Source organism: Haliotis rubra, unplaced genomic scaffold (assembly GCF_003918875.1).
Source record: "Haliotis rubra isolate DU_JTF1 unplaced genomic scaffold, ASM391887v1 Scf1091, whole genome shotgun sequence".
NCBI classification, from domain to species: Eukaryota; Metazoa; Mollusca; class Gastropoda; order Lepetellida; family Haliotidae; genus Haliotis; species Haliotis rubra.
In genome coordinates this window covers 1-70,000 of record NW_025764994.1, presented here as the reverse complement: position 1 = coordinate 70,000, position 70,000 = coordinate 1, and the positions used below count along the sequence as shown (strand labels likewise).

General features: G+C 43.2%; 2 protein-coding genes across 4 annotated transcripts in view; both read left to right on the top strand.

Annotated features, from left to right (window-relative positions):
- The window catches only part of LOC124283295 (collagen alpha-1(XXVII) chain-like), a 41,757-nt gene extending 18,977 nt beyond the window's left edge, over positions 1–22,780 (top strand). Inside the window, exons 12-15 of one of the 3 annotated variants that reach the window (XM_046719330.1) lie at positions 1,155–1,221; positions 2,651–2,717; positions 3,415–3,548; positions 22,680–22,780. In XM_046719330.1, coding sequence (XP_046575286.1) covers positions 1,155–1,190 — 36 coding nt within the window. In that variant the 3' untranslated portion in view covers positions 1,191–1,221; positions 2,651–2,717; positions 3,415–3,548; positions 22,680–22,780. The other 2 variants (XM_046719337.1, XM_046719343.1) reach the window with 2 other exon arrangements.
- A 19,022-nt stretch (positions 22,781–41,802) lies between these two features.
- Positions 41,803–68,312, top strand: LOC124283337 (coagulation factor IX-like; the record flags this gene model as incomplete). The annotated part of the gene is made up of 8 exons (XM_046719377.1): positions 41,803–41,872; positions 49,713–49,856; positions 51,852–51,899; positions 52,043–52,134; positions 58,548–58,636; positions 62,134–62,248; positions 67,209–67,335; positions 68,172–68,312. Coding segments are annotated over exons 1-8 (826 nt in total), but the record flags the coding sequence as incomplete, so codon positions are not given.
- Positions 68,313–70,000: the final 1,688 nt, after the last annotated feature.

The window sequence follows — 70,000 nt, the reverse complement described above, 5'->3', positions numbered from 1 at the left end:
TATATATGTCCTCAGGGTTTGCTCATAAGAAATCGTCTCGTTGGACGTGACAGGTGTCTGGATATATGTTGCGAAACAAACCAGTTTGTCTTCCTTGCAGCATTGTGTGTTTTGAAGCACTACCAAGTTGTATCTAGGGTCCATCAAAACGCTTAGCGCAATCCATTACAATCCCGCCCCATAGTAATCCTTAGCAATCTAAAGAAAGCCCATCGTAAATTTATTCGAAGAAAACAGCATGCTGCTGATGGACATGGTGATAGTAATTGATCACAACATACAAGATAGAAGCATCCAATCTATTGTTTTAGTTTAGAGTCAAATGAATATTCCGTATAAATATTATCTTACCTGTCACTAAAAAGGCGAAGTTACTCAAAGTATGTGGACAGAAGGAAATATATGTTTTCGTTTTAGCTTGGGTCAGCGCGCCCGAATACACCCGTCGCTATGCGTATATGCACGTGGGTTTTAAAATCTCGTGCATTTCGTGGGGATAGCTGACGACAGCGTTAATCAGTTTAACATCGGCAGTTAGTCAGACATATTGCTGAGGGACAGGGTCGTCCATATCGAGCTCCAGCCAGGAGTTACAAATTACTTAGTAAATTGCTTCCATTATCGGGAAGCATAGAAGTTTAGTTAACATTCACACTTTCGGTGAATGTACAGTGCGAGGGATTTTCATTGGGTTTACTGTTTTGTTTCGATATGGTGTATTAAATGTTCAAACATAATTATTTTGACTTTTCGTTTATTTTATAAATGGGGAATACGAACTGCATCATTCCGAGTATGTATTGTGGATACTTTCAGGTTTCTGAAAAGACCAGCGGTAGTGTCAGAAATATATTATTTTCAATTCAGTTTCTTGGTTATTTAACGAATTATGTTTGCATCAGTTTGAGCGCGGGTAGGAACACTTCAGTGCAGGTGTGGTCTCATTATGGTGTCATCAAGTTCAACGTTATCATATTGATATGTCAGCATATTACCCCGAACTTTCACAATGTGGTTTTGAAGTTTTAAGAGAAAGAAAAATGACTAGATATCCCTAACGGGCTTCCGTAGAAGTGAATGCTTTAAGCACTAGCAACCTGCCCCGTCTTTGTGTTGTGGTTCGAGCCTAATGTATATGGTTTGTCATTACCCAGCCTACAAGGACCAGGGACCAGGAACCTGTAATGTGACATTCTCCCAGTGTACATCTGAATACTGCGGGTAAGTACTTTTCGTATCCATATATAGCGAATATCACAAGTAGCCTACTGATATCAATTATATCAACACGAGTTGATAGTCACAAATATCCGAGGCTTGCTGCTGAGGATATTTTACCTTTATCAACGAGTGTTGATATAATTGATATCAGTAGACACGAGGGTGAGATTCTATTTATCATCAAAAATCATTTTTCATTAGTTTTATTGAAAAATGTACATCTCTCAACACTGTACTATCATTAGACTTGCAGTGCAGTGATGTCATAGCATTGTGACGTCATCAAGTTGATGGCGTCATAGCATTGTCGTCAGCATTGTACAAAATCTACTGTCAAAACGATATCTCCTAGAGATATCATATGATCTTACACAAGCGATATCTCCCTGTGGAACAGTTTTGGATGATAAATAAATATTATTAACTTATGGAATGTAAGTATTTTGTTTCCATAGGAATATCATCGCACCCATGTCATCGGGATAAGTATCGTATTGTGGCTTCATCGAATCGTTACTCGTCGCATTGTGGCTGAATTATACCGATGTGACTTGCATCCTTAACACACTCACTAATGGTATCGTTACACCTGCATATAACACCTGTATATACGATTTAGAACATGCGTAGACTCGACAGCTGTTACACCTGTATATGTTACAGGAAATATGTATAAGCAGTAAATATGTATAATTGCTGAAAATTTCAGTAATTGTGTATAATGTCTGATTCGCTCAGGAATTATGTATATTTACTGAAATTTTAAGCAATTATACATAATTCCTAAATTTTAAGAAACAAAATCATTCATATTTACTGAAATCATTTGAATTTCTGAAATATTGATATTACTCTTAAAGACATTCTGGTATTCATAGATATGTCCATGAAAATATATTTTAAAGAAGTTAATAGTTTTCGATTTGGGTAGTTATCCTTGCTTTTCATTGGTTGTGCGGCTCAACGTTCTGTCAAAGGACATCTAGCGGTACAGACACTTGGTTGAATAATTAGATATGTTCAACACTACTTTGTTGTAGTTGCAGGAGTATGTTTATATAACTATGCTGAACAACATGCAGAGCGAGTCGGAAAGCTTGCACTAGACCAGGCTCTTCTGAGCGCATTTGTTTACAAACAAGAAAAAAGTGGATATGCAAATTAGTCTGTGGCAGTGATCTGCGAAGCCAATACTGCGCCAGAGTGTTTGTTTTGGTTTTCACCGGATTATGATAAAGTCCGATTCGGACAGTAGAGCTTTCTTATAAGTGTGAAAAAAGGTTTTCATCTGTCGCCTTATTTTTCAAGACCGTTCTAACCCGGATCTTCACGGGTGATGATAGATACTTTAAAAATGTCCGATCCAGTTCCACCTCCTTCAGTTTGCAACTGTATTGCAGGTTGTACAAAGGTGATACTCTCATTTCAGACTCCACTGTCCAAGCACCTGTCTTGGGGATTCAACACCGGTGTATGGAAGTACAACATATGCATCGGTTTGTGAATAAAACAGACAACTTCTACTTGTATGGCCTTGGCAGCCTGCTATTCATCATCCTCTTCGAGTCGTTTAAAAATATAGTTATGTCATTGAATGCAGGCATTGCAGCTGATTCTGATTTTAACACCTACTGCATCTAAGGAGTTGTAACGAATCTGTCAAGTTGCTAAAAAGAAATTACACCACAACGCCCTGTAATTTACTGTGACGTCATCAGTTATAATGACGCATTTAATGTCAAAACACACTCGCTTTTGTATTCTGTTTAATGAGTACGTTTATGTGATGCCGATTGGCTTTAAATGTTCATGGCGTTGCAAATGTCAAAAGAGATCTTTCCCAGCGTGTACGTATGTATCGAAACACGAGTACAAATTTGGCACTACATACCAGCCTGGGAACCGTCACAAGAAATGAGAGTCGTGTTGAGCGGTATTCTAGTTGTGTCACCTAGCGCTTCAGTGAGGTAGTGCTTTACACGCATTTACTGTTAATTATGGTATTATAACGTGGTGAAGAAGTGATTACTCTCGTGTTTTCCGGTGTCCTAAGTATAACAATACATGAAGATCAATAATATACAAAGCAAATATGAAATTCTTTCATTCTTGACGTAGGGTATTTACGAAACGAAACATATCCCGATATCCCGATCTACAGCAATAACAGCACAGCATGATTGCGTGTTTCAGTCCTCCTCGGTGTGCCGCGCCGCCATACACGATGGTCTGTTGCCTGAACATGCACCAGGAACAGTGGTGTGGGAGAATGTTGGTCAGTACAGTCAGTTCACTGCCACAGGTTCACACGGGGTGACGTCACTAGCGTGAGTATATTGAATCTACATGTGTCTTCTTTTGACGAAGCACTTCTTACTGTATACGTCCTTGTAGGAATATTTGGTGGCCCAGGGCACCAGTCCGGCATTAGCAGGTGCTAGGTCAACGTTACTACATTCCGTTTGTGAGGAGATTGGTAACCCCCTTCCAACCCACCGCACCCTGACAGACATTTCCCCCACATGATGAAGTGTGTATGTTCTTCCCACCCTGACAGACATGTCCCCCACATGACGAAGTGTGTATGTTCTCCATACCCTGACAGACATGTCCCTTACATGACGAAGTGTCTGTTCTCCACACCCTGACAGACATGTCGCCCCACATGACTAAGTGTGTATGTTCTCCATTCCCTGACAGATATGTCCCCCACATGTGTATGTTCTCCCCTACACTGACAGACACGTCACCCACATGACGAAGTGTGTATGTTCCCCCTACACTGACAGACATGTCACCCACATGACGAAGTGTGTATGTTCTCCCCACCCTGACGAACATGTCCCCAACATGACGAAGTATGAGTTTTCTCCCTACACTTACAGACATGTTCCCCACATGACGAAGTGTGTATATTCTCCCTACCCTGACAGACAATGTCCCTCGCATGACAAAGTGTGGATGTTCTGCCTACCCGGACAGACAATGTCCACCACATGACGAAGTGTGTATGTTCTCCACACCCTGACAGACAATGTCCCTTACATGACGAAGTGTGTATGTAACCCTATCCTGACAGACATGTCCCTTTCTTTTACGAAGTGTGTATGTTCTCCCTAAACTGACAGACATGTCCCCCACATGACGAAGTATGTGTTTTCTCCCACCCCGACAGACATGTCCCTCATATGGCGAAGTGTGTGGGTTCTTCCCACACTGACAATGTCCCTCACATGACGAAGTGTGTATGTTCTCCCCACCCCGACAGACATGTCGCCCACATGAAGAAGTGTGTATGTTCTCCCTACCCTGACAGACATGTCGCCCACATGAAGAAGTGTGTATGTTCTCCCCACCCTGACAGGCATGTCGCCCACATGAAGAAGTGTGTATTTTCTCCCTACCCTGACAGACATGTCCTCCACATGACGAAGTGTGTATGTTCTCCCCACCCTGACAGACATGTCCTCCACATGACAAAGTGTGTATGTTCCCCACCCTGACAGACATGTCCACCACATGACGAAGTGTGTATGTTCTCCCCACCCCGACAGACATGTCCCCCATATGACGAAGTGTGTATGTTCTCCCCCACATGACGAAGTGTGTATGTTCTCCCCCACATGACGAAGTGTGTATGTTCTCCCCACCCTACAAGACATGTCCCCCACATGACGAAGTGTGTATGTTCTCCCCACTCTGACAAGCATGTCCCCCACATGACGAAGTGTGTATGTTCTCCCCACTCTGACAAGCATGTCCCCCACATGACGAAGTGTGTATGTTCTCCCCACTCTGACAGACATGTCCACCACATGACGAAGTGTGTATGTTCTCCCCACCCTGACAGACATGTCCCCCATATGACGAAGTATGTATGTTCTTCCCACCCTGACATACATGTCCCCTACATGACAATGTGTATATTCCCCATACCCTGACAGATAATATCGCTCACATGACGAAGTTTGTATGTTCTCCATAGCCTGACAGACATGCCAATTATATGACGAAGTGTGTATGTTCTCCCTACCCTGACAGACATGTCCCCAACATGATGAAGTGTGTATGTTCTCCCTTCACTGACAGACATGTTCCCCACATGACGAAGTGTGTATGTTCTCCCTACCCTGACAGACATGTCCCTTACATGACGAAGTGTGTATAAGGCCGGGTGGGACAACTTAGGAATGGCCAGCGAGTCCTAACTTGACACACAGAAGGAAGAGAGCTACAAAGACATATTCGTTTTCAGAGAGATCGTCCTTGGGGTACATATTATGCATTTTCCGGCTGAAAAATGTCCTGTGACAGTTGTATCAATGTTTTTTGAATAAAAAGATTGAACAATAAATAAACTCTTTTATTTATTATACGGCCCCTACCTCACGGAGTTACCTCCCGTTGCGCATGCGCACCAACTGGGTAGGCTCCTAGACCCGTATCATCATTCCTTCTGCTGTCACTGCCATGAACAGACGTTAGAGAATTCATGAGCCGTACAGTGCTGAACTTTCTTCAGAAGAAAACGACTATGTCTGAGACACCACCTGTATGTATGGTCTTTATTTGCCTATGAAAAGGAACAGTAAAGCTTTACAGTTGGTTGTTTCATAATTGTGACTTTGTATTATATTATATTACGCGAACTTTCCCGTGGTTTACGCACGTGTTGCTCTGCCATGGCGGGAAGTTTAGCGTGCCATGTGGTCGTAATATTGCGTATTGAACCAACTATTACTTTCCGTGGTAGCCTTCACGTATTTTTCAATGTTTTCTACGTGTATATATGCTGCTGGTCCGCCGTTAGCTACATGCTTGCGTGTTTGCTTTCAGGCCTTTTCATCCTGTTCGGTCTGTGGACAGAGCATTCCACGGGCCGACAGGCATGACCAGTGCGTCGCCTGTCTAGAAAAGACTGGCCATGACGCGGACACATGTACCATATGTCTTGGGTTTTCCCCCCGGGCCCAAAAGCGGAGGGCGGCGGACACGCTATTTTACAAAGAGATGCGTGAGGCGGGTGGGGAACTGACGCAGGTCCCCCCGTCTAAGACTAAGAGACAGTCACGTAAGGGAAAAAAATCCCGAAGCCAAACCCCCTCTCCCGCTAGTACTGGTGGTTTTGATATGACACTAATGGACAAATTGTTTCAGCAGCATATGGACTCTGTGAAGTCCCTCGTTCGTGAGTCTGTTGGAGGTCTCCGCCAGGAGTTCCTCGCTCACTCCGGACGGGGGGCGGAGAGTCAGGGGGTGGGATCGCCGGGCTCGGCTCGATCCCTCAGCCTTGAGGTGTCTGTAGACCCGTTGCCTCTGGCTTCGGGTCCGGACGCCTCGGCTGCCCCGGAGGGGGAGGTGCTCCCAGTCCCCCTCTCAGAGTTGGCGCAGGGACCGTTGAGTATTCCTGGTGATCCGGTCCCTGCACACTCCCGCCCCATGAGAGCGGAGGCACCAGTTCTGCCTGGTCTGCCTCCAGCGCCTCGGGACCGGGTCCGCACGCCTTCCAGGCGCCCGACGTGGAGCGCTCTGTCTGCTCTTCCTCTGTGCTTCCTAGCGCTAGGTCAGCCCACCGGGTCGGGGTTAGGGTCCTCTTCGAGGAGACCCAGCCTCTGGCTCTCGGGCTCGGGCGCAGAGTCGATGGAGCTTGGGGAGGTAGAGGAGCATGACGGAGGTTTCCGTTTTGCTTCGGCTCTGCGGGAGGTCCGGCAAAGAATTGCCGAGGGCCTACCCCAAGCCGCGGTGCCTGTTGGCTGCTCGGACTCGGCTGAGTTCCGCTTGCCAGGCGAGGCGTTTGCCCCTCGGCAGCCCTCGCAGACGCAGCTCCGCATTCTGCCTTCGTTGGTTCAGGACGTGGTCGAGCCCCTCTTGTCTGGTACCCGTGTTCGGTTCGACTTGCCGGATTTAGTACGGAGGTACCAACTTGGGGAGGACTCCCTGTTCGTTGTTCCCATCGTTGACGAGTGCGTGTTCACTTCCGTCGCCCTGGGGGGAGGCTCGGCTTCCTCCGGAGCAGCTCCGGCTGCTCGGCAAGGGCGCCTCACTCCACCTTTGCCTCGCGGTGCCTGCGCGCACGCGTGCATCGACCTACGAGGAGGTCTACCGAACGCCATGCAGCAGGTCAGGTGGTGGTCCATGAGGCCTACCTCTCCTCGATTCAGAGGTCGGCCCTGGAGGCGGAGGGGCATGCTGGCGACGTTTCGCCACATGTCGTGCTGCTCCGCCAGCTCGGAAGTTCAGGGCACACCTCGCCGCGACTCTTTGCGGTCTGCTGCGTCGACGGTGATGTGCGCAGTCATGGGGATGCGCAGGCTGTGGCTGTCGACGTCTCGGTACTCGGCAGCGACGCAGCAGACCTTGCTGGCCCTCCCTTTCCGTCTGGGAGCGACCCTCTTCCAGGGCCCAGCAGGTCATACGGGAGGCTGCTGCTGCAGCTACCTCCCTTCAAGGACTCTAAGGCCTTGTTGGAGCACCCGCTGGTGTCTCGCCCCGCGCTCCCCCGTGCTCCACCTTCCTCCGCCGGGTGCAGCCTACACCCGAAGTCTGCCGGGCTGGCTTCGCCGCTTGGTAGGGGTAGGCGGAGGAGCAGGTCCGCCAAGGGTAGGGGCAGGAGCAGTCCTCGACTAGCTCCCAGCCTTTTCAGCGGCTGCGGGAGGTCTGCCCGACCTCCCGTTAACCCATCAGGCTGCCGCCAAGCCGCGGTGTCACACCCAGTCAGCTCCGGCTGCTCGGGACAACGCGACGCCTCCTACCCCATATCCCAGTGGGAGGCCGCTTCTCTCTATTCCTGCCGGAATGGGAGAAGGCTACCAACAATGTTTGGGTGCTGGCCACGGTCAGCATCGGCCATTTACCACTGTGGAAGCGAGGGTCCGCCTCGACTTCACCGCCATACGCCGCGACCGGTGCTGCCATGTCAGGCAAGGGCGGACATATTGCGATCGAAGTTCAGGCTCTGCTGGACAAGTCCGTCGCAATCGAGCGCATTCCACCGGGAGAGGAACAGGCGGATTTTACTCCACGTACTTCCTCGTCCCGAAGAAAGACGGCGGGTTCCATCCGATTCTCAACCTCAAGGGGTTGAATCGCATGCTCAAAGTACCATCCTTCAAGATGGAGACACTGCGCCGGTGATCTCATCTGTTCAGCCCGGCGATTGGCTCACGTCAATCGACCTAAAGGGATGCGTATCTGCATACCCCATACATCCCTCGTTCAAGCAGTACCTTCGGTTCTCTTATGACGGGATGTGTTACCAATTCAGGGTGCTCCCTTCGGCATATCGACTGCCCCAAGGGTGTTCACCAAGCTCATGTTAGTCCTGGCTACCCTCGCTTCCGCTCGCAAGGAAGGCGCTTGTTACCCTTACCTCTCGACGACTGGTTGCTCGAGCACTAACACAGCCAGCGAGTCGAGATGCTACTCACACAGTGATAGACATTCTAACTCGACTGGGTGGATAATCAACCTCAAGAAATCCGACCTGGTACCCACCCAGGACATGGTTTTTCTTGGAGCTGATTCCAAACAAACAAGGATCTCGTTTCCTTGTCGCCTCGACCGATCACCAGAGTTCGGGAGATGGTATCTTCGCTCTCTCCCAGCCCCAGGCACCAGCACGGACTTGGCTCAGTCTACTGGGCCATATGGCGGCGAATTTTATCTCTGTAGTGTGGCGGGCGCGGTTGAGGATGCGTCTTATACAGCAAGCTTTGGCTCAGCTGTGGACTCGCACAGAGGATCTGGAGCGCAGTCTCAGTCCCAGAGTGGTTGACACCTCACCTTCAGTGGTGGACAAATGTCGGGAATCTCACCAGGGGGATCCCCTTGGATATCCCGACGCCAGCTCTCACAGTTCAGACCGATGCGTCCCTCACGGGCTGGGGGGGTGTTCTGGGCAGTCTGTCGGCGTCCGGACTCTGGTCCGAAGCCGAAGCCCACCTTCACATCAACGTGTTGGAACTGAGAGCTGTGCGGTTGGTATTCGAGTGCTTCAGAGAGCATGTCCGCGGCCAGGTAGTCCGCCTTCAGTTGGACAACCAGACGGGCCATGTCGCGTACATCCTGAAGCAGGGAGGCACGGTGTCCCCAGCGCCTCTCCGGGAGGCGTGGACTTTCTCCTCTGGTGCGATCAGTGCGACTGTCAGGTACTCCTGTTTATCTCCCGGGGCTGGAGAACGCGGCGCAGCAGATGCGCCTCTCGCCGGATCCTGGCCCCGCGCACGCAGTGGATGCTCGACAGGCAGATTTTCAGAGTAATCTCCCAGTTGTAACGGTCGCTCCAGGTGGATCTGTTTAGCGCCCGGCGGGACGATCAGACACCCGTGTTCTGCTCTCGGATACCGACCCAGGGCGTTGGCTGCCGACGCTTTCCTGCTGGATTGACGGGCAAAGTGCTCTGGGCGTTCCCGCTGTTACCACTCATTCCCCGTGTCCTTTCACAGCTGTCCACCCAGCCAGCTCGGCTGCTTGTGCTACTGGCACCGCTTTGGCCGTCAGAGCTGGTTTCCGGTAATTCTCAGGTTTCTGGCTCAGCCTCCTGTTCTATTACCTTTCGGTACGGACATTCTCACTCAGAACGGAGCTCCCACCCAAATCCACGGATTCAGTGGGTGGCGGCCTCTGTCAGGTCTAACCTCGAGGCACGCGGAATTCCTGCAGCAGTTGCAGACACAATTCTGGCTTCGAGGCGGATTCGACAAACGTTCAGTACGAGGATAGGTGGTCCTGCTATGCTTCTGGTGTTCAGATAGGGCATTGCAGATCCCTTTCTGCGGATTTAGTCAGAGTATTGGGAGTTTTGCAAGCTCGTTTGGAAGAAGGCCTGGCGGCTTCGACCATTCGTGGCTACTCCACCGCTATTTCCACTTTTCACACCCCTGTCGATGGTGCTCTTCTGGGGCAGCACCCTCTCGTACAGCGCTTTCTTGCTGGCGCGGAACGGATTCGACCTGCGCTCAGGCGAACCAGTCCACCTTGGGATTTGTCAATTGTGCTAGATTGGCTGTCCGGTCCAACTTTCTCACACCTATCGGCTATTTCCATTCAGTTAACTTGGAAAGCTGTTTTTCTGGTGGCGGTAACATCTGGACGTAGGGTCGGCGATTTACATGCTATGTCGTCCGACCCGGCGCTGACTGTGTTTCACACGGATCGTGTCAGTATTCGCCTCCCAGATACTTACCGACCGAAGGTCGATCACGCTTTCCATGTGACAGCTCCTATCGAACTTCCTACTCTTACCCAGCCTTCCACATCGGGGACCACTCCTACGAGCACTCACCCGTTGGATGTCCGTAAGACGCTCAAAGTCTATATCAAACGAACGCAGGGAATCCGTACGGGTACCCAGCTGTTCTGTTGTTACGGTGGCGGGAAGGCTGGTGTGCCAGCGAGCAAGCAGACTTTGTCTCGCTGGCTAGTTTCGTGTATTTGTGCCGCTTATCAGGCTAAGGGCAAGCCTCCCCCTGAGGGGTTGAAGGCTCACTCGGTCAGGGCAGTAGCCGCTTCAAAAGCTTTTGCATCGGCACTCCCCATTGAAGAGATCTGCTCTGCCGCTATTTGGAGCCGGCCAAGCACGTTTATACGGCACTATCAGCTCGATACACATTCCCGTAATCGTGCGAGCTTTGGCCGTTCGGTTCTCTCCAGTGGACAGTGTCCTGCCACCCTGACCCAGTGAGTCTTGGTTTATTGGTTTGTTTTTGACGCTGCTGTACAATAATTGCGTATTATTGACATATCTGCTACTGTGAGCTAACTACATGTACCCCCTTTCGATTCTCTCAGGATTTATTTGTCGAATGTGAGCGGTATTTACATTCCCCCCTACGGTGCTCACTAATAGACACATGGTGGGTGGGGCTTTGTTGACATTCGCACCACGTGCGTTGTCTCACTATGCTAAATGGAGGTCGTCTTTGAGTACACTTCCTCCCTGTCAGTTCCCCTCCCATAATGCCTCTCGCGGAAGCGCAACTGGGACAAGTGACAGGTGAGTGTTATGGCGTCTGTTCAATTTTTTTCCATGATACGATCGCTATATTTGTGTGTGCTTGGACAGAATTCCCTCCTCCCTGGCCTCCGGTCTTTGGGAGTCTGTGTTTATGCATAATATGTACCCCAAGGACGATCTCTATGAAGAAGAATTAACCAAACCTGAAGAGGTTTTCAATTCTTTGAAGAGAGTCGTCCTTGGGGTAGGGCCTCCCGCCTCCCCGCAATTCTGTTCACTGATTTATTCAGCAGAAGGAATGATGATACGGGTCTAGGAGCCTACCCAGTTGGTGCGCATGCTCAACGGGAGGTAACTCCGTGAGGTAGGGGCCGTATAATAAATAAAAGTTTATTTATTGTTCAATCTTTTTATTAAAAAAACATTGATACAACTGTCACAGGACATTTTTCAGCCGGAAAATGCATAATATGTACCCCAAGGACGACTCTCTTCAAAGAATTGAAAACCTCTTCAGGTTTGGTTAAATTTATATCATTGGAAAGATCTCGAGGAGATGAACCCAAAAAGTGTTCATAAGCTAACAAATGGGCTCTGAAAATGCATTTCTGCAGAAATTACTGGCAGATTTTTTTTTTACCGCAGAAATTTCTGGCAGAATTATTTTTTACCGCAGAAATTCCTGTCAGAAATTTTCATTTCACTACCAGAATTGTCTTAATTGAAAATAATTAGACACCATCTTTGGATAATTCAATATGGACTTTCTTCAAATGATGTTTTCTCCTGTAAACAACTTCAAGTGGGAGGGGAAATGGTTCCCAGAAGTAGATCGCCGCGCAAATCTTACAAGGCATATTTTAACATCTTATCAAGACGAAATGAAAATAAAAATAATTTGATTTCTTTATACATCGTTTATTCACACTCTGTATTACATGAGTTTCATTGCGCTAAGTTGCAGTCATTTCATCTCTGACATGAGTCCCGTTGTCCCTTTGGTATGGTTTATGTATCTCTATTGTTTGTATAGTCCTCGAACTGTAAATGGAACACTGAATTGTATATGGCAGATGTGTACTCTTGAAACCACAATGAAGCTGTTTTTCAAACAGTCTTGCAATAATCGAATCAGGATTAGGTGTCTTCCCCTTAAGACGACATTTGGTATTACAGTGAAAATCCTTTGATGTTTCGCGAGGTAGACTCATGTTGTTTTAATGGATTAGTGAGTGGGTTATACTATAAACTGAACTGCATAACGAAATCGGTGTTCATTTTCATGATATCAACTCACATTGTAATATGGAACATGATATCAACTCACACTGGTTGTTGATTTCCATTGATATCAACTCACTGCTTATTGACTGGCATTGATTGATTTCAGCTCACTGCTTATTGACTGACATTGATTGATTTCAACTCACGACTAACTGATTGCCTTTGACACTGATTTTAAATCACTAATTATTTGTTTGCTTATTGATTGACATTGATTTATTTCACCTCACTACTACTGATTGCCTTTGACACTGATTTTAATTCACTATATTATTTGTTGATATTTACTCACTAGTTATTATGGGTATATATCCTGCTTATCCGCAATCCAATGCAATCCATCCAAATCCATCCAAACACCCTAACCCACCCCGCCCCAAACCAACCAAACCCAAACCCAAACCCAACACCAAATACCCACCTCCAAACCCCCAACCCACTAAAAACCATTACTCCTCTTCCCAATCCCACCCCACCCAACCCACCCAAACAACCCCGTTCCAAAACTGCTCCCCACCCACCAAGCCCTCCCCCCAACCGTTCTCTCTCTTCCCCCTCCTCTCTCTCTCTCTCTCTCTCTCTCTCTCTCTCTCTCTCTCTCTCTTTTCACCTCTCCAAAACCCCGGTCACTCCAACCCAAAACCACTACATCTGCCCCCAAACAAATCTCACACTCACCCCACAAAAAATAAACCACAATTTAAACCTCATCATAGAATTTATCACCGCAGCAATACTTATGCAAAATCCAACAGCCAAAAAATTACACAACATTGCACGCAGAAACAAAATATACCACAGGAGTCTAGCCAGTCTCATCATAGCAGTAAAATCCCTATCATAAACAACCCACCACTAAGCTACCCTAGCACCTAAACCCTCCATTCAAAATTTTTGCCCCATCCATGGCTTATTATAATATTCTATTCCAAATTACCGCAGTCATGGCTCTGATACAATGGAACTGTAACGGCCTCCGAGCAAACGGACATGAGCTTAAGGCACTCATCGTCCAAAACAAAATCTCGCCCCAAATAATTTTCTTACAAGAGACAAAACTTTCACCAAAATTCGCCTTCAAAATCCCAGGCTACAATTATATCAGGAAAGATAGACCTCGACCAATAAATCTCCCAGGTCCCCCAGCTGGGGGACTGGGAATATTCATTTCAAACAAACTCAACTATTCAGAAATTGACATTCCAACCACTAACCTAGAAGTCCTGGCTATAAAAACAACAATAAATAATAAATTATTAACATTCATAAACATATACAGAAGACCCTCTATTAAACTTATACCCCAAGATTTAGACTCTATAGCAAAATTCTTAACGCCCAACACATTTATCCTCGGACCTAAACTCTCACCATCCATTATGGGGCACAAAACCCTATACTGACAATAACGGCCTTCTATCTAACTGGCTAGACGACCACAACCTCATTACACTTAACGATAACCAACCCACCAGATACCCTCTCTCCCACGTACAATCACCAACTGCAATAGACCTAACAATCACCACCCCTACATATACAAAATCTTGCCTATGGGAGGTTGACCACTGCCCCATAAAAACTACCATATCTACACTACTTCCACCAGAATCACAAACAAACCCTCACACTACCCCCATCCCTAGTGCAGAAATCAAATACAATATACACAAAGCAGACTGGAATAAATTCACCAAATTATGCAATCAAGTTGACCCATCCAACATTATAAATACTGACACAGAAACCTTTAACTCCCAGCTCACAAACACCATTATCGATATAACAAATACATGCATACCCACATTTCGGACCACTCAAGCACAGAAAACAGTCCCATGGTGGAGGCAAGACATTAAATACGCCAGAAAGGCACGGAAAAAGGCCCTCAATAAATCAAAGAGGGACCGTTCTAAATCGCATTTGGCTAAAAAACTCAGAAATAACACTAAACAACTAATCAAGGCAGCAAAAAAGGAACATTGGAGAAAATTTTGCTCGACCCTGAGGCTAAATCAACACAACTCTAGAAAAATGTGGAAAAAATTTAAAGCTATTCAGGGAAATTCCAAATCTATAATTCAACCTAACCTTCCGAACCTTCCCACAAATAAACACAAAGCTAATGCTGTTGCTGCCCATTTTTCGAACACTAGTAGCTCCACCAACTACACAGCAAACTTCCAAAACACCATTAAAAACCACCCACCCTACTCACCTGAACCACCCCACTCACACCTACCTATAAAAAAATCATAAACATACACGAACTTAAGGAAGCCCTACATCATAAAAAAACAGCCTCAGCCCCTGGTCCAGATAACATTACATACACCATACTCAACAAACTAACACCAAACATGCTTAACTTAACACTCACACTATTTAACCATATCTGGACCACAGGAAACATACCATCTTCATGGAAAACAGCTAAGGTGGTGCTAATCCTAAAGCCAGGGAAACCCATCAACTCCCCAGATTAATTCCGACCCATTTCCCTTACCTCACATTTATGTAAAACACTAGAGTCTATGGTAAATAATAGACTAAAACACCAAATCCAATCCCACAACTTAATTAAGCAGGACCAGAGTGGCTTCACTCCAAATAGGCAAACTTTAGATCACATTTTACATTTGGAACATGATATAAAAGTAGCCCAAGCACAAAAACAATACACGCTGGCCATTTTTATTGACTTTAGCAAAGCTTTCGACATGATCTGGCACAACGGCCTAATCCAAAAATTACAAGAAAATGCCATACACGGGCGGATTCTAAATTTCATTCAAGCATTCCTTAATAACAGACAAATAATAGTCAAATCTCACAACACTGTCTCGGACCCCTTTCCACTAGAAAATGGAACCCCCCAGGGGAGCATAATCTCCCCAACACTATTCAACTTTATGATTAATGACATATTTCCGGACAAGTGGCCAGAAATTTCTACTGCCAAATTTGCTGATGACATTTCATTTTGGACATCATCCACCTCAGGAAAACAAGCCACAATCAAAACTCAAAGAATGCTAAACCACATCCAAAACTGGGCCCATAAATGGGGGTTCCATATTAACGTTAACAAAACCGTGGGCATCCTATTCAAAAAGCAAAGAATGCAAAATTATACACCCAAACTCCATCTTAATAACCAAGAAATCAAGTTCGAAAAAGAGGCAAAATTCTTAGGTCTTACCTTTGACCAACACATGACATGGACACCCCACATTAATAATCTGGTCAACTCGTACCAAAAAGATCTAAATCTCATGCGAGCCATCAGTGGTACAAACTGGGGAGCCGACAAACACTTATTAATATATACAAAACTCTTATTCAGTCTAGAATGGACTACGCTGCTCCGGTCCTCCACTCCATCTCCCAAACCAACCTCCAAAAACTCAATTCTATACAGTACAAAGCCCTTAAACAAGCCCTAGGCACTAGGACTGGCACCTCCCATAACACTCTTCTCCTACTTACAGGCATCCCTTCAATCAAAACAAGAATAAATCAAACCGCACTCAATTACTGGGCTGGGGCCCAACACAACCCAATTTACAAACTCATCACAACTAAATACACAAACACTAAAAAATCCACTATCAAAAAATTTAAAAACAACCCAAACAGAGCCCCTCTACTCACTCACCTCAACACTCACAACACTTAAACACCATCCAACACACACCTCCCATAACAAGCTACATTCATGACAAACCCCCACCCCCTACAGATATCACCCTGGTAGAAACACTCCAAAATCTCCCTAGATCCACTGACACCCAAACCAAAACAAATCTCATCCAAACCCACATCAACCTAAATTACCCCAACCACACCCAAATATATACAGACGCATCAATCGGCACAAACAAACGCATAGGCATAGGCATCCATGTAAACCAAACACCCCCCCTAACAACAAACCTCCACTATACAAACCACACAAACATCAACACAGCAGAACTTACAGCAATCTTAACAGCACTACACCTCATCCCCACTATGCCCCACACCAACATCCTAATACTTACAGATTCCCTCAGCGCCGTCAAACAACTTCAACACAAGCACTCGAAAGCACGAAACGACTTAATACACAACATAATTATACAGACCTACTCACTCCAACAATTAAATAAAAACATAACATTAATGTGGATTCCAGCTCATACACACAACCAAGGAAATAACACAGCAGACACAGCAGCCAAACTAGCCACCACACACAACTCTCCACTCTTACAATTCAACACATCCAAAACTGAAATAAAACAACTCATTAAGCACCACATAATTAACCAAAATTACCAACACAACCTCAACACAAACAAATCCACCTGGGTCAAAGCAATCATAACTAAACCTATCACCAAAACACTTACATACTCAAGCAACAAACACATGGACACACTCATCACAAGATTAATCACTGGCATCACAAACCTAAATCATCCATTATTCAAACAAAACAGACACCCAGATGGATTATGTACACATTGCAACCAACCAGAAACAATTGAACACATATTTACACACTGCCACCTCCAACAAACAAACATCACACAACTACACAGCAGCATACCAACTAAATATCACAACAACATACAGCTACTTTTTAATCCTTTTAACCCGTCAAATATATTTCAAGCCATAGCCACCTTTATTCAAAACTCAAACTTAATAAATAAAATTTAGAACCTCCCAAACAATCCCCACCATACTACCTCTCAATAGCCTATATATTTAGACCAGGCACCCAAATCTCACTTCTCTGTACTCATACTCTATCACCAACATAAGCCTGCTCATTTAGACCTGGGAAACAAATTCATTTATTTATAGTTGTCTTATTTCTGCTAAAAGGTCCGCGCCTCTCCCAGCCAATCAGCAACCACTAATACGTAAACAAACCTAGCTCCAGCCCTCGTGTACAAAAGTCACAACCTTCAACCCAAGCCAGCTCGCCAACAGTCCCATTACCACTCACACGGCCTTTGCCTTATCTCCTCACCCCCCACACCCACCCCCACCCGTTACAACCTTTTTTCTTTCTTTACTAGGTCCCCTATTATTATTAAAATAAGTACAGCTTAACTGTACCACCATAATATATCCCCAACATGCTATACACTTATTTTATACTTACCACCCCACCCCAACCCCAACCCTCTCCCCTCACCCATTTTAACTATCCTGTATCACTCCAACTCCTCTTATTATTAACAACTGCTTTATTTTCTCCCTCTCTTTATAATTTCGGCTTTTTATTTTATTTATATTATATTTTTAACTACTTTTATCCTAAAACTACCTAAGCTTAATCTCCCATAATTTACATTTTTTTGGGTATGGTGGTTTACCCCTATTATTACATTATTAATTATTTATATATCAACCCCACCTACCCCGTCGGCGACATTGGCCATGCTAAAAGCCGACGTAAAACTATAAATTTCGTTCGTTCGTTCGTCCAATGCATCACTTTCGAAATGGCAAATCAGCAGTTAGAGTGCAAGTTCATTCCAACTTCACGTGGAGGAAGGTGTCTCTGTATAGATAGGATACATGTTTAGAGTGAGCCGCAAACACAATGCTGCATCGCGGATATCATGGATGTGCCTAGATAAGAACTGCACTTAAACTATTTCTACAGTTGAATGATGACATTCAAATGTATATAAATTATTTGTTATCGATAACTTGTCACGGATAAAAATGTCATATGTATTTTAAGGGGTGTAAATAATGGTTCGTGGGAGTATTTCATTTATTTACCGGTTAACAATTTAGTATCATCCATCTGCTTAAAATCACACAGAACCTCCGTTCTGTATCAGATAATTTGAGACACCTGCGTGTGGGCCACTTCTTGTTTATTCTAGGTAATTAGCAATCAGTGTGATCAACTGATCTGGATCTGATCTTGTTGGGTTTGGGGTATTTGCATCAGAATGACAATAACTGATTCATGATCAGGAATGTAAAACTATATACACTTCTGTTATTACCTCAAAGACCGGTTTGAGGAATTTAAGCAATTCATATCATCATGACATTAGATGTTTTGGTTCAGTTCTGTGTTGGACCTATTCGATACACTATGTTTCAGGTGTACGAGGTCAGATAAAGTAGGTTGTATATATATATATATACAAATTATACAACGTCATGAACAGCAATTATGATTGTATGTTTCATTGGCATTCTAGCATGCGGCTTCTTAATAGCAACTTCTTGTTCTTTGCATAAAGCAACGAGTGACGAGCGCTGTGAATGTAGTGACTGACGAAGGGTACTACATACCATAGCCTACGAAGAGCTGACCAAGCTATAGACTTCAATCAGCACCCGTTTTTTATGACTGTTTTTACAACTTAATCCGTCCTGCTTATCGGCTTCATGGCTGTGCTATTTATTGTTCTTACTTCCCACCTGGCCTCGTCCAATTATCTACCCCTTGTTATTCAAGTACACGATGTTTGTCACAGCATTCGATCATTCTAATCACTTGGTTTTTGTCACCGTTAGCTTGAACATGGTGTGAGAACCTACACAGAAACGTTGCTCTATGCAATTAACAAGAAGTTGCTATCAAAAAGACCGTATGCTTTTATTAGCAATTTTGCTGTCGCATTCCTGGGAAATTAGAGACAATTGTGAATGTCGAGTCACCACTGATTTTTTTAAATGTTAGTCACCCAGGATTCCTACAAAATATCGTGTTAAATTGTTTGAAAATATACCAGTCCTAATGATTCATTCATCCACATCTCTTGTTTACCTAACACTGCCGTTGCAATAAACAACCTATACATTGGATCAGTAAAAGAGCAAAACTTGCTTATGAAAATATCTCTTCAGGTAATGTGTTGAAACGGCTGGTTTGTGCACATAGATAGTGCTAAACATAATGTACCATTGCACAAATGAAATGCATAAAGTCAGTATTTTGAAGTCAGTGGTCCAACAAACTATAATGTCTACGTTCTATCGAAAAGGTATCAAACTTTTCTTAGATAAAATGGTGAATGAAACTTGATGAATACGTTTGGAAAGAGCTACGATATATACCTGCAAAACGCAGAGGTTGTTCGAGATTTATACAGTATTGTGATTTAAACAGTATTTTTTTAAAATTTCCATTAATGTTTACATTTTTTCATAATACACGACATAACAAAATGGAAATAGGATTACCAAACATGCCATATGGCCTATGTCAATGCTTCTCCGCATATAGTTCGTTATTATCTTGACTTAATTCTATGGAGCAGACATTGGGACATTAATGAATGAATCAAAACAAAAGAAAATAAAGAACAAGACACCAAGTGCATTTTATGTTTATAGGTTGTTACTTGAATTCCGTAAAGCGGTTAGTTTCAGTTATATAATTCTGAACGGATTTTATAAGGTTTTCATTGTCTAAAGGAGATAAATCGTCATTGCCGTGAAGTATAGTATATATGCTGAGGTGGTTAAGGACAAAGTATCTCCTCGATGAATTTTCACATTGTTTTGTCACTGAACAACACGCTCCATGCTGTTGCTACCGAGATCATAATATATAGATCTTATCTATTTTATGATTTGTGTTGTAATACGAGTGTGAAAGGGAACGATTATTCATACAATAATATCATGAGAAAATATACCAATCACGAATTAAACGCATATGATTTGCACACCACTATATGATTTTAGATACTCACGTTAGTGACTTGCATTCATATCGTTCTTTCAACACATTTTCGCTTCATGGATGACAACGTCTATATTATATAGGATGCGGCGTTTCAGTATAGATTATTATACCGTTGTCAAGCGAGACTGAGGTGCTGTAGCAGACTTATATATACATCAACATGGATTAAGCAGTTCAAATCCGCGGACACAAGCCCTCCATCAACAGAGATGAAGGATATCTCATCCCATCTGCATACAATGAACTGATAGCAACAACTTAGCAGAGCATTCCAGCCATGTATATTTTTACCTTTTGGACATTTGACTTCCCCCTGTTGTCACTGCTTTATTACCCTATCCTATAGTTGTTGCTGTTAATCCCTTTGATGCACGCCTACATGTTGTTTTACTTATTCCCTGTAACGTCTGATCTGTGCAAAGAGTGGGCACCTGCTCCTTTCGATAATTATGATTACCCCCTCTCTAATAGAGTTTTGTCATTTGCAATGAATTATAGTAACCCTTATCGTAGATTACCCAGCAACATATGTTTGCTTGGACACTGAGCCGTTGCCTACCTTTTCCTGTACCACATAAAATCTGCATGGTATGCCGGTTGATATTGTTATTTGAAATCGGCAGACAATGCACACCTGTTGTTGCTGCAGGACAATGAATATTTCCGATATGACATTGTAAGTACTTGGAGGTGCAGACATATGACTTAAATATGTTTGCGCATGCTGCTTAATATCATATTTGTGTAATACCACAATATACATGGATAAACTATCAAACTATGCATCGTTTAGAAAAAAAGTATTTTAATACATGAAAGAGAATATTTATAAAGTTATAACTTGTGAACTTTAATTGTGCGGACCCAATGTATGTTTCATTACAAAGTTCTGTTTATGTCTTCCTACAATCAACAAAATATCATCATCTGGTGTTTAACTGAACCGATAAAACCTACTGGATAGACGTGTATTGTCCATGCGGCACCACCCGACATTGTTTTGGTGTTTTCCCCTGAGTGGCCGCTCTCTGGATTACGCAATTGTTAATTGCTGTGGCCACCAGGGACAACCGAACCGGGACGGTGGCCGCTTGTAGGGACAGCCCCATAAACAACAAATTATCAGGTGTGAAAACAATTAGATTTTCTCGGGTATTGTCACTTTGAACAGTGATACATTGTCGCTTAGGTATTGTTTATCATCTCAGTTCGGTACGCTGGTCATGTTGGGCGTGTTGATGGAGGCATTTCTAGGAATATGTAAATGATCAAATATTGTTATTATGTATCTAGTATGTGTCCAAACATATTGAATGCATTTATATTTATAGGAAAAGGCTGAGGGTTTTTCATGTTGTTCAGAATATATGCTAATAATAAGCGTTCAATGATTTGAATACATGAATTCATTCACCTAAACTATATACAATGTATATATAGAGATGATATATATGCCAGGGTAAAGATTGCAAGCGGAGTCTGTACTGGTAGAAACTTATAACATGTATATAGAATAACCTATGCAATTGCAATCTCTACCAGTGGAAGCTCCATTCTGATCCTACATATGATTTTTTCATATGTGAAACCATAGTTTGTATCAACAAAATGGTTATGATTAGGACATTATCAATTAATGCAATTTGTATTAAAGTGAGATACATTGATATGGAATTATTTGAATTTCTTTACATTTTTCACATATCAAAATAACATGCATAACAAATGAATATTATTGTTCAGCAAATAAAGTGTTGTTTGCCTACAGAACAATCAGGGTTTCTACCAGTTGAATTGAAAATTGTACTGGTAGAATCGGATCTGACAGGTAGGATCCGATTTCAATCTCTACTAGTAGGATACTGGTAAAGACTGCGAAGTCTCTACTGGTAGAATCTCCGATCAGATCGCAATCTCAACCCTGACAAATATTTATATATATATATATATAGGACACATATTTCTCCGAGAGGATCTATCTCTGAAACATTTGGCAACAGGGCTCATGTCTAACATGAAATGACTGTAACTTCGTCCAGTGAAACTCATGTTATACAGAACGTGAATAAAAGATGTATAAAAAAATCACCCATATTATTTTTATTTTCATTACGTCTTGATAAGATGTTAAAATATGCCTTGTAAGATTTGTGAGGCGATCTACTTCTGGGAACCATTATCCCCTCCAACTTGAAGTTGTTTACAGGAGATATTTAAATAAAGTCCATATTGAATTATGACTAAAGTGCGTATGTTCGCCCCACCCTGACAGACATGTCCCTTACATGACGAAGTGTGTATGTTCTCCCCACCCTGACAGACATGTCCCCCACATGACGAAGTGTGAATGTTCTCCCTACCCTGACCGACATGTCCCCCACATGACGAAGTGTGTGTGTTCTCCCCACCCCGACAGACATGTCCCTTACATGACGAAGTGTGTATGTTCTCCCCACCCGGACAGACATGTCCCCCATATGACAAGTGTGTTTGTATTTCCAGACTGGGAAACCCTGCCCTGGGAGCGAAACCTCTGGTCCTGGACAAGAAGAATCTGTGATGTAGATGAAATATGTCATTTTCAATAAACCATCACACCATAATTATGTGTCTGTATTTTCCTGTGCATAAGATTTAAACCAGCTTTTCTTTGAAATCCTGTTTCGTCTTACTGTAGCCTAGATGCATCTTATTGTAACCGAGACTCCTAAAATCAAGCTCACGCTTGTTGTTAAAACTTGTCACACATACATTGAACAGTGTGCTAATCCACACTGTGCATTCTGTAACCCATAAGTGATGTGTGACTATCTTGATAGAGGCGACAAACCCTTTTCACATTCATGGAAACCTCTCCCAAAAGTACATTGTACAATTGTGACTATATGAAGAGGATATATTTGTTTCAGCAGTATAAAAGCTGCACAATGTTGTTTGTAAACAAATCGGGTCTGAACCAGACAATCCAGTGATGACACCAGGTGTTCGCGTGGAGCGTATCCTGCCCCACGGGTGGCATCCGTCAGCAGACCCATGACTGATATGGAGAAAGACGCCTTAGCAGTGAGATGGGCAAAGCAGAGATTTAGAATGTGCTTTTCAGGCGCTCGGAAGGATCTAGGATTGATTACACACATCGTGTTCCTGATAAACAAAATATTAAGCGCTGATGTAACCGGATTGATGGAAATGACAGGAAATTGATTATGCTGCACGACGTCATGCAACAACTCCATGGTAATAGTTGTTTTGCTTCTCTTTCAATTGGGGGCGGTTGGGTAGTCTAGTGGTTAACGCGTTGGCTCGTCACGCCGAAGACCCGGGTTCGAATCCCGACATGGGTTCAATAAGTGAAGCCCATTTCTGGTGTCCCCCGCCGTGATATTGCTGGAATATTGCTAAAAGCGGCGTAAAACCAAACTCAGTCAGTCAGTCTCTTTCAATTGCTTCATCTTCAGCGTCAGTCCAGAGACCGCCTCCGTGGTGTAGTGGGTAGAGGGTCTGTCGGGAGACCGCCTCCGTAGTGCAGTGGGTAGAGTGTCTGACCAGAGACCGCCTCCGTGGTGTAGTGGGTAAAGGGTCTGTCTGGAGACCGCCTCCGTGATGTAGTGGGTAGAGGGTCTGTCCGGAGACCACCTCCGTGGTGTAGTGGGAAGAGGGTCTGTCGGGAGACCGCCTCCGTAGTGCAGTGGGTAGAGTGTCTGACCAGAGACCGCCTCCGTGGTGTAGTGGGTAAAGGGTCTGTCTGGAGACCGCCTCCGTGATGTAGTGGGTAGAGGGTCTGTCCGGAGACCACCTCCGTGGTGTAGTGGGAAGAGCGTCTGACCAGAGACCGCCTCCGTAGTGTAGTGGGTAGGTTGTCTGTCCACAGACCGCCTCCGCAGTGTAGTGGGTAGAGCGTCTGTCCGGAGACCGCGTCCGTAGTGTAGTGGGTAGAGTGTCTGACCAGAGACCGCGTCCGTAGTGTAGTGGGTAGAGGGTCTGTCCGGAGACCGCCTCCGTGGTGTAGTGGGTAGAGGGTCTGACCACAGACCGCCTCTGTGGTGAAGTGGGTAGAGGGTCTGACCAGAGACCGCCTCCGTGCTGCAGTGGGTAGAGCGTCTGACCAGAGACCGCGTCCGCGGTGCAGTGGGTAGAGCGTCTGACCAGAGACCGCCTCCGTAGTGTAGTGGGTAGAGTGTCTGTCCGGAGACCGCGTCCGTAGTGTAGTGGGTAGAGTGTCTGTCCGGAGACCGCGTCCGTAGTGTAGTGGGTAGAGAGTCTGTCCGGAGACCGCGTCCGTGGTGTAGTGGGTAGAGTGTCAGTCCAGAGACCGCGTCCGTGGTGTAGTGGGTAGAGTGTCTGACCAGAGACCGCGTCCGTGGTGTAGTGGGTAGAGGGTCTGACCAGAGACCGCGTCCGTGATGTAGTGGGTAGAGGGTCTGACCAGAGACGCGTCCGTGATGTAGTGGGTAGAGCGTCTGATCAGAGACCGCCTCCGTGGTGTAGTGGGTAGAGTGTCATGACACACATTTGAACTCATTTTGACTTAATTCAGCTAATTTAGAGCCATATTAAAAAATCTCGACCATTGGCGAAAAGCATTTTGGCCGATTGGCGAGAATATTTACTTTTACTCAAAATACATGTTTTTCCATGTTTTGGAGGTTGTAAATGAATGAAAGTATGTAATAAGCATCAAGACACAAAATTCAGCTCATTTTGACTTAATTCGGCTAATTTAGAGCGATATTTAAAAATCTGCATTATTTAAGGTAACATGGATTAGCTAATAATAATTGCCGGATGACCCACATTCACTCAATCATACCCATTGCCGGTTGAACCACACCATTTTCAACTCTTGTTTTCTTAAAAGTAGCTTTCCCGGGCTATAACTATCAGCACAGCCCAATCCGACCATCTGTCATTAATTACCTGTCATGAGCTATCAGTTGTATTGAAAGCTCTCGCCTATTGTTTCATTACTAAATTGTTTCACGGATAGGTATGTCACTCCAAATTCACCATATGTGCGTGACTGACCTCTCCGACGTCCGCGCCCACCTCTCAACCTAGCAATCTCGATTCACTTTCAGCTCACTATCCAGCCATCTATAACTTCACCTCTCTCTCCAACCACCTGTCTTCTCAGAGGTCCGCGCGCCTCTCTATTCCTTTATTATTTCACACCAACTCTACCTCCCAACAACATTTGGCGATGGTCACCGAGAGCAGTTGTATTCAAAATCACTTGCGATTGCAATTCCCTTCCTTTTCAGTTATCTACGTCTTGATAACATTATCGTCCTTAAATGAGTCAGCGATCTTCCCCTCCGTCTCCTGGGTTGCCACTGGATATTTGCTTGGCCTCTGTGGCCTATGGTGAAATCCACCTGCAGCAGGTCACCCGCTCGAGCTCTCCAACATGGCGTCCGATCGAAATCGGACTATCACTCGACCGTCACCACAACCGAAATGACGGGCCTCCTCCTACACCTCAAGGATCAATGTTGACACCAACCCTCGATCAGCAGAAAGACAAACGCCCCTCAAGGAAAGACTGTAAGCTCCTCTCTACTACTTTCACCACCTCACCCTCCCCTTCACTCACGTCAACTCCCGCTAAAACTTCACAAAGTTCCCAGTTCCGACCTCTTGATCTAAGCAACCCCACTTCTCTCATTCCATCAACGTTTCCTAAATCTCCTCCAAAATCGCCCACCATTTCCATGGCTACCCCTTGCAAGTCCCAATCAACTCTATTAAATAACCTAGCTTCGACTACAGCCTTGGGTGGCAAACGTCTTAGACAATCCCCACAGGACCTGCAAACACAATCCAAGATGCAAAAACGACAAGGTTCTAACCAAACACAACCAAACAATAACCAACAGTTAATACTTCTCGCATTCAATACAGGTCCCACGCCTCTCACCTCCCTGTACACAAAAATCAGATTTGGGCTTATACTAAAACAATCTAATCTCAAATTCAAATTCCTAAACAACTGCGGCAGGGCTTTCAAAATAAACTTTCAGCATCAAGACGACCTCAATGCGGCAATGAAAAATACATCAAAAGATGGCCTCAACCTATCTTGGCAAACACCCTGTTGGCTATCCGAAACAAAAGGGGTCATTTACACTGACCCAGCGGAGTCTGGCCATGACCTTCAGACATATGTATACGAATCAAACAAACTCCAAACCCAGCCTCAAATTACCAATCTACTCAGGATCACCAGAACAAAAACCACACAGTCCTCCATCAAACACTTCCACTGTCATCCTGACATTCAAAGGCACCAAACTTCCTGATAAAATTATATTTGGATCAATCTCTTGCAAAGTACACAACTAGAAAAAACACACAATTCAATGTACTACCTGTCACCTTTTCGGACATGTTCAATCAAATTGCAAAAACCTAGACAGATGCTCCAAATGCAGCTCCGAGTTCCATAACAGTCCAGAGTGCACTCAACAACTGTATTGTATAAACTGTGATCAGTACGATCATAACGCCTTCTCAAACTCCTGCCCAGTTCGCCCAAACAAAATCCTATTAATAAATAAACATCTCACAGCATCTGACCTACCCGCCCCTGCCGAACCCTTAAACTCCAAAATATACAATTGGTACGACCAACCCCAGTCGTACGCATCCTCAAATGGCGACGACGACGTATTCCCACCACCATTAAATCCCCAAGAGTCAAGAGCACCAAGCTCCAGTCGCTCAGCTAGTCTGGCATCTTCCCGGGGTCGTAGGATCACACAACACAAAAACAAAAACAAAGCTGCCGCCCCGGCTGTCACAGCCACCCCAGCCAGCCTTGAGCAACCAGCAGTTGCTCCTCCCCAAATCCCACAGATCAAACTCAACTCCGCGCCCAAAACACACAGCACAAGTCACAATTACGCAACTACAAAATGTGCAAAATAAGCTCATAGAATTCATTACCGCACTAACTCTCTCTCCCAACAACACAATAGAAACAATTCACGAATATCTCCTCCAAACCTCACTCGACACGCTCCCATTAGCACAATTTCAACACAATGTTAAAACCGTCAAACTAACATGAGACACAACACACGCGTTCAATCTAAACTACACATGCTTCTACTTGCACTACTACCAGTAGTCATTATGCATATTATCCAGTGAAATGCAAATGGCTTCATACCTAAATCATATGAAATAAAATCACTCAAAAAACTAAATAAGCTAAATCCACCAAAAATAGCCATTCAAGAATCAAAAATACAAAAAAATAAACAATTCACTATACCAAACTACTCCACACTCAATAAATACCGCACAATAAACAATCCAAACGCTACTCGCGGTGGCCTTTCCTTATTCATACATGACTCACTCAGTTACAAACAAATACAAATAAACATACCCCACTTGGAAACACAAGCATATGTAATCACGATGGAAAAAAACAAACATAACACTAGTCAACATATATCCCCAAACCACAAACCCTATGGACAAAACTGACCTTGAAATACTAGCTAACCATATTTCTAAACACACAATCTTTTTAGGAGATCTAAACGCGCATCACCATAGCTGGACCACCAGAAACCACTCAGACAAATTTGGAAATTTACTATACGAATGGGCACAGCAAAACGACCTAATTATTTTTAAATGACAAATCCCCAACCAGATACAGCCAACAGGAAAATCAAAACTCCCCTAACGGCAATAGACTTAACCATCACCACGCCCAATCTGGCATGCAAATCAACTTGGGAAGTATTCGACGACCCTGGGAAGCGACCACTTCCCCATCTCAATAAATATCAATATTGGTCCCAATCTTACACCTGAGCTAACCCACCAAGACCCAAAACTCAACTACACTAAAGCAGACTGGAGAAAGTACCAAACCTTAATCAATCAAATTGACTATTCACAAATTATCAGCTCAGCCCCTGAAACCTTTTCCAACAATTTCACTAGAGAAATTATTAACATAGCTACTAAGTGTATTCCCAAAACAAATCCTAACTCCCAACGCAACAGGGTTCCCTGGTGGACCCCAGAAATCAAACAGTCAAGAAGACAGAGAAAACGAGCATGTAGACGCGCAAAAACACATCCACACAAACTCCCCAACGCAAAACAACTTCGAAACAGTACACACATGCTTATCAAAAAATACAAAAAAAGAACAGTGGGTAAAATTCTGCAGCACTCTAAACATAACGAAAAATAATTCTAAAGTCATGTGGAACAAACTAAAGGCAATAAACGGAACAAAAAAATCTACACAAATCCATAAAATACACGACTATACTGATAATAAATTAAAAGCATAAACATTAGCCCAGCATTATCAGCACATAAGCAGTAACACTAATCATCCCGCTTCACTCCAACAGAAAATACTCACTACACCAGCTTACGTCATGCAACCGCCCCAAGCCCATATACCCTACAACGCATCCCTAACAATACACGAGCTCACACACGCTCTCCAAAGCAAAACCACGTCGTCTGCTCCAGGAGGAGATGGCATAACTTATATACTACTAAAACAGCTCACCTTACACGGCAAAACGCTACTGCTAAATCTACTTAACACAATCTGGTACACCTCACAAATTCCTACTTCGTGGAAACAAGCACTTGTCATTCCAATAAGGAAACCAAACAAACCACCACAGCACCCAGACTCATACAGACCCATATCACTCTACATCAAACATATGCAAAATCATGGAAACAATCATCAAAAAGACTTCAACATTACATCTACTTTCAGAGAGAGATGTATTTTCTCAACTCTAATCGATAATCTTGATATTGACATGTATATCAAAATAGAGATGATGGAAGAGCATGACATGCTGGCATTCTTTCTTAAATAATAACAACAATACTGATGAAATAACAAGGCATTTCACTATTTTAGAATTCTCAAAGTATCTGTATAAACTAAAAGATATTCTCAATTACTTGTGGTAATAATCTAGCCAATACCTGACTGCTAATAACCTGTATATATTTGGGGAAATGTTCCCATATTCTATGTATGTTTATGTATATATATATATATATGTGTGTGTGTTATTTGTTGAGTATTCTGTTAATTATATAATTATATAATTATATAACCATGATGTTTTGAGGATCTTCGGACCTATCTGGAGGAAATAAAGACATTCATTAAAGACATTCATTCATCATCCGAATAGAGCACGCCATCAGAGTAGCCCAAGCAAACAAACACTACCTTCTGGCCATATTGATCGACTTTTCAAAAGCCTTTGACATGATTTGGAATGGCGGGCTAATAACAAAATTGATGCATAAAAATATAAACGGACGTATGCTAAACTTTATACACAGCTTAATTCCGGAACAATCGCACCATAACTGTAAAAGTAAACAATGCACTCTCAGATCCGCACCACATCCAAAATGGCACACCCCAAGGTAGTGTCTTATCTCCAACGCTCTTTAATCTTATGATCAACGACATATTTACTGACATCCGCTCAACAATCAAAACAGCCAAATTTGCAGACGACGCATCCCTTTGAACATTACATAAAACACTAGGCACAGCCCAGGAACACATCCAACAAGCACTGAATCATATCGACAAATGGGCAAATACATGGGGTTTCAAAATCAACACTGACAAAACAGTAGCTCTACTCTTCAAAACACCCTATATGCAAAACTATTCACTATCCCTTATGTTAAACAACATCCAAATTAACTACAGCACACAAACAAAATTCCTCGGCCTCATACTAGATCAACACCTAACATACACACCCCATATCAAGCACATCATCACCAAATGCAACCAAGATCTCAACCTAATGCGAAGCATACGAGGTACAAGCTGGGGAGCAGACCAACTCACGCTTCTCACTGTCTATAAAACACTTATACGACCCAAGCTGGAATACGCTGCACCTGCATACGACGCACTGACACAAAAAAGACTCCAAGCAGCTAGACTCAATACAATACAAGGCACTAACAATCTCACTAGGCACAGCATCAGGTACTGCACTTACGTCTCTCTTAAAGTTATCTGGAGAAATAGCCCTTCCCCTTAAACGCCAACACATTACACTCAACTATTGGGCTAACGCATGCACAAACCCATTACTTAGCAATCTCATAACCACAACTGAAAATCTACCACCAAGACAGAAAGTCAAGCTGATTAAAAAAAAAGACGCAGACTCCCATACACTATTCGACTAAACAACCTTCTGAAAGCATATAAGCTTAGAAACATAAAACTCACCCCAGTCATACATGACTACACTTATCACCTCCCACCTCCTCACACGGACACTGCTCTAACAAACGTCACAAAAATATCAACAAACAAAAATCAACAAAAAATACTGGTAATGGATTACATACAACAACACTGGCCAGACTGGACACACATCTACACAGACGGATCACACAACCCGTATAACCACACAGTAGCATTCGCAATACACACAACACAACCAGACATAACTACAACATCAGCACGCATCCCAAACAATCTTTCTATATATACCGCAGAAAAAACGGCAATATATCTAGCCTTCAAAATGGCAGAAACAACTAATCACAACAAACTCCTAATCATCACAGACATCAGTGCAATACAATCTATTAGAAATAGAAATTACACAAACAGACCAAATCTACTACATCGAATACTGCACTCAACCAGCACACTAACAAATCAAAATGAACAAATCAATATAGTATGGGTACCCTCACACATTGGGATCACGAGCAACGAAAACGCAGACAAAGCAGCCAAACAAGCAACAAAAAACTCAAGCATCAAATACCCACTAACACACAGCAAACAAGAGTATAGATCCATTGTGAAAAAACTAATAATACGGGAAAACTTCAAACAACTACATCCTTCCCCTGCCACGTGGACATATAAAACAATCGGCAAACAAATCTCCTCAGTTAATATCTTCAGCAACTCACGTCAGATACAGTCTACACTAAATAGACTATATGTAGGCATCACAAAATTAAACTATCGCCACTCCAATGGGCTCTGCACCACATGTAAAGTCCCACAAACGATACAACACTTTTCTTCACATGCGCACTCTACGTACCATATAGAATTCAGTACATCAACACACTCGACACAAAATACACAAAAACATCCACAGTCTCCTATCCCCCCCACAACCCCCCACAAATACAAAAAGCAATCAGAAATTATATCACAAAAACAAACCTTATAAAACTACTCTAACCCACCCTAATCAGCAGCACATGCATTTACCCAAACGTCCAAAACCTACCCACAGCAATCGCCCCCACCCTCTCCAGGCAACAGCTCGAATTGCTAACCTATTTTCAAAGCCGCTTTAATCTCTAACTATCCTAATTCCCTCTCAGCACTACCAACAAAGTGCAAAAAGCAAAACGGCCTAAGGGCAGCAGCAACACCAACCCCATAGCCCCATGCTAGCAAACAATCTTATCCCACTTCTTCCTCCTTCCCCATAAAACCTTACCATTTTTTGGGGTCGTTATCCTTTAACCACCCCTATATAACTATGTCTCTTTTTTTTTTCAAACTATATCTACTAGCATGGAGCGACCCGACCCCGAAATTAGCTCTGCTAGAAGGGGTCGTAAAAACCAAGATACCGACCGACCCAACAACTACTGTCTCCTCCGAGGTCTGCGCGCCTCCAAATCACCAACCATAACAAACTCCACGGTCAAGGCCGCCCATAGCCCCCCATTCAAGGCCACTCAACCAAGCTTACTACTGCCTCTCAATTACTGCACTCGCTCAGCCTGCCTTGCCCCCCTCAATGCTCCCATATCCCCCTCTCACCCCACCCCCGTTTAACCCCTTTTTCTTTCTTTACCCATTATTTAATTATAAACAGCTTAACTGTTTCCAAAACAAGCTCCCCCACTATGCTATACAAATCAACCTCCCCAACACACACACACACACCCCCCCTAACCAGCCCCACTCTATATCTATCAGTTTAGTTCTATTTCTCATCTCTTCTCATCTAATTAAATCAGACTACATTATTTTTTATTTTCCCTTCATAATCACGGCTTTTTATTAATTTATTATCATGTTTGTAGCGGTTTTCATTCCAAATTCACTTAAGTTAACACCCCATCATTTACATTTTGGGGGTATGGTGGTTTATCCCTAATTATAAACATATTAATTATTACTCTAGCTCCCACCTACCCCGTTGGGGTACATGTCATACCATCTAATTCATTTTAGATATCATCTGTTCTTGTCATGATACTGTTTCATTATCTATGTATACTGGAGCGGTCTTCATATAAGTTCTTTTAAGCTTGTTGACCAATCCAGTTCATGACAATTCTGTCGTTGCTTTTTCATGAAATAAATATGTTTAAACCACCTACCCCGTCGGCGACATTGGCTACAGCCAGAAGCCCACGTTAAACTCATAATCATCATCATAATTATGTAGTCACTAGGCACTTAAAACATTAGAAGCAATGCCTTGGAACAAGTTACCTAACTACAGTATGACGTGATATTGTATAGTAGATGATTTGAGAATACAGAAGCACTGAAAAAGCATCGTTTTTTACCACCAAGGGCATAACACTGGTGACCCAGTTCAGGATCGAGTGATGACTGAAAATGTCAAAAATGCCGCTTCGCAACAATCTGCGAATGATCCAGAGTACTACCTTGTGTTGGAAACTGTATCTGACATACTGCTTCAATGATACATTGAGTCATGAAACAGAACAGAAATCACAGCAAGATAAGCCTCAGTACAGGAGCTTATTTATTAATTTATTAACGTACAACATGTGGCTCGTCAGTGGTATGCGTGTTCGCACAGATAATATCAAAACATACACGTCGGAACAGTCAAAATTAAGAAATTGTTAAATATGAAATATTACTTTCTAATTATTGTACCATAAACAGAATTGTGAGAGCTTTAACGGTATTAAAATATGTCTTGTCAATCCTATTGACATTCGCCAATAACCACTTCCAAATAAAATAAATAGTCTATGCTGCTTCAGAACAAATAAAGGTTAATTAGGGAGCCCCAAATGGGTAATTAAGGAAAGAAGTCAATACACTGTCACTTCCTGCCCATGACGACACACGTGGTGTCGTCCCACGAGGCCTAAAGTTATTCAATTAGGTAGGTACAGTTCATTAGGCTATGTGGGACTTCATGCCTCACTGGTTTTATTGGATTAAGGTGGATTATTGCTGAACTGGTCCATTATTGAACACAGAAGGGGTGAATCATTAGAAACAACACAAATCAATTATGATTGTGAAATATTTATTTTTTGACAGTGATTTATCATATCTGTATCACTGGTTTATTGGATAAGGGTGGACTGACCACAGGAGTCATAACGCGCAGCCAAATATCGCACATTCTAAGGAAATCTCGAATTGATTGTTTTAGAAGGTGTCGAGCTGACCAATTGGAATTCTGTTTGGGGTTACTCACTCTATCAGGACCAAGATTTTGTTATGTGTATAAACTTCCTTTGTCATGTGAAATTAGGGTGTAAATATATTGTTGTTTACATTGGTGATGGTGGTTAGGTGCTTTGGAGGTCGTCTTCGCTTGTTGGCATTTTGGCAGTGATGCATTGCAAAACCTTATATACCAAGATATGCACATGAATAATCTTGAATTTCAACCTTTTGTTAAATTCTCTTTTGTGCATTGACTTATTTGTCATGCAAAATTTGTGTGTATATACGTGTGATTGAACAACCCTGTTTACTGAGATAGGAATAGGAACTTTGACCTTTCTCAAGACGTGCACATATTAGTCTGTAAAAGACACTGACATTTATGTGTATATGCTCTTGAAAACCTTGTTTGGCAAGATGTGCCTTTCAATTTAGCTATTGTGTGCATGTTCATATTGTATTTCAGTTTTGACAAGTACAAGTAGTTGGATTGATAAATTGAATGTATCTATACAACATCCCTCTGTATGTCTTGAGTGGCGATAGAGAATGTTCATAGCTGTTGACACATTTCTGGACGTGAAATCTGTGTTACACAATCAGAAGTATCGGAATTTATTTATTTCAGTTGATATTCAGGCCAACGGCCCATTACAACATAGAATGCATATACAATGTAATAGCCTAATGCGCATGCGTAAAATATGCATATTCATATGTGTAGTAACATATTGGTACAATGATTCATATCTGTGGGGATAATATAGAAGTTCTCAAATTCATTGCATGATGTAAATACATTGATACATTTATAATAATGCTTTCATTTTTATTTGACATTAGGTAAATAAACTGATCTATAGAAATCGTCCCGACATCGATATATTGTTTTCTAATGTGTGAAAGTGATCGGCAACCCAAAAGAAAAATGGTATTCATCCTCTATATCTCCCGATTTACATAATTTACACAATCTGTTTTTTCGCTCGATACCGTTCATCCTACCAATTTCTATTTCTAGTGGGAGTGTACCGCAACGAAAGTTTGCCAAAATACTCCTGAATTTATTTATTTGTATTGAATTGATATACTCTTCAGTTTCAAATTATACTTAAACAATTTGTATCTATGTAGTTTAGATGTACTATTTATTGAATTAAACCACTCTGATATGAATACATCTTTCATTCTTTGTTTGAATTTCTGGAGAAATAAGTTTATGTTTTGCACCCCTTGAATTACCCATACATACATAAATCCATTAGAGCATAAAATGTTTCTTACCTTGGTAACCCAGTTTACTTTTCCGTTAGTATCATAAACAAGTGACATTCTGTAACATTTTTTGGCATATCTATGGTCAGGCATCCTGTTTATTTTAAGCTAGTATTTAATGACTCTTACTAAGTGTTAACAAATAGAGGGAAGCGGCCACATTCACTAAGGACAGCATAATTTGGCGTCTTAACTGCCAGTTGTAAATATCTCTTACAAGCTGTTAACTGAATTCTTTCTAGTTCATCGTATTGCTTATATCCCCAAATTTCACATCCGTATGTTAGGATTGGTAATATTTTGGTATCAAAAATATGGAAGAATATCTTGCTATTTATAGTGCAGTTCATATTCAATGTCTGTAGAACACTATTTAAAGCTCGCTTCCCTTCCTGGGCTCTTCTACTAATAGCATATTTCCATGATAACTGAGGAGTGAAATATATACCAAGGTATTTATAATTATTCACAACTTTTAACTCGACTCCTTCAAAGTTCCATTTCTCATTTGTACCTAACACACCTCCCTTTCTGAATACCATTATATTTGATTTTGCCATATTAACTTTCAATCCAAATTCGATCGAAAATGAAGAAAGAATGTTTAACTGTTTTTGGAGGTCCTTACCCACATTAGAAAACAGCACAATGTCGTCAGCAAAAAGAAGTAAATATATATGTACAAGATCAGGCATAAGTTGTAGCCCATAGCAGTCTGAACATTCAATACTAGTTGCTAATTCGTTTATGTATATTGAAAATATCAAAGGGCTCATAATGCATCGCTGTTTTAAACCGACATGACATTTGAAGAATTCTGAATACGTGCTGTTATTTCTTACACAAGCAGAGACATCATTATACAGATTATGTATTATTTGAAATAACTTGCCTTTTATTCCGATGCGATTGAATAATTTCCACAGTTTTGGTCTCCTTACCGTATCAAAGGCCTTCTTAAAGTCTATGAACGCTGCATATAATTTCCCTCTTTTCTTCGTTATTTGTTTCTCTATCAATGCAATCAAAATAAATATGTTGTCAATAGTAGAATACTCACGTCTAAATCCACCAATTTCAGAAGTATCAATACAAACAGTTTGCGCCAAGTCTACTGAGTGTTGTAACTGTGTCGTGTCGATTCAGAGCTATATTTCTTAAGAATACTAAAAGCATTTGTTCCTTACATGAGCATAACAGCTCACATATTTGTGTTGTCGTAAGTTTATGATGTACTGAATATAAACATTGAGTCATGCAGGTGGAATGTTGCTTGACGGGTACAGTCAAAAGTTCACAATGTTAAATGCGGTGAAATCTTTAGTCATCGAGTAAAAAAATGTTAAATGACTGCGCAATATTTCATTTTTTGCGAGAGAAAGTCTCATGTTTTAAACTTCAACAGATAAATATTGTGGTCGCCCATGTACGTAAAACGGGGGCTGAAACGTTCTGAGTTTTAGTGCGGTTGACTGCATCGGTTACTAAATATACTGGACAACAATAGTTAGGGATAAATGTAAATTTTGAAATTATGAATAATGATCTATATATTCATTGACACACTGATAAAATATCAATCATAAAAATACCAATATCCCTAACTTATTTTGTCCAGTATATTTCAAGCATAAATCCCATCCGAGTTCCACACACTTCTCAAGAAGATGCTTAACTGAATGAATGTAACTGGTGTAGAATGTCTCTCCCTGGATTTGTACCAATGTCCGTTTGTTTGTTGCTGTTGTTTTGTTTGATTTGGTTTGGGTGTGTGTTTTGTTTTTGTTTTTTGTTTTTTGGGGGATTATATAGATATAAATGCATACAGAGGTTGTTTTACTAGTAAATGGTCTGGTATATATTTCTGCCTTAATTCCTGATAACAGTGTAAAATGAATTTCATTTTCTATTCCAACGTTACATAAAGGATAATAAAGGTTTTTCTACCCTCATCAATCATTAAAAATAACAAACCTGAACCATGTGTAGAATACATACAATTTATACTTTCGTATTTGTGCTCTGCCTTTCTTGAGTTACATGTTATTATAAATGAGTCATTTATGTTATTTAATTTTGCAGCAAAAGTATATTTCATGTTTGGGTGCAGCTCAGCGTGACAACACGTCGGAGCGTAAAGTATGCTTTCATATAGATATAATGCTTTAAACAGCGTTGAAAAATCTGTCTGTCTACTCTACACAAAACAGGTCAGGAACAAAAATAGATAATCCACGTTCTCCGTGGGAAAGCAATTCTGTTTAACCACGTTAAAAATGTGTTTTGTCAAGAATTGCATGCAATACAGCACACATCTAAATACTGATAACCTCTGCTGAAGTATATTTAAAAGACACCATTTATTACATAACATCAATATTGTATTTCAGATTTCCGCGCAATACTATGATAACGTTTGACTAAACAATATGACACAGAGAAGTAAGAGCTTTTGAATTTTATGCAAAAAGTACAATGTCACAATCAAGTACATATTAAATGCTGTAACCGAATGCAAGAGTGAGTGAGTCTCTCTCTCTCTCTCTCTCTCTCTCTCTCTCTCTCTCTCTCTCTCTGAGAGCGTGTGCGAGAGAGTGTGTGTGTGTGACTGAGAGAGTTTCCGTGTCGTCGTGTGTGTGTGTGTGCGTGCGTGCGTGCGTGCGTGCGTGCGTGCGTGCGTGCGTGCTATCTCCGTGTCACTTGTTTATCCTGAACACCACATTAACAGTGTAACCTATGTACAGAAATACCAGTTGACAAGATAAGGCCATTCAATCGACATTAAATCACCTCATTGTGGCCTGAAAGGAAAGGCGCATAAAGATATTGTGGGAGGGTTGAGGTTTATACGAGATAAGAGATAAGACAGCACAAGAGGTTGCCAATGTGAAACCGATATTCTCTAGCCGTGTCATGCGTCAAACTTGGAAATGCCATATTGTATTTCAATTTTGAACATATGGTTTAAACATATTTATATTCTCAGAGAACCTGGTTTGGTAAACAAGCAAAACATTGCTTATATTAATACTTCACCAGTACATATGTAATATAACAGAATACACAAGAACTGGATACACGTAAACGTCAAATTAATTCCTATCATAAGTAGTAGCAAACTGTCGCTGACGCCTTCGGCTAGGTGGATACACCGGGACGTAAAAATCCCCGTACACCCCGCATCACAATAGTAAACAGAATTTATCTTAACGAATGTTTAAAGAAAGACAGACAGACAGACATAGTTTATTAAAGTGACCCATGTATGTAAACAAGATATAAAGTACATATAAAATAAACACATAATGTTTTACATACATCCAACCTTAACAGGCTTATGAGACACTGTTATCTAGAGGGTCAAAATATACACCTTAGAAAGATTTTTATAAAACTACATAAATACATAACCTTAGGTAAAAATATCTTAAATCTCTCTTCATGTAAATATAGCATCAAAACAAGCTGAAATTCAGTCATATATTTCACTAACATGGTACTGACTAGTCGATTTGAACCACTGCTTCACGGTTCACTGACTGCCGTGGATGCATGTTTTTTTTCCATGGGGCGGGGTATAAATGATATATTCTGCCTGATGATTTGTACTACACCACCCAAGCAGTGTACGACCGTGCACCCGGCATACATGGTAATTTGTTCAAGGTCACGTGAATCAATCAGAGATAGACATTACATGAGGTGAATAAATGTGCATTGTACGAGCTTAGGAACCATGAACTTGCAGTTACATTATTTGTGTACAGATATTGGTCTAGAATAATTTATCAATTCGTTTAGTCTTGAAGATGTATTGATGCAGGGACACCATTATGTTCTTGTTGACATTGTTGGTAGCTGGAGGTGTTCCTTTTTGTCACAGTTTGGAGTGAGTGAGCGAGTAAGTTTAGTTTTACGTCGCTCTCACCAATGTTCCAGCTATATGGCGGCGGTCTGTAAATAATCGAGTCTGGACCAGACAATCCAGGGATCAACAGCGTGAGCATCGATCTGCGCAATTGGATGAGTGTTTAGTTTTACGCCGCACTCAGCAATATTCCAGCTATATGGCGGCGGTCTGTAAATAATCGAGCCTGGATCAGACAATCCAGTGATCAACAGCATGATCATCGATCTGCGCAATTGGGAACCGATGACATGTGTCAACCAAGCCAGCGAGCCCGACCACCCGATCCCGTTAGTCGCCTCTTACGATGAGTATGGGTTACTGAAGACCAATTCTAACCCGGATCTTCACGGGTTTCACAGTTTTGTCTTCTTGAGAGGGTACGTAAGTCTCAAAACATTTGAAGTAAATTTAGATATACCAGGTTTATAATAGTAGGATACTTGTGTTTTTAAGTGATGGCTAAATTTGTGCACAATCGCCAACGTATGAAGGGACCATGTAAGTCCTTCTAGGGTTCTCGCAGGTAAAGTCGAAATGGTGATCTAAATTCAGTTGCTGGCTGTCTATAACCTGTTTTCATTTTGTGTATTGTCCAAATAGTGCTATTATATAAATATTAAATGCCAGGTTTAAATCTGATTGATATTCTGGATATTTCACTGTCCCTTGACGACAGGTTATATACTATACATTTATTCGTCATCAATGTTTAATTGGTTCAAGTCAAAATATGGCTGAAATATTGCCGATGTGACGATATACTGGAGTATATTAACTCACTCACACTCAAATCGTTTTCATCAGTGATATGTCTTTATTACATTTGTTTTCAACCAACCCTGATCAAAAGGATAAAATGAAGCAATTCGCATTCTGTTTTCATAAATAGTAGAAATAATTTGTTAAGTGTTTTTTTCGCAAACCAAAACAAATTAATTGTGAAATTAAGTTAGCTTGCCAGTGGGTCAAACTGTTTCGCCCATTGTGGACTGACATTTATTACTGAGTTTTGAGTAAAAGGAAATATTTTAGCCCATGGCCGATATATTTGTTATAGAGCTCTAAATTATCCGAATTAAGTCAAAAGATTGTATCATGATACTCAAAACGTACTTTCATCCATTAGCTACCTTCAAAACACGAAAACAACATGTATTTTGAGCAAATGTAAAGATTCTCGCCCATGGGCCAAATGTCTTTTCGCCCATGGGCGAGATTGTTTAAATAACGCTATAAATTAGTCGAAATTAGTCCTAACAGTTTAATCTTTTTGTCATGATACTTACAAACATACCATCATTCATTTACAACCTTCAAAAGAAGGAAAAACATGTATTTTGAGTAAAAGTAAATATTCTCGCCCATGGGCCAAAATGCTTTTCGCCCATGGTCGAGATTTTTTAATATCACTCTAAATTAACCGAATTAAGTCAAAATGAGTTGAAATTTGTGTCATGGTGCTTATAAACATACACTCATTCATTTACAACCTCCAAAACATGAATTCTGAGCGAAATTAAACATTCTCGCCCATGGGCCATTGTTCGCCCATGGGCCACAGTGCGGAGAGTTACTGGACTTTTGTGAGTCCAGAATTAAATTGTGACGTGTTATAAGATCTTTTCTGATATAGTTGAAAGCTGGACATAAAAATAAAACATGGATTTCATCCTTGACTACATTTTGGCAATTAAAACAAAATCTCTCGTTGTGCGGTATATTTTCATATTTCCCGTTTCAACTCTTATTGGGGCCACTCCACATCTGAACTTTGCTAAAGAACTTCTGTGACCTCGGAGAAGCGGACACTTAACATACTGTTCTGTTTCATATTTTGTTTTAAAAAGTGTATAGTTTCTCAATTTGTTTCCTCCTCGTCTTCCCCCTTCTTCATTCATCTTCTCTCTCCATCCGTGTCTGTATGCCGTATACATTGCTTCTTGCACGTTCATGATCAATGTGCTGTTTGAAACGGATCCACAAGTGGGCAGTAATAACAAACTATGGCCTTACTTCACCGATACTCCCAGCAGGGAGGGGGAGACAGGCGTATGTTAGGCTTTAGTATCAGTCACTAACTGCGTGTTATGTGCGCATATCATACTTCCAAGGGATACAAGATGGGTTCTGACTTTAAAATTCCAATTTTTCTTTTTGCTTTTGTTCGCCATTACAAATATCCTCTTATTCAATCTTCTGCTTATGGTATTAACGCATCTTATCCAATGTCTTAGCACAGATGTCCAATTCCTCACTTTGGGGGGCAGCCGTTCTCCGTTTAAAGCTGCGTTGGGTGCATATTTCCCTAGACCTAGGAACAATCTAATTGCTCTATGATGAACTGCGTTGATGCATGAGTATTCTGTTGTTCCCCATATTGCAGCGCCATAACTTATAACTGAAAAGACCATGGTGTCATAGAGCTTCGTAAATACATTATGGGGCATTCCGCTTAGAGTCTTAAACTTTGAGGTAAGCAGATATTTTTTATTTTGTGTGTGTGTGTGTGTGTGTGTGTGTGTGTGTGTGTGTGTGTGTGTCGCGTGTGTATGTTGTATGTATGTCGATATGGATATATGTGTGTGTCTCTGTGTGTGTGAGTGAGAGAGAGAGGGAGAGAGGGAGGGGAGAGGGGGAGAGAGAGGGAGAGGGGAGAGAGGGGGAGAGAGAGAAGGGGGGTGGTGGTTTGTATCAGTTTAATGCAGGAGCAACGCGATGTGAAGTTGATTAGTATTGAAAAACAAGTAACTTCAACGGCGGTCCTGGCTTCACTTCAAGACGCCATTTACCTCATCATTACGATGAGATCACTCATGCTCCCAACATTTAATCAGGATCGTACTTGTACTGTTAATACAGAAATGTATTTGAAGCTGTTCGGACTTCACTCAAGGACAAAACGGTGAGTCCTTATCTACATGTTGTCAACCACAAAGTGGATGAGGTCAAACACTTTATCTGACAGTATGGCAGCCCTACTTCCTTGTGTGGTGGTCCTACTGCTCACTGTTGGTGTGGTCGGGAGACACGCTGTAGGTAAGGCTGGTTATGTACTCTTGCTTGTGTGGTCGGGAGACACGTTGTAGGTGAGGCTGGTTATGTACTCTTGCTTGTGTGGTCGGGAGACACCCTGTAGGTGAGGCTGGTTATGTACTCTTGCTTGTGTGGTCGGGAGACACCCTGTAGGTGAGGCTGGTTATGTACTCTTGCTTGTGTGGTCGGGGGACACCCTGTAGGTGAGGTTAGTTATGTTTTCTTGCTTGTGTGGTCGGGGGACACCCTGTAGGTGAGGCTGGTTATGTACTCTTGCTTGTGTGGTCGGGGACACCCTGTAGGTGAGGCTGGTTATGTATTCTTGCTTGTGTGGTCGGGGACACCCTGTAGGTGAGGCTGATTATGTACTCTTGCTTGTGTGGTCGGGAGACACGCTGTAGGTGAGGCTAGTTATGTACTCTTGCTTGTGTGGTCGGGAGACACGCTGTAGGTAAGGATGGTTATGGACTCTTGCTTGTGTGGTCGGGAGACACGCTGTAGGTAAGGCTGGTTATGTACTCTTGCTTGTGTGGTCGGGAGACACGCTGTAGGTAAGGCTGGTTATATACTCTTGCTTGTGTGGTCGGGAGACACGCTGTAGGTAAGGGTGGTTATATACCCTTGCTTGTGTGGTCGGGAGACACCCTGAAGGTGAGGCTGGTTATGTATTCTTGCTTGTGTGGTCGGGGGACACCCTGTAGGTGAGGCTGGTTATGTACTCTTGCTTGTTTGGTCGGGGGACACCCTGTAGGTGAGGCTGGTTATGTACTCTTGCTTGTGTGGTCGGGGACACCCTGTAGGTGAGGCTGGTTATGTACTCTTGCTTGTGTGGTCGGGAGACACGCTGTAGGTAAGGCTGGTTATGTACTCTTGCTTGTGTGGTCGGGAGACACGCTGTAGGTAAGGCTGGTTATATACTCTTGCTTGTGTGGTCGGGAGACACGCTGTAGGTGAGGCTGGTTATGTACTCTTGCTTGTGTGGTCGGGGACACCCTGTAGGTGAGGCTGGTTATGTACTCTTGCTTTTGTGGTCGGGGGACACCCTGCAGCTGAGGCTGGTTATGTACTCTTGCTTGTGTGGTCGGGAGACACCCTGTAGGTGAGGCTGGTTATGTGCTCTTGCTTGTGTGGTCGGGAGACACCCTGTAGGTGAGGCTGGTTATGTATTCTTGCTTGTGTGGTCGGGAGACACCCTGTAGGTGAGGCTGGTTATTTGCTCTTGCTTGTGTGGTCGGGGGACACCCTGTAGGTGAGGCTGGTTATGTATTCTTGCTTGTGTGGTCTGGAGACACCCTGTAGGTGAGGCTGGTTATGTGCTCTTGCTTGTGTGGTAGGGAGACACCCTGTAGGTGAGGCTGGTTATGTCCTCTTGCTTGTGTGGTCGGGAGACACCCTGTAGGCGAGGCTCGTTATGTAGTCTTGCTTGTGTGGTCGGGGGACACCCTGTAGGTGAGGTTAGTTATGTTTTCTTGCTTGTGTGGTCGGGGACAGCCTGTAGGTGAGGCTGGTTATGTACCTTGCTTGTGTGGTCGGGGACACCCTGTAGGTGAGGCTGGTTATGTATTCTTGCTTGTGTGGTCGGGGACATCCTGTAGGTGAGGCTGAGTATGTACTCTTGCTTGTGTGGTCGGGAGACACCCTGAAGGTGAGGCTGGTTATGTATTCTTGCTTGTGTGGTCGGGGGACACCCTGTAGGTGAGGCTGGTTATGTACTCTTGCTTGTTTGGTCGGGGGACACCCTGTAGGTAAGGCTGGTTATATACTCTTGCTTGTGTGGTCGGGAGACACGCTGTAGGTAAGGGTGGTTATATACTCTTGCTTGTGTGGTCGGGAGACACGCTGTAGGTAAGGCTGGTTATGTACTCTTGCTTGTGTGGTCGGGGGACACCCTGTAGGTGAGGCTGGTTATGTACTCTTGCTTGTGTGGTCGGGGGACACCCTGCAGCTGAGGCTGGTTATGTACTCTTGCTTGTGTGGTCGGGAGACACCCTGTAGGTGAGGCTGGTTATGTACTCTTGCTTGTGTGGTCTGGAGACACCCTGAAGGTGAGGCTGGTTATGTGCTCTTGCTTGTGTGGTCGGGAGACACCCTGTAGGTGAGGCTGGTTATGTATTCTTGCTTGTGTGGTCGGGAGACACCCTGTAGGTGAGGCTGGTTATGTGCTCTTGCTTGTGTGGTAGGGAGACACCCTGTAGGTGAGGCTGGTTATGTACTCTTGCTTGTGTGGTCGGGAGACACCCTGTAGGTGAGGCTCGTCATGTAGTCTTGCTTGTGTGGTCGGGGGACACCCTGTAGGTGAGGCTGGTTATGTACTCTTGCTTGTGTGGTCGGGGGACACGTTATAGGTGAGGCTGGTTATGTATTCTTGCTTGTGTGGTCTGGAGACACCCTGTAGGTGAGGCTGGTTATTTGCTCTTGCTTGTGTGGTCGGGGGACACCCTGTAGGTGAGGCTGGTTATGTACTCTTGCTTGTGTGGTCGGGGACACCCTGTAGGTAAGGCTGGTTATGTAGTCTTGCTTGTGTGGTCGGGGGACACCCTGTAGGTGAGGCTGGTTATGTATTCTTGCTTGTGTGGTCGGGGACACGTTGTAGGTGAGGCTGGTTATGTAGTCTTGCTTGTGTGGTCGGGGGACACTCTGTAGGTGAGGCTAGTTATGTGCTCTTGCTTGTGTGGTCGGGAGACACCCTGTAGGTGAGGCTGGTTATGTACTCTTGCTTGTGTGGTCGGGAGACACCCTGTAGGTGAGGCTCGTCATGTAGTCTTGCTTGTGTGGTCGGGGGACACCCTGTAGGTGAGGCTGGTTATGTATTCTTGCTTGTGTGGTCGGGAGACACCCTGTAGGTGAGGCTGGTTATGTGCTCTTGCTTGTGTGGTAGGGAGACACCCTGTAGGTGAGGCTGGTTATGTACTCTTGCTTGTGTGGTCGGGAGACACCCTGTAGGTGAGGCTCGTCATGTAGTCTTGCTTGTGTGGTCGGGGGACACCCTGTAGGTGAGGCTGGTTATGTACTCTTGCTTGTGTGGTCGGGGGACACGTTGTAGGTGAGGCTGGTTATGTATTCTTGCTTGTGTGGTCGGGAGACACCCTGTAGGTGAGGCTCGTCATGTAGTCTTGCTTGTGTGGTCGGGGGACACCCTGTAGGTGAGGCTGGTTATGTATTCTTGCTTGTGTGGTCGGGAGACACGCTGTAGGTAAGGCTGGTTATATACTCTTGCTTGTGTGGTCGGGAGACACGCTGCAGGTAAGGGTGGTTATATACCCCTTGCTTGTGTGGTCGGGAGACACCCTGTAGGTGAGGCTGGTTATGTATTCTTGCTTGTGTGGTCGGGAGACACGCTGTAGGTAAGGGTGGTTATATACCCTTGCTTGTGTGGTCGGGAGACACCCTGAAGGTGAGGCTGGTTATGTATTCTTGCTTGTGTGGTCGGGGACACCCCTGTAGGTGAGGCTGGTTATGTACTCTTGCTTGTTTGGTCGGGGACACCCTGTAGGTGAGGCTGGTTATGTGCTCTTGCTTGTGTGGTCGGGGGACACCCTGTAGGTGAGGCTGGTTATGTACTCTTGCTTGTGTGGTCGGGAGACACCCTGTAGGTGAGGCTGGTTATGTACTCTTGCTTGTGTGGTCGGGAGACACCCTGTAGGTGAGGCTGGTCATGTAGTCTCTTGCTTGTGTGGTCGGGGGACACCCTGTAGGTGAGGCTGGTTATGTACTCTTGCTTGTGTGGTCGGGGGACACGTTGTAGGTGAGGCTGGTTATGTATTCTTGCTTGTGTGGTCGGGAGACACCCTGTAGGTGAGGCTCGTCATGTAGTCTTGCTTGTGTGGTCGGTCGGGGACACCCTGTAGGTGAGGCTGGTTATGTACTCTTGCTTGTGTGGTCGGGAGACACCCTGTAGGTGAGGCTCTGTTATGTAGTCTCTGCTTGTGTGGTCGGGGACACCCTGTAGGTGAGGTTAGTTATGTTTTCTTGCTTGTGTGGTGGTCGGGGACAGCCTGTAGGTGAGGCTGGTTATGTACTCTTGCTTGTGTGGTCGGTAGACACCCTGTAGGTAAGGCTGATTGTGTACTCTTGCTTGTGTGGTCGGGGACACCCTGTAGGTGAGGCTGGTTATGTGCTCTTGCTTGTGTGGTCGGGGACACCCTGTAGGTGAGGCTGGTTATGTACTCTTGCTTGTGTGGTCACCCTGGGAGACACCCTGTGGTCAGGGAGACAGGTGAGGCTCGTCATGTACTCTTGCTTGTGTGGTCTGGAGACACCCTGTAGGTGAGGCTGGTTATGTACTCTTGCTTGTGTGGTCGGGAGACACCCTGTAGGTGAGGCTCGTCATGTAGTCTTGCTTGTGTGGTCGGGGGACACCCTGTAGGTGAGGCTGGTTATGTATTCTTGCTTGTGTGGTCGGGAGACACGCTGTAGGTAAGGCTGGTTATATACTCTTGCTTGTGTGGTCGGGAGACACGCTGTAGGTAAGGGTGGTTATATACCCTTGCTTGTGTGGTCGGGAGACACCCTGAAGGTGAGGCTGGTTATGTATTCTTGCTTGTGTGGTCGGGGGACACCCTGTAGGTGAGGCTGGTTATGTACTCTTGCTTGTGTGGTCGGGGACACCCTGTAGGTGAGGCTGGTTATGTACTCTTGCTTGTGTGGTCGGGAGACACCCTGTAGGTGAGGCTGGTTATGTACTCTTGCTTGTGTGGTCTGGAGACACCCTGTAGGTGAGGCTGGTTATGTACTCTTGCTTGTGTGGTAGGGAGACACCCTGTAGGTGAGGCTGGTTATGTCCTCTTGCTTGTGTGGTCGGGAGACACCCTGTAGGTGAGGCTCGTTATGTAGTCTTGCTTGTGTGGTCGGGGGACACCCTGTAGGTGAGGTTAGTTATGTTTTCTTGCTTGTGTGGTCGGGGGACAGCCTGTAGATGAGGCTGGTTATGTATTCTTGCTTGTGTGGTCGGGGGACACGTTGTAGGTAAGGCTGGTTATGTATTCTTGCTTGTGTGGTCGGGGGACACGTTGTAGGTGAGGCTAGTTATGTACTCTTGCGTGTATGGTCGAGCAAACTCAAAGGTACTTATCTGATATAGTGAGTGAGTGACTGAGTGAGTGAGTGAATTGGGTTTTTCGACGCTTGTAGCAATATTTAAGCAATATTACGGCGGGGGACACCAGAAATGGGCTTTACACATTGTACCCATGTGAAGAATTGAACCCGGGTTTTCGGCGTGACGATCGAACTCTTTAACCACTTAGCTACCCTAGTGCCCACTTATGTTTATAAACTGTTTATGTAGCTGTGTTTGCGTGATCTGGGATTAACTGGCAGGTGAGTCTGTGATTGTTGTGGTGCTTGTGTGATCAACGGTAAACATACAGGTGAATCTGTGAGTGTCGTGGTGTTTGTGTGGTCAAAGGTAAACATGCAGGTGAATCTGTGAGTGTTGTGGTATTTGTGTGGTCAAAGGTGAACATGCAGGTGAATCTGTGATTGTTGTGGTGTTTGTGTGGTAAAAGGTAAACATGCAGGTGAATCTGTGAGTGTTGTGGTGTTTGTGTGGTAAAGGTAAACATGCAGGTGAATCTGTGATTGTTGTGGCCTTGGTGTGGGCAAAGGTGAAAATGCAGGTCAAAGTGTGATTGTTGTGGTGTCTGTGTGATCAAGGTAAACATGCAGGTGAATCTGTGAGTGTTGTGGTGTCTGTGTGATCAAGGTAAACATGCAGGTGAATCTGTGATTGTTGTGGTGTCTGTGTTATCAAAGGTAATCATGCAGGTGAATTTGTGATTGTTGTGGTGTCTGTGGGGTCAAAGTCTGTTATGGTGTTTGTGTGGGTAAACATGAAGGTGAATCTTGTATTGTTATGGTGTTTGTGTGATTGTGTGATCAAAGGTAATCATGCAGGTGAATCTGTGATTGTTGTGGTCTTGGTGTGGGCAAAGGTGAAAATGCAGGTCAAAGTGTGATTGTTGTGGTGTCTTTGTGATCAAGGTAAACATGCAGGTGAATCTGTGAGTGTTGTGGTGTCTGTGTGATCAAGGTAAACATGCAGGTGAATCTGTGATTGTTGTGGTGTCTGTGGGGTCAAAGTCTGTTATGGTGTTTGTGTGGGTAAACATGCAGGTGAATCTGGTATTGTTATGGTGTTTGTGTGATTGTGTGATGAAAGGTAAACATGCAGATAAATATGTGAGCGGAGTGGTGTTTGTGTGATCAAAGGTGAACATGCAGGTGAATCTGTGATTGTTGTGGTGTCTGTGTGATCAAAGGTAAATATGCAGGTGAATCTGTGATTGTTGTGGTGTCTGTGTGATCAAAGGTAAATATGCAGGTGAATCTGTGATTGTTGAGGTGTTTGTGTGATCAAAGGTAAATGTGTAGGTGAAACTGTGATTGTTGTGGTGTTTGTGTGATCAAGGTAAATATGCAGGTGAATCTGTGAGTGTTGTGGTGTCTGTGTGATCAAGGTAAACATGCAGGTGAATCTGTGATTGTTGTGGTGTCTGTGGGGTCAAAGTCTGTTATGGTGTTTGTGTGGGTAAACATGCAGGTGAATCTGGTATTGTTATGGTGTTTGTGTGATTGTGTGATGAAAGGTAAACATGCAGATAAATATGTGAGCGGAGTGGTGTTTGTGTGATCAAAGGTGAACATGCAGGTGAATCTGTGATTGTTCTGGTGTCTGTGTGATCAAAGGTAAATATGCAGGTGAATCTGTGATTGTTGTGGTGTCTGTATGATCAAAGGTAAATATGCAGGTGAATCTGTGATTGTTGTGGTGTTTGTGTGATCAAAGGTAAATATGCAGGTGAATATGTGATTGTTGAGGTGTTTGTGTGATCAAAGGTAAATGTGTAGGTGAAACTGTGATTGTTGTGGTGTTTGTGTGATCAAAGGTAAATATGCAGGTGAATCTGTGATTGTTGTGGTGTCTGTGTGATCAAAGGTATATATGCAGGTGAATATGTGATTGCTGTGGTGTTTGTGTGATCAAAGGTAAATATGCAGGTGAATATGTGATTGTTGTGGTGCTTGTGTGGTCAAAGGTAAACATGCAGGTGAATCTGTGATTGTTGTGGTGTTTGTGTGATCAAAGGCAAATATGCAGGTGAAACTGTGATTTTTGTGGTGTCTGTGTGGTCAAAGGTAAACATGCAGGTAAATCTGTGATTGTTGTGGTGTCTGTAATCAAAGGTAAACATGCAGATGAATCTGTGATTGTTGTGGTATCTGTGTGGTCAAAGGTAAACATGCAGATGAATCTGTGATTGTTGTGGTGTCTGTGTGGTCAAAGGTAAACATGCAGGTAAAATGTGATTGTTGTGGTGTCTGTAATCAAAGGTAAACATGCAGATGAATCTGTGATTGTTGTGGTATCTGTGTGATCAAAGGTAAACATGCAGGTGAATCTGTGATTGTTGTGGTGTCTGTGTGATCAAAGGTAAATATGCAGGTGAATCTGTGATTGTTGTGTTGTCTGTGTGATCAAAGGTAAATATGCAGGCGAATCTGTGATTGTTGTGGTGTCTGTGGTCAAAGGTCTTCTTACCCTGAAAATGTCCACTGATTACGTATGCATACCAATTAATGATCCCGAGAAAGCCCTCGTCTTCAGCATCCCGTCCTTGAAGACAAACGGGATCGAGTGGTCAGGCTTGCTGACTTGGCTGATGCAAGGCATGGTATCCTAAATCCGTAGATCGACGTTCATGATGTCAGTCACTGGACTGTCTGGTTCAGGCACGATTATTTACAGATTGTCGTCCTATGGCTCAAATAGTGCGACGTTTACCAACAAACAAACAAAACAAGATAATATATTAGAAATATCAATAACTGCACCTGATTCTAGATGACTGTCGACAACACGGTGGAACCTGTTCCCCTGATCACGACGGTTGTCAACATATATTTTGGTCCGGCTACTGTCATCGCCAACACGGCCACACCCACCTGTGTTGTGTGAGACAACATCCCGTGACACACGTCACAACAGGTGACCCCCTTTTACATATGCTTAAACACACCACATAGTAATATATCTTTTGGAATTGGAAATATCTTTTTGCTCAAAACGTATGTTTTGTGTACTGCTAAATGTGTGTTCACAAGTATCATGACACGTGTAATGTATTCATTATTATGACATGTGTTATATCCTGTTTTGTTAAATTAAAAGGAAGACGTGACGAATACAGTCAAAATAGTGCCTTAATACAAATCAATAGTTTTCATTTCTGCAAGTTCCTTATAGTTTACATGTTCACAACGTGTCAACAAGGTTGATTTAGTTGTTATTCGCACAACGTTTCACTTTCAGCAAAAAAAGCAGTCTTTCTGTTTTGTTTCATTTTAAAGAGATATTACAAAATTGTCAGTGTAATCTAATTATTTACACAGCATTAGCAAATTGTGACTGATAACAGCTGTGTGTTTTATTTTCATGCCATTGCCAATAATTACAGCTCACAGAAAAACACTGCAAAATATGTTTCATTTGCATAACGCTTGTTCCAAATTTACACGTTTCCTCCTGTTAACTCTATGTGTCATGAATTGTCTGCATTTTAGTTTAAGAAGAATTTAATTTTGCAGATATTACTCAAATAAATTAAAATATTAACAGGACAAACAGTGTTTTCATCGCATTAAGTTGACTTTCTTATATTGAATCACAAAGTTATTCCTCCCCCATATTTGAAACTTCAGTATTTTGTTAGTTAAATACAATGCATCTGTTTCAAATGTGGTTTAACATATTGAGCTTTTTACCCATTGCGTTTTAAATCTCTTACTTGGTGGCAAAGAGACAACTCACATCGCCTATTGCTCAGAATATTGATGGTTTCCGTAATAACAATAAAGTACAATTTACTTCCATAGGTAATGAAACCTCTAACAGGTAATGCTGAACTGATCAGAACTACAACTACAACCACAACCACAACCACAACCACAACCACAACCACAACCACAACCACAACCACAACTATAACTGTAATTAAAACTATAATTATGACTATTAATTATTACTATACTTGGGAGGCCCTTGCTCATACAATAGAGGAGACTGACACAGCGCTGTCCACTGACAAGATAGAAAAGCTAGCCTTAGTCTGTTTCAAAAGCACTTGATTTTGTTAACAGGGAGGAGGAAGTACTGAGTGGATCAGGGACATTACATCGTGTTAATGGCGTGCTTGTTCAACCAACTTCCATGACCTAAGTGTCATCCAGATCAAAATGTATGAGGATAAAGTTGAGTATTCTGATAAAAAAACAAAACTTTCCAAACTTGTCCAGGGAAAAAGGGAAGGCCCACCGTGATCTGAGCCAGTTGACCTTTATTCAGAATCTGAAAGAAACTGTGGTTTCTTCTGAGAATGCATGATCCAACAAAACAGACATTACTATCTTTGGCAGGAAATAACATACTGACAAGAGATGAGGTAAAGGTTTGTTTTTTTCATACAGTAGATTACACAATTAATGCCTCAGCAACAGAAATTGCAACTGAACAAGAAATTATCCATCCGTCTGTCTACATCCATCGCTGCAAATTCAGAATATAGTTGTGGTTTGTGAACAGGCTGGTTTGTGACTTGCGGCACATTTATAAGTACAAATTAAATCTTTGGACATGCGCAGTCATCGACTTGTACATGAAGTGTATTTCAGAAGGCAGGACACGTTCTATAATTCTCATACCAATCTTTCAAAGTTTTCCATAAATTTATTTGACATTTCCAGTAGGCCTAAACTGGTTCCATGACTACCTCCAAATTCAATAAAATCCATCAAACGTGAATCCGTGAAGCTTTGATGGATAATGAAGGGTGTTACAACAGTAACAGTCCAATGCGAGCAACAGCAAAGTCCACAGAATCAACGTTCATCTTACACCCCGACTTTTGATGTAAAGCATGCTCGTTTTCTTCCTTGGTGATGAAGGCTTCATCAGTCACTCACCCCATGTTTTTCTCCCCTACAGATGCACCAGCTCCGAAACCAACACAAGCCATCCAATATAGCCACCCATGTAAGTTACTCATATGGGTTCGTCTGATTTATTTTCTACTTTTTACTTAAACCTGTATGAGAAATTTAATTAAAAAAGATATCTTGAGTGCAATGCTTTACATATGTACAAATGGAGTGTCTTACCAAAGTTATCTCCCTTAGCACAATGCGGAACCCGTGCGTTTGCCGGCGGTATCCTTGGAAGAAGAATCGTAGGAGGGTCGCGGTCTGCACCGGGGGAGTGGCCTTGGCAGGTGGGTTGACTGGTGAAATGTGTACAACCCACAGATGTTAACTGTGGGGGAGAAGCAGATGCTGAACAAATTGTTTGTCATGACTTAGAAGTGATATGTATACAACCTACAGGTGCTAGCTATGGGGGAGAAGTGGATACTGAACTAATTGTTTGTCATGACTTAGAAGTGATATGTGTACAACCTACAGGTGCTAGCTATGGGGGAGAAGTGGATACTGAACTAATTGTTTGTCATGACTTAGAAGTGATATGTGTACAACCTACAGGTGCTAGCTGTGGGGAGAAGTAGATGCTGAACTAATTGTTTGTCCTGACTGAGAAGTGATATGAGTACTCGTTCTTTACGTCACTTGCTATTATATTGTCAGGTGCTCCTGGGGGTGGACACACCTTTGAAACGGATAGTCGTACACAATGCACTTCGCCAGGCAGAGTTGCGTCCCTTAGTTCGTATTCTCATGTCAGGATGTCAAGACACTTTCTCCACCTATAGGCTACCACTGTTGACACGTATATGTCCTTGTCCAGTTCACAGGTTTATATAAGAAGACAAAGAGGGAAGTCAAGACACTTTTTCCATCTACAACGTTAGTAGTATACACAATGGGGCTACTGGACCAGGATTTTTAAATTAAGCCCTTGAGGAGTCCCTAATCCCGTAGTCCCATTGTGTATACTACTACTGAGGAGCATGCAAAATTTGATGAAAATCGTTCAAATAGTTTCTGAAATATTGACTTTTAAGTGAGCATGGGGTCGGAAAAGGCAAAATGTCCAACTTTTTGTCGTAATTAAGTCTTAATTAATCTAATGAAGTCATCGAGAGTGTTCCCAATGCCGTTTTGCTATAGCGTAACCATCTGCCGAGATGCATGCAAAATGTAACGAAAATCGGTCAAATAGTTTAGGAAATAATCACTTTTTAGTGAGCACGGGGTCGGTCTGGCGAAAGGCTAACAATCCAACTTATTGTCGTACTTGTTATATATTATCAAGGCGAGAGGTGTTTTTAGCTGAATGAAACTCAGGTCTCGGAAGTCATCATCACGCTTCCGTCTCGGGGGTTGCTTTGAGCGAGCGCCGTGGACGAGTACAAGTGTGTATGCGTGTGTCTCTCGGCTCGGCTATGATGATGATGCACGTCTAGCTGCCTAGAGAGGCTACAGATGTCTGAAAGTGAATGAAACGCATCTTTCGGCAGTTTGCCCCCGGGTCGTCGTCTCGGTATCACCGACCGAGCGCTGTTGGCGAGTCGCGGTGTGTGGCTCAGCTCGGCTTGTACAGCTGACTGGCTGGCAACGTTATGTTGATTTCCACCAAATCATACCACATCTCTCGGCAGTTTCCCTGGGTCGACTCGCTGCCGTGTCAGTAGCATTGAGAGAGTGCTGTGGGTGAGTCGCAGTGTGTGTGTGTGTGTGTGTGTGTGTGTGTGATTCGGCTCGGCTATTTACCTACAGCTCGCTGAGATGGCTGGCTACGTTATGTTGATGTCCGCGAAACAGTTTATTGTAAATCTCCTATGATTTGTTTGGTTTTCATAATGAAGGCTTTTCGGGCCTGTTGCTTCCCTTTTTCAATGAATTTTTTTCTCGTCTTCGCAAATGACGGCGTTTTTACAAGATTTGGTCAGAATGTCTTGTTTCATTCTGTGATATTTTGCGATTTCTGATAGTACGCAAGGAAACTCTTCCTCGGAGACTTTAGAGTCGGTGAGCACGGTGGGAATATGATCATCTATTGTGTTTAACTTCGCTTTGGCTAGAATTCTAATTTCGTCGTGTTTCAATGCTTTACGTTTCAGTCTGCGAGCAGCGTTCCGCTGTTCACGACTTTCGTCAGGTAGTGATCTTTGTTGTCTGTGAAAACGTGGGGAGAGTCGAGCGTGATGTTGAGATTCCAGTCGAATTGGGATGGCACTAATACCCATTTGTTGTTGTTGTTGAAAATGAGAGTCTACAGCGTGTTTCTGGAGACGGTCGTGGTCTCGACGTCGTCAAGGTGCAACAGCCTACCGCAGAAGGCTGAGGTTATCGTCCATTCGTCCTCGTCGTTGCGTATCAGGTTGTACCAAGTGTTGTTGACTGCTCCTTCGGTATCGACGAAATCGCCAAGGTCCTTGTTCTTACCACCAGCACCGGCGGCAGTAGAGGGTGGCAGTTTGATGCGTTTGTAAAGTATCAGTTGCAAGGTGTACAGTTTGCCGTCGACTCCGGGTTCGTCGAATCCGCGATTTTCCCAAGGTCGGAGATCGCTATATTGGCGCATTTTAGAACGCGTGTTCCTGGACCATGGACCGTCGCGCTGCATATATCTTGTACTTATGGGATCGTGTTTAACGTCTAAAACCGAAATTTTCAATTCCGTGATGTTGCCTCGGATTAATTTCTTGTACTGCCGCGATGAAAACGATTCGGTTCTGCCGTCGATGTACTTTTCCGTATTTACCGGCATGGCTCTCAGCAGTGTGGAAGGTCGTTCGCCTTGAAGGTTGTCCGTCGTGCTCAGCTGATCGAGATGAATGCACAGTTTGCAGTGCGGAATGAGATCGGGTAATGTCGTACTGGTCACGGTGTTTTCCGGTTGTATGTCGTTTTTTAGTCTCAAGTCGTTTTTTCAGTTGTTGACTAACACGACCGTGCCGTTCGAGTCTTCATTTTTAGTTCAGCTCCCACAGGTTTGAAGATTTCTTCGTTGAGCGAGCACACGCTGTAGTAGCCGTCCATTATTTGGTTGCGGGCGTTATTGACGAACAGCCTGTTGTTTCTGCCGTTGATGTTGATCCATCGCGGGTAGTAGGTGTTGTCGCAGAGCGCACCTTCTTGCTGACCGGACGTGTTATCGATCACATGCAGCAGCTGAACGGACTCGACGCTCGTGATTCCCGGAAGCGTCACGTACATATTGAAAAGTAGATATGTATACAAATATAGCTTTTAATCACTGCGTCCCTTCATTATCGATTTGAACTTCGGATAGTCGCACGCAATGGTTCAACGTAATTTTTTGTGTGCTTTAAAGCATTGTAATACTCGTCCACAGCCTGCTTCGTTGCACACAGTGTCCCCCATGAACGAGGTACCTCGTCAAAGGCTGCTGCATCATTGTCGTTCAGCTGGTGTACGTTGAAATTGTCCATGGGAATATCGTCAGACATTTTTTTATATTATGAAACTTTCCGAAGATCGGGAGAGCTGCTCGGTGTCAAAGCAGTGCGTCAGTTGGTGACGATCACCAACAATCCGAGCACAATCGATCAAAACTAAATGCTGCTGGTTCGATTCCGCAACCCTGGTGAGAAAGATGTCATCATCCCCGGCACGGCTCGACTGGCTTTTTACATCACGTTGGAGTCCACGAACGACAAACGCACGGTCGTGCGCAACCTGGGTCGCGCCATCGTCAAGAAATCCACCATCAAAATCAGCTGGAACGAGGTCAGCAGTGATGTGTTTTACTGTTACACGGACCTCTGGAGAACCTCAAACAAACGCAATGACATGGCGTATCAACGACTTTGTCGGAATAACGATGTATCGAATGAAATCCATGTGGGGTATGGTTTCATGCAAGACCAGCTCGGCAATATAACAGCAGGAGAAAAAGCTGTTGCCGAGGCGTACAGGATTTGCATACCGCTTCGAGCCACTCGAGGGGCACATGCCATTTTACCAAGCCACACTGGGAGACCGGCTGGAATACGAACTCATGTTCAACGACTACGGCAAAGTTATCTTCATGCAGGACGGCACCGAGGCCAGCTATGTCGTCGACAACATCTCGGTGGAGTTCGACATGGTCATGAGTACGGAACTGTCCCAGCATATTCACCAACAGTACTCGGGAAAGCTGTCCCATCCTGTGTTGCGACAGAGCAACATGCTGTGGAACATCAACTTGAACATGCCGCCTCGATCGATGAAAGGCATCTTGATCATTCCCGTGGTGGAGTACGAGCCGTTTCGAAGAATCCCGGAATCCCGAGATCACGAAAGTGGAAGGTGTGCCCAACCACCTGTTCAGCCAAGGCAAGCGAGCTCATCAGCAGTGGGACGAGATAAAAAAACTACCGGCCATCAAGCCACACTCGTATGAAGTCAACGACGTCGCCAAAGACCTGAGTTTCACCTACATGACGCTCAGTAAGTACCTGGATAAGCATTACGCACTGTGGCTGGACATGGGATCCACAAACAACGACAGACTACACGGCAGCAGGCGCCGCATTGACAACAGCAGCGAGGGGATCACCAACCAAATCTCCAAGGGGCAAAATCCGACTGGCAAGTTAAATTTATATTTGTATGTGATTATGGACGCACAACTCAATATAGACAATGGAATATTCGTGCAAGCCATTTATTGATTTACCTCGCGATCGCCACTGCACCATCGTGTGCGGTCAGACGGGATGCGGCAAGATGGCATTCGTGCTGTACATGCTGGAAGGTTACTATCGTGATGTGTTCAACCACATGGTCATACTCTGCCCCACTTTACGGGTGAACAAGACGTACCCGGAGAGACCGTGCGTGATGACGGACCCGGACTTGCACAAAATCGACCTGGTAATTCGTCTGCAGTACTGGTTGCAGGTTTACCACGACAAGCTGAAAGGGGAATCGATGCTGTTCATCCTGGACGACTGCAGCGCAACAGGAGGAGGAAACGCTGATGGAAGAATAACGACGACACACACCGATACAACTAGTCACCACCAAGAATCCTAAAAAGTCGCCGCTAGAAGAAATGGTGGTTTAGCCAAGCACCGCAAAAATAATACCCATTACACTCCGTGGATTGTTGCCGCCGTGGCAACGGGATTAAGCGTGGTCGTTGTTATGCTGCTATATAATAATAACAAGCCACCACCACCGCAACAGCAGACGATGCAATTAGAAATAAATCCGCATGTTAAGTTATATTTTTGTTAAAAAATATATATCTATTTTATATACACACAATGTCGTCCGAAGGAAAAACATTCCTCAACGATGCATATCACGCCGCCGTCGTCGCCGGACAAACTGTAGGTTACGCTCGCTTAACGAAAATGGTTCTCAAACAGCCAAAGATCAAACTCAATTTCAAAGTGCAGGACATGAGCATGCTCGTCATGGACTTAGGGATGGTGATGGCCACCAAGGACATTCTCGTGAAACAAGGAATTATATCGGAAAATATTTTGAAGTAATATTAAAAAAACACATAATATATGAAAGAATGGCTATGATCGCCATGATGGTCGGTGGTGCATTAGTCAACGCCCTGGCATTTTCCGGCAGCAATTATCTCTTCTCCAAATTACGAACGTCGAACGCGGCCGAAATGGAAGGGGAACGTAAACGTCAAGATTTGGCCTTGGAGAAACTGCAAGCCGCGCAAGCCGAGTTCACCAAAAAACGCGTGCAGAGAATACAGTTCATCAACGACCAACTCTCGCGCGAAACCACGCCGTTCAAACGTTCAAGAACGTCGATGACGCCATGCGAGAATACTACCTGCTCACCAGCAAACGACTCGAACCTCTCCGCGATGAATCCACCCTCTTGCAGTTTTACACACCTTTCCCGGAACAGAAAGACCGGGAACTGATTTTCGTGGCGCTGGGTCAAGCGGTGATCGTGTTGATTGCCAAACAATTGGACTAAAATATATTTATGTGCATATATATAAAGATGGGAAAACGTGCACCGTATAACTGCAAGTATGTGCTGCCAGGAAAAAACGAAACCTGCGGCAGGAAATGCACCACCGAATATTGAGGCATACACATGATGTCCATACGAAAGGGTTTCGTGAATTACAGTGCGAAATGTGCGGCGTGGACGTGAAATGCCATTATCATCGTTGCAAAGCCCAAGGAGCGGACGTGGTAAGAGGCCATCTTATCTACTTGACGAAATGCTCATTAAAAAGTGATTATTTCCTAAACTATTTGACCGATTTTCGTTAAATTTGGCATGCATCACGGCAGATGGTTACGCTATAGCAAAACGGCATTGGGAACACTCTCGGTGACTTCATTACATTAATTTAGACTTACTTACGACAAAAAGTTGGACAGTTTGCCTTTTCCGACCGACCCCATGCTCACTTAAAAGTCAATATTACAGAAACTATTTGACCGATTTTCATCAAATTTTGCATGCTCCTCAGTAGTAGTAAACACAATGGGGCTACAGGATTAGGGACTCCTCAAGGGCTCAATATATAGCGGGGGGGGGGGGGGAAGGAGGGGCCTGGTCCCGTAGCCCCATTGTGTATACTACGACGTTACAACTATACACACTGATATGTGCTTTTCCTGTTCACAGGTTCATATAAGAAGACACAGAGGGACGTCAATACCTTTTCTCCGCCTACAACGCTACCACAATAGGCTCTTATATGTCCTTTTCCTGTTCACAGGTTTATATAACGTATGACGGCAAGTCCGCCTGTTCAGGTGTAATCATCGCAGACACTTGGGTCCTCACGGCCGCACACTGCATTCAAAAGTAAGTTTTCAATTAGCATAACTACAGGAACTGAACGTTTAGATTCCTGACACTGATTGTTGCCATTTCCCGTTCTGTTGTGTGTGCCTAAATAACAGTACTATGCGTGTCGTATGTTTCCGTTTCTTTTGTATGTGCCTAAATAACAGTACTATACGTGGCGTATGTCTTCCTTATTTCTGTATGTGCTTCAATAACAGTATTATACATGGCGTATGTTTTCCTTTCTGTTGTATGTGCCTAAATAACAGTATTATGCGTGTCGTATGTTTTCCTTTCTGTTGTATGTGCCTAAATAACAGTACTATACGTGGCGTATGTTTTCCTTTCTGTTGTATGTGCTTAAATAACAGTATTATACATGGCGTATGTTTTCCTTTCTGTTGTATGTGCCTAAATAACAGTATTATGCGTGTCGTATGTTTGCATTTCTGTTGTATGTGCCTAAATAACAGTACTATACGTGGCGTATGTTTTCCTTTCTGTTGTATGTGCCTAAATAACAGTATTATACGTGGCGTATGTTTCCGTTTCTTTTGTATGTGCCTAAATAACAGTACTATACATGGCGTATGTCTTCCTTTCTGTTGTATGTGGCTAAATACAGTACATGTAATATTTATAAAAACATATATCGGCGGGGTTTTGTGATCACAAGCAGGTTTATTTGTGAAATTTATAATGTAATAAAAAGAGAATCTCACCTGATATCAATTATGTCAACACGAGTTGATAAAGTTACAAATTTACATATTTTAACTTTTATCAATGAGTTTTGATAAATTTGATATCAGAAGACACGAGGGTGAGATTCTATTTATCATCCAAAATTATTCTTCATTAGTTTTCAATGGAAAATGTACATCTCTGAACACGGTACTGCCATTAGACTTACAATGCAGCGATGTCATAGCATTGTGACGTCATCAAGTTCATGACGTCATAGCACTGTCAGGGCATTGAACAAAATCTACTGTCAAACGATATCTTAGGATATATCGTTTAATCTCACACAGAACACAGTTGTGGATACTAAAGAAATGTATTACTCGCCCGTGGAAGATACTGCAGTGTAATAAGTTTATAGAGAATACTACACGAGGTCTCATTACATACGAATTATACGAAACGAGTGTCCTTCCTATGGTAACTGACCGAGCGAAAGCGAGGTCAGAAACCATAGGAAGGTCACAGTTTCGTATAATTCGTATGTTATGAGACCGAGTGTGGTATTTTTATTTATTACCCACGTCTTACATGCTTTAAATTGACAAAATAGCGTATTTTGTTATTTTAATGGTTTCAAACCGCAACCGGTTTCATAAAGATGTTGCGGAAGAATGTTGTTCTGTAGTACACTTTTTGCATGACGTCACAGTGTAATGACGTCACTACGCCCTGCTCGTCTGCCCCCTTGGTAACCGACGTCACGATGCATGTCGGCTGTCATCGCCTCATACAGCCTCCTACATTATACTACTCCGTAGCATCCCGTTTCTTGGTTTGCAGTTGCTTCATTCGGCTAACCTCACTGGTGGAAACTTTACGTTTATGTTTTTCGACGCATATAATGTCTCAGTTCGACTCACAATTATACAGCGATACGGCAACGTTCGCAATGTTTACATTCCCACAATGCATCTAAGTTGTAGAATGAATGAATTCACGTGTTTGTTATGAATGAACAGGTAGTTCCGTCACAACGTGACCTAACTGAGAGGTCATCGGTTATCCAATCAAATCGTTAGAATGTCACGTCAAGTCGTTACGACACAGGTCAACGCGATACGACACTTGTGTGACGTACGGGATTAGTATGCAACTACCCATACGTTGACCACGTGGGTAATAAACAGCAATATTACACTAGTGTAATACCGCGAGACATATGACGTCATAATGGTTACAGTTATGACGTCACAATGCTAATGTCTCTGTCGCAATGGTATTAGACCTTGCCTGACTCGAGGAAAATTGATATGAGAGTCATCACACTATAGACAGTTTCTATCAATTTATGTTGGAGGGTAATAAACAGAATACTAAACTCGCTTCCGTGAAATACCCTTTTTATCAAACTCATGAAAGATTTAGCATCATTAACTCGTTTAATACAATTGGTATTACATGGAAGGTCGTTTAGTATCCTCTTTAGAATATGGATGTACAGGGGAACCTTTTTTTATTTCAAAACGTATATTGTTGTTGTTTTATTAAATAACCATGGTTGTTACAGTAAAGGAGTGTATGACATTACCTATGTATTGTGGGTTCACTCCCAACTGAAAAGCTGAGTAGAGAAATCAAAGTATGATGATTATTTTTACCCTTAATGAGTGTAGAGGGATTATCTTAGCTTGGGTTCTAGTGTGGAGGGATTATCTTAGCTTGGGTTCTAGTGTGGAGGGATTATCTTAGCTTGGGTTCTAGTGTAGAGGGATTATCTTAGCTTGGGTTCTAGTGTGGAGGGATTATCTTAGCTTGGGTTCTAGTGTGGAGGGATTATCTTAGCTTGGGTTCTAGTGTGGAGTTATCTTAGGAGGGATTATCTTAGCTTGGGTTCTAGTGTGGAGGGATTATCTTAGCTTGGGTTCTAGTGTGTGGAGGGATTATCTTAGCTTGGGTTCTAGTGTGGAGGGATTATCTTAGCTTGGGTTCTAGTGTGGAGGGACTATCTTAGCTTGGGTTCTAGTGTGGAGGGATTATCTTAGCTTGGGTTCTAGTGTGGAGGGATTATCTTAGCTTGGGTTCTAGTGTGGAGGGACTATCTTAGCTTGGGTTCTAGTGTGGAGGGATTATCTTAGCTTGGGTTCTAGTGTGGGAGGGATTATCTTAGCTTGGGTTCTAGTGTGGAGGGATTATCTTAGCTTGGGTTCTAGTGTGGAGGGATTATCTTAGCTTGGGTTCTAGTGTGGAGGGATTATCTTAGCTTGGGTTCTAGTGTAGAGGGATTATCTTAGCTTGGGTTCTAGTGTAGAGGGATTATCTTAGCTTGGGTTCTAGTGTAGAGGGATTATCTTAGCTTGGGTTCTAGTGTAGAGGGATTATCTTATCTTAGCTTGGGTTCTAGTGTAGAGGGATTATCTTAGCTTGGGTTCTAGTGTAGAGGGATTATCTTAGCTTGGGTTCCAGTGTTGAGGGATTATCTTAGCTTGGGTTTTAGTGTGGAGGGATTATCTTAGCTTGGGTTCTAGTGTGGAGGGATTATCTTAGCTTGGGTTCTAGTGTGGAGGGATTATCTTAGCTTGGGTTCTAGTGTGGAGGGACTATGTCCAATTTTCAAAACAAACAACCTGTAGTATACGTATACAAAGTTTTATTCAGAGTAGAGGAGTTATCCCCAAATATCCAAACAAATAATGAACGAGCACAAGATCCCTGATTCACTCAGCTACTAATGATTCAAACACTGTATAGAATGCAAATATTGTTTCTTTGATGTAAATATATTGATATGAGGAAGGTATGTGTTGATCGATGTGTGCCATGTGTTACAGTGCGGAAAGTCTAGGTAGGTACATGGTGAGGGCGGGAGAGTACAACACGAAGACTCACGACAGTACAGAACAATACTACAGCGTCCACAAGATTATACCCCATCCAGAGTTCAATGTTGGTAATATATGTTCATATTCAGTGGACCTCGGAATCTGGGTTAGGGAATTGATCTGCAGTAAGAGGCGCCTAACGGGATCGGGCAGTCAGGTTGCTTAACATGTCATCGTATCCCCAGTTGCGTTGATCGATGCTCATGCTGTTGGTCACTGGATTGTTTGGTCAGGCACGATTAATTGCAGACAGCCACCATATATCTGGAATTCTGCTGTAATATTAAGTTGAATATTCTTTTGGGGATATCAGCTTCTGTTCATGGATATTCCTTTGTTGCAAGACAATTTATACTACTAATTGATGTTGTTCACTTTCAAAAGTTCTAAATATAAACACTGTACGTTTACACAGAAAAAGCACACAACACATTCTAGACCCAGGTTTGGAACTTATAAAAAGAACTTGATACAATTATGGACATAAAATGCTTTACCACGCGATGTGAAAGCTTAACGAATGCCTTGTTGACCTTTACTTTGCAGAAGGTCACTGCTCAAAATGACATAAGCTTTGATGCGCATCGGCAACAGCCAATTTGCCTTCAACAACAATGTCAGAGCGATTTGCCTCCCTGCATCGGCCAACTCCCCACGGGCTGCTTTGTGACTGGATGGGGTGAAACCCACGGTAAGAGTGAGTGAGTGAGTGGAATGAATGATGCTTTAAACCCGCATCAGCAATATTGCAGCTATTAGCGGCTCACGGTAAGTAAGGATGCTGAAAGGATACCACAGGGTACGGAAGGAGCATCCAAGTATCTTACCTCGTGAGCTGTTAGGTAAATCAAGACCATGTTATCCACACCATGTTATCCAACACCGTATGCGTAATGTTTTTGTTTACACAGTCTCCGAGGATATATTGGAATATATTCCTTCCTAGTTAACAACATATACACGTCGGACCATACGATACATTAGTGTGTTTGTTTGTTTCCGTGTTAGTTGTTTGTTTGTTGTTGCCCAACTTAACACTATTCCAGCTGTGTGCGTGTGAGTATGCGTGTGCGTGTGCGTCTTTTGCACCAATAGAGTTGCGTGTTGTAAGGATGCTACGCAGGGGACTAAATCGTCCATTTTGAATTTATGAGACACCTGGACACCTGGTGTATCTATTTTTAGATGATGCGTCTTTGTCTCAGGTCTATATTGAGATCTATGAAGGTGTGAACATCTGGTGTGTCTATTTTAGACTCGGGTGGGTAATAAAAGGTCCCCATGAACAGCCCTCTATACACAGTTTCAGTCATTACACCTAGTGATTACACATTGTGGATATACCAGTGTATTTCTTATGGGATTACTAATCAACCTGGCATTATACTGTGTGATTCACTGGGTTTATATATTTCAATAGCTCAGCCTCAACCAACTACATCTCTGGAGTAATTAAACATTGTGTATATTTCTCACTTGATTTCAAAACATCTTTGGATTATACACTGGCGACGTTGACTATACATTAATATACCACCGGTGTGCGCCATACTTTATCTCTCTCAAAGCGAGCGCCCATTATCGCAGTATCAATTCCCGTCTGACTAATGCTGTAACTATAACTATATTAAAATTGTGAAGAAACAGATTGATTCATACTGTACTCCAACAATGAATGACTCATTTTGCCCACCCGTAAGTCCGGCCTACAGATGTTCAAAGCTATGTTTACGGGAGGAATCCCTCTCCCACCCAAGCATGAAGATTAAGAAAACAAGCGTATAATGGAGTGAAAAATAAAATAACTTCAAATACATGTTACCGAGTGTACATGTTAATACTTTCTTTTAATTTGCGACAGCCTACGAATGAGTGTACCATAGTTCATTCTGCCATAACATTGCCTCTCTCCACATTCAATGGACCGAGAAGCATGACGGCCTTCACGCCCATTGAAGAAACCAGTCATACGTCGCGTCCCCCGCGCCATTTGAAAAAAATGATAAATATAACAAAAGTCTAGGCCATGCCCGTCGATGAAAAAAAGGCTGAGTAAAATGTCGAAACTCATAGCGAAATCACACACAGCATGCTTCTCACCAAAATATCCCATGTAGAACGAGTCACCATGAACTTGCTTTAAAATCCCACATAATCATATGAATAAATACAAGCCCGATACACACAGAAGAATACAACCTATAGATAGTTGATTACACATGACCTCACATATGCCATGAGCCTGCTTTAAAACTCACACACACCATATGGATAAACACAGCCCGATACACACACAGGCTACGATCGATAGAAAAGTTGACCGCGACTCCGTTTGCGCTACGAATCATTAAATCTCGGCACAATAAACACAGTCCGCATCATAATCAGGCCTTTCCCTAGATTCATCGTTTTTTTTCTAAACTATGGCTTGCATTAAACCAATTTTAGTGTGTAGATGTACTCGCATTGTTAACATCTGACTCACGATTCTGTCGTCAAACAACATTATTCACACAATACGTTCATACGCAAAAAATACTCACAAATTAGAATAGAGAATGATCCATCACATACATTCCACACCTACTGTGCTGTTTTAAACGGTCATGAAACCGCCAGAATACCTAAACACGCACAGCTTTAACATACCGCCTGTACACGGCGGTGAACAAAACATTCAAGCTTGGCGCCAACAGCCCCTGCCTAAAACCCGGTTCTGTCAAAGAGCTGGATCGCAAAAGGGTCTATCAAACCGGTTCGCAAATGGTTCTGACTCAATATGGCTACATGTCCAAACCGGCCACATGTCCAAAACGGCTTTGTAGACCAAAATGGCTTTACAACACTAGTGTAATAGCTTATGTATTTATAAACCGTTTATATATATATATATGTATATAAATATATTCATTACAGATCATTAAAATTGTTGTTGTATTCAATACAATGAACTGTAACAGTTGTTATCTTCAATACCATGAACTGAAACAGTGGTTATCTTGTATTCAATCAACAGGAATGACGATTAAACTGAAACTTGTATGTCTGATAATAGTATGAGGAGGTTAAACATTTTCGTGGATTCAGTGAAATAGGGTTGAAATTGGTATTATAAAAAACCAAGAATTGTACAACAGTTGTCTTATGTCAATCCTCCAGCAATACATTCAGTGAGTTTAGTACACTCTCAGCAGCTCTATGGCGGTGGTCTGTACATAATTGCCCACACAATCCAGTGATCAACAGCATGAGCGTCATTCTACACCATGTGTCATGTGTCAACCAGCGAGCCTGACCACCCGATCCCGTTAGTCGCCTCTTATGACAAGCATGGGTTACTGAAGGGTAACAGGGGAACAATACATTAAGAAACAAGAGAGATATACAGATTTCATTGTTTTCTGATGAATGTGGTTGCACTGGTTGCTGCTGCTGCTGCATGCCACCTGTGTGTGTGTATCGGGCTGTAGTTAATTCATGTAATTGTGTGTGAGTTTTAAAGTGAGGCTCAATGGCATATGTGAGTCATGTGTAATCAACTATCTATAGGTTTGTATTCTCCTCTGTGTGTATCGGGCTGCATTTATTCATATGCCGTTATGTGGGATTTTAAAGTAAGTTCATGGTGATTGGTTCTACATGGGATTATTTTGGTGAGAAGCATGCTGTGTGTGATTTCTGCCATGGTTTCAACATTTTATCAGTTTTTTCTCATCGACAGGCATGGCTAGGACTTTGTTATTTGTTTAAATCTATATATTTATCATTTTTCAAAATGGCGGCGGGGACGTTGATGTATGACCTGGTTTCCTTCAATGGGCGTGAAGGCCGTCATGCTTCTCGGTCCATTTGAACGTAAGGAGGCAATGTTATGGCAGAATGAAACATGGTACACCTCATTCGTAGGCTGTCGCAACAAATTAAAAGAGTGACAATATGTACACCTCGGTAACATGTATTTAGTGCCTTATTTTTTCGCCATTATACGCATGCGTTCTTTAATCTTCATGCTTGGGTGGGAGAGGTTATTCCCTGCAAGCTGATAGCTTTGAATATCTGTAGGTCGGACTTACAGGGTGGGCAAATTGAGTCATTCGATTGTTGAGTACAGTGCATGATCAATCTGTTTCTTCACATTTTAAATAGTTCCATAGTTGATCGGGACTGAAATTGATACTGCGATAATGGGCGCTCGCACAGAGATAAAAAGAGAAATACACCGGTATATGGTGGAATTCACCCAGTGTATAATCAAAAGTGAAAATCAAGTGAGAAATATACACAATGTTTAATGCCACTCCAGAGATGTGAAGTTGAGGATTTCTGAGGCTATTGAAAATGTAACCCCATTGAATCACACAGTAATGCCAGGTTGATTAATAACTTCCCATAAGACGCATGTATATCACTGTAAATCCACAGGGTGTAACTGAGAGCTGTGGCGCTACTGTTGATTGCTGTGCCGTACCCACCCGAGTCTAATTGGTAAAGCCAGACACACCAGATGTTCACACCATAGATCTCAATGCTAAGACCTGAAGAGACAAAAGACATCTAAAAATAGATATACACCAGTGGGCTCCCGGAAGTATCATTATAAATTCAAAATGGACGATTTAGTCCCTAAGTAGCATCATTACAAATAGTTGCGTCAGGTAGGTCTGCTAGAGATAATAACTCAGAGAACTACCATGAGCCAGATTTCTCAGCATCATGCTAACTGGTAAGAAAGTGTAATCCCCAAAAATATAACTAATGTTACATACTATGTTTGTTGGAAGAAGGCCAGTGTGTTCATGTTATTATTGAGACGTGTGTGTTACTGTAATCTTCCTGTGTCCAAGGTCAGGAGGAGGCGGTTTCCTGAAGAAGGCTAGTGTGTCCATATTGTGTGAGATGTGTGTGTCACTGTAAAATTCCTGTGTCCAATGCCAAGGGCAGCGGTTTCCTGAAGAAGGCCAGTGTGTCCATATTGTGTGAGAGACATGTGTTGGCAACTGTAATATTCCTGTGTCCAATGTCAGGACGGCGGTTTCCTGAAGAAGGCCAGTGTGTCCATATTGTGTGAGACGTGTGTAACTGTATTCCTGTGTCCAATGTCAGATTTTAGCGGTTTCCTGAAGAAGGCCAGTGTGTCCATATATTATTGTGGTACGTGTGTGTACTGTAACATTCCCTGTGTTTAAGGTCCCACCAGGACAGCGTATTCCTACAGAAGGCTAAAACCATTTGTGTGAGACGTTGTGGCATAACTGTAAATATTCCTGTGTCCAATGTCAGGACAGCGGTTTCCTGAAGAAGGCTAGGTGTGTCCATATTGTGTGATACGTGTATTGTTACTGTGCCAGTAATTCCTGTGTCCAAGGTCAGGAGAGCTGGTTTCCTGAAGAGAGGGCTCAGTGTGTCCCATATTGTGTGAGATGTGTGTGTAACTGTAAAATTCCTGTGTCCAATGCCAGGACAGCGGTTTTCACTGAAGGCTGGAGTGTGTCCAAGAGAGATTGTGTGAGACGTGTGTAAACTGTAACATTCCTGTGGTCCAATGTCAGGACAGCGTTTTCCTGAAGAAGGCCAGTGTGTCCATATCATATTGTGTGAGACATGCGTCTAACTGTAACATTCTGTGTTTAAGGTCACCAGGACAGCGGTTTCCTAGAAGAAGGCTAGATATTCCATATTGTGTGAGACGTGTTATTGTAACTGTAACATTCCTGTGTCCAATGTCAGGACCTCGGTTGAAGAAAGCTGGAGTGTGTCCATATTATTTGTGAGACGTGTGTGTAACAACATTCCATAATGTTTACAGTCACCAGGACAGCGGTTTCCCTGAAGAAGGCCAGTGTGTCCATATTGTGAGACAGTGTGTATTAATAACTGCTAACATTTACCTGTGTCCAATGTCAGGACAGCCAGTTTCCTGAAGAAGAACTAGATGTGTCCATATTGTGTGAGACACGTGTGTAACTGTAACATTCCTGTGTTTAAAGGTCGCCAGGACAGTAGTTTCCTGAAGAAGGCTAGTGTGTCGATTGTGCCGTTGGCTGAATGTAGGACAGACTACGCCAACGTTAACTACAACGTCTTCGACAAATGCATATGTGCATTCTGGTGGCTTGAAAATGATGCCTGTGAGTAAAGATTTATGCTCGTATGGAATGCATTATCCGAGAGGCCTTGGAACTGTTACCATTTGGGCCGGGTGATAATAGTGTAGTGGGTAGAGGATGGTGTTCTGGCCGTAAACCATCAGCTACACCAGCAAACAGGGGGCTGCGTGAGGCGCGCCCTGAGTGGGTAAAGCGTTCGCTCGTCACGCCACTAAAGGCCCTCGTGAGTAAAAGTGTGTAGAAGTCTATTTCGCGGTGTGTCCCGCCGTGATATTGTTGGAATTTTGCTAAAAGCGGCGTAGACCCCAGCTCACACACTCACCAAACAAACCAGTAACTAATATTAGAGCAGCGACTACGCCGATCGAGGGCAACGAACGATGGATATTCTAATGAGGCTATTCGATTAGCACCCACAGAATGCTACAGATGCTACTGAATAATATGATGTTTTGGGTTTTTCGTCAGGGCATCTCTGGGAGGCCCCTCGTGTGTATGGAGCAGCGTGTCACTGAAAGGGTTGGTGTTGTGGAGACGAAGCAGTGCGGTAGGCAGGGTTTCGGCGTCTACATAGAGTCTTCAGCTACAGAGAGTGGATACACAACATCATCAGCTGATGCGGGCATTTTGGTGCTGTTATGGCCGATCGATTCTAATTGATATCTGCCAGATACAATAAAGACTGTGGGTTTTGCTAATGGTTAATCTACATCTGTTCGTTTTGTGGGGGAGGGTTGGAATCCCAGGATGCAGTCCCTTTATAGACCATTTTGTTTGTTGGTTGGTTGGATTTGGTTTGCACGCGCCATCAAGCGCCATAGCGGCGGCGGTCTGTACATAATCGAGTGTCGACCAAACAATCCAGTGACCCGCAGCATCATGAGCATGAATCTATGCAACTGGGGATACGATGACATGCAACCAAGTAAGTGATCCCGTTAGTCTCCTCTTACGACAGGCATGGAGCTATGAAATCTAACCCGGGTACCTATCAAATTACCACGTCAGCACTGACGGGAATCCATATTAAACCTCGTTTCATGCACGTGACTGTCACGTACGGATCATGGCGGTGATTGTGTTTGCTTTCTTCTGAAATCATATTGGATATTAAAAGCATATCGCGCAACCATACCGAAACATATCTGGCGTACGATGTGATTCATACGCGTCACTGGCAGAGAGAGGTATGAAGCAGTGAGCCCAAATTACAGGTTGCGTGTGGCTTGGTATTATGGATCTACTGGACATAGTTTCCGCTATATTCAAATTGCTGTTTCGCGGGAGTGAATACGATGTCCGTTCTAAACGGCACAGCCAGTTTTAATTAAATACTCCTTTAATTGTGGATATGGGTTTGTTAGTGGAAACCAGCGTGCCCTCGAATATTTCTTTTTGTCAACTGCATCATGAATAGAGCAACATGACAGCTCTGTTTTGATACACAGCCCCAAAGCCCCAACCTATCGAAATGGGGTGTCCGGTTTCGGACACCGCTATATTAACCTCGACTGTGACAGGCTGGTACAGGACGAAACTGATAAATTGCTACACTTTGATACGAAAGGTTCAATCACAATGAAAACAAATTAGTTTGAATGCGGAATCTACTTTCCCTTTTTCGTGAACAAATTAAAAGCAACCATTTTGGCACGGCGTTCAATCCCAGCCAAATTGATTATTGTGGTACTGTATTGCCGTAACTACAA